Here is a 71,599-nt window from a genome sequence, read left to right as displayed (position 1 = left end):
ATGAACAGTTCTTGCTGACAGAGGCATGTCTTTTATTCATTTGATTATCTTGTCTTTACCCAAAAAATCATCAAAAAGTTCATTGGCAATATCAAGCATGAATGTTTTGGCATACTCCCCATCTGTGAATGGCTTTCTGTTTCTCACAATTGCTAAAGTACCAGCAAAGCTAGCCTAATTCCAGTCACCTTGTTGGGTCCAAACACAGAGTTGCTGCTGACTAGCTTGCACTCAGCACAGTAGCTCCTGACATGCTTTCTTCCTGCTGTCCCCCGCTGGATATTTCAATGCAAATGTAGTATGCCATATGTTGAAGTGCCGCTTTATATTTGACCGTTTCATTGATACAATCTTATCATTACATATTAGACACACTGCAGAACCTGCTTTCTCCACAAAGGCGAATTCCTCTGTCCATTTCTGCTGAAAAGTACGATACTCCTCATCTTTTTTTCTTTTAGCCATCTTCTTCGTCAAAAGGGTTTCTGCAATTAGCTAGCTGACTACTTGTTTAAAAGGAGGAAAGTTTACTTCTTGACCTCACAATGACCTGTATACATTAAGCGTTATCCAATAAAAATTTGGTGTTGTCCCAGAGGACAGCTGTGATTGGCTCTAGCCATCCGCAACCATGAACATGAGTTGTAGGAAATGAATGGATTGTAATAGATGAGAATGTTTTATATTTTTAATGTTATTATTTTTTTATTAAAGATTTGTCTGCAAGCCAGATGCAGCCATCAAAAGAGCCACATCTGGCTCACAAGTCATATGTTCCCAACCCCTGGTTTATAGGAAGCAGCTTATCCCTATAGCCATTTCCCAAATGCCTGGGGGCATTGTTTGGTCATCTTTCTCTGCACCTGAATCCATTGTAGACTAATTTGACCTAGGCTCTGCTAATTTGCTTAATGAGCAAAGAGACCAATAAATATGGCAGGGCTGCAGAGATCTGGGCTCTCAGTCCTAGAAGCTGGGGATCCCCTGTACCCATCTTTTCTGTATGTTGTGTCTTGTGTGTTTTTCTTAAGTCCTGAAGTGCCTTCCTTTTGTGCACACCCACTGCTGGTCTGGTCTCAGTAAGTGGCACCCAAACAGGGACCCAACTTGAATAGGGACCTGATTGAAACAATGACACGATTGGAAGAAGGATAAAGTAAGAAAATAACTGCTGGACCTCAAGGGGAAATAAGAGCTCTCAGTTCAGTCCATCACAGGAAAATGGTAAGGACATCCTTGGGGAAATACAGGGTAACAATGTGGAACGAGGACAGGATTATGAAATACTGTCTCTATATCTGTCTCTTTAAATGATTGTTGAAGGCTGACGGGGCTAAAGCTAGTGAAGCAAAACTTTTAGCCTAAAATAAGAGGCCATAGACAAGGAATTGAGTATCTTAGTAGTTACTGTTCACAAAAGTCTCCTCTCTAAACCCCAAGCAGTGCCTTTAAAATGGACAACAGATAAGCCTGTTTGGATTGAACAGTGATCATTAACTAAAGAAAAATTGAGGGCTTTTCAAGAATTAGTATTAGAGCAATTAGAAAAAGGACATATAGGGGAGTCATTTAGCCCATGGAATTCTCCAGTGTTTGTGATTAAGAAAAAATGAATGAAGTGGAGATTTTTGACAGCTTTATGTGCAGTAAATGCAGTAATTCAACCTATGGGAGCTTTGCAACCAGGTTACCAAATCCATCTTTAATACCTAAGGAATAGCCATTAATAGTGATTGACTTAAAAGATTGTTTTTACACTATACCTTTGGCACAGGAAGATCGAGAAAAATTTGCCTTTTCTGTACCTTTTCTTAATGCTAAAGAGCCAATGAAAATATTTCAGTGGAAGGTATTGCCACAAGGCATGCTTAACAGCCCTACTATTTGTCAAAACTTTGTAGCTAAAGCCCTGGAACCTGTTTGGTCACAATTCCCTCAGTGCTACATCATCCATTATATGGATGATATTCTTGTAGCATAAGAAACCAAGAAGAGCCTGACCAGGCGGTGGCGCAGTGAATAGAGCATTGGACTGAGATGTGGAAAACCCAGGTTCAAGACCCCAAGGTCGCCAGCTTGAGCGCGGGCTCATCTGGTTTGAGCAAGGCTCACCAGCTTGGACCCAAGGTTTCTGGCTCAAGCAAGGGGTTACTCGGTCTGCTGAGGGCCCATGGTCAAGGAACATATGAGAAAGCAATCAATGAACAACTAAGGTGCCTGACCTGTGGTGGCGCAGTGGATAAAGCATCGACCTGGAAATGCTGAGGTCGCCGGTTTGAAACCCCGGGCTTGCCTGGTCAAGGCACATATGGGAGTTGATGCTTCCAGCTCCTCCCCCTTTCTCTCTCTCCCTCTCTCTCTCCTCTCTAAAAATTAATAAATAAAATAAAAAAAAAAACAAAAACAAACCTTGAACAACTAAGGTGTCTCAACGAAAAACTGATGATTGATGCTTCTCATCTCTCTCTGATCCTGTCTGTCTATCCCTGTCTATCCCTCTCTCTGACTGTCTCTCTCTTTGTAAAAAAAAAAAAAAAAAAAGAAAAGAAACCAAGAAGAATTAACTAAATTCTGTTTAGCTTTAGAGAAACAGGTGCAAATTGTTGGCTTAAAAATAGCAGCTGAAAAGATTCAACAGACTGTCCCTGTCTCACTATCATAGACTGCACTACAATACAACCCCCAAAAGTACAAATATGCAGCTAGTATTAAGACCTTAAATGATTTACAGAAATTATTAGGAGATATTAATTGGCTTCGCCCAAAAGTAGGAATTATGACACATGAGTTCTCTTCTTTATTTTCTCTTTTGCATGGAGACCCTAGTTGAAACAGCTTTGTTAAAACCTTCTTTACCACAACTTCTTATTAATCATCTTTCTCAATTAAAGCAAACTGTCTGACAACGCCGCTTTCTTTTCTATATCACTCATTCGTTCACTTACTAATCTTCCAGGACCTTTAGCTGTAGGCAGTGCTACAGCTGCCCATCCCTACCTATGCTTTGGACTACATCCATTGAAACAATGCATTGGGAAGATTGTTGCGGGCTACTTACTGGTTCCTAAGGAACTGTGATCAACTGGGCCCCTTAGGGGTATGCAGTTTGAGACAGTAGCAAGAAGAATGAGACCTGCAATTCCCATGAAGCTGTAGATGGAGTGTGTCTAATTACAACTATACTACTATTCTGATGGTCTGCAATCTCTTAATGCTATTTCTTGGATAAAAAAATGGAGTACTGGATTATTGGGAAGTCTCATTGGGATATGTATTATTTTAATGTTTTTCTTTAGTCCTCAGATGTTCCCAACAAATCCTCAAGTCAATTAATGCAGAAGGAGGCTGCAAAAACTGCTTACACAACTATACAAAAACAAAAAGGGGGACATGTGAGAAAATGGCTGAGAGATTAAACTACAGCCTTGAGACCAGTCTTTGGTGTGGATATTGGAACCCCAAGTCCTGCGGGGGCAAACGCTGTCCCAGAAAGCACTACTATGATTCTTTATAGGAAGCAGCTGATCCCTATACCCATTTTCCACATGCCTGGAGGCATAGGTTGGTCAACTTTCTCTACACCTGAATCCATTGTAGACTAATTTGACCCAGGATCTGCTAATTTGCTTAATGAGCAAAGAGACCAGTAAATACGGTGAGGCTGCAGAGATTTGGGCTCTCAGTCCTAGAGGCTGGGAGTCCCCTGGACCCATCTTTTCTGTATGTTGTGTTTTGTGTGTTTCTCTTAAGTCCTGCCAGCACCTTCCTTTTGTGCACACCCACTGCTGGGCTGATCTCAACACCTGAGACCTGGGTTTCTAAGAAGTTCAGGTATTGCTGCTGCTGCTCCGGGCCCACACTCTGAGGGCAAAGGCACTGGAGAAAATTTTTCCTGTGTTTAAAAAGGGAAAAGGGAAAATCACCTCACTAGCATTCAAGCCATTTTCAAACGTTAGCAGCTACACCCAGGCACCAACAACCCTTCTGTCCTCCAGGCTTCTGAAGGGAAAGTAGACACACCAAAGTGGAGGATTACCTACTAAAGATTGATACTAAACCCAGGTTCAGCTGCCAGCTGCCAGGGCAGCTAAAGTTTTAAAAATGCCATATTCCCTCTTCACATGGAGTTGGGGTAGTTCCCCTGCTGCTCCTGCTGTCACACGGGGTGGTGGTGGTGGTGGTGGCGGTGGCATTAATCCCCATTGCTCCCGGGGCCGCAGCACCTCCGTGGCCTCCAGAAGGAGGACTTAGAGTATTTAAAAGATTCATTCCCTCATTTCTGCCTTTCTGAGTCTTACTGTCCGTGCGGGAGTGACATCTCTCCCCTATTTGAACCATCAATTTAGATCCTGTCTGAATAGAATCCTTGCTCTATAACAACGTGAAAGCTTGTACATAAGAGATCGTGTCCCATTTACAGACCTTTGGAAAACAATTCGAATCAGTCATTGGCTTATAGCTGTGAGTTAATAGTCAGCTAAAATACGGACTAATGGACTCCCTGATGAAACTGAGACTGAGACACCCATGTCAAACAGAAACAAAGTCCAAAGCAAGTATCAAATTCAATTGATCAGGTACTCTCAAACCAAGTCCTCTGGTCTTAGATTCTTATCTCACACCTACTGATACCCTGAAAGGCCTCTCCAAGCTTTAAATGGCACAAAGTTTAAAGGGCAGAGACTGAGGACTCACAGTGCATACCTATTCAACTTACCCAGTTATGGAGCCTGTTAACTCCCTTGATGACCGTTGCCTTCCTCCAATAGAGCAACTGTAGGGGGCTGATACCTTTGAGAGGAAGAACAGGGAGAGTCTCTGAGATAGGAGACTGTTGGCAGTGGCTGGGGAGTCCCTGGGGAGTCCCATGGGGTCAGCCTGCCCCAAGCAGCTGAGACACTGGACCAGTCATTGCTCCTCCCTGATAATGTGAGAACAAGGAGGGTTAGCTGTGTTGGGTCTGAGCCTGTGGCTGGTCACTCATTCTGGGACCACACAAAGGTCTGCCACTTGACAGCCAATAATGAAGAGACAGGCTGGTGGAAGGAAAGTAGGTTTACTCAAGAGCCAGTAGCTTGAGAAGAGTGGGGACTCTCCACACAAAGCCCATCTTAACAAAGGGGCATGCTCAGGGGTGTGAAAGCAGGGAGGAGGGAGAAAATAACAAAAGAAAAAAAAATCGAAAGGAGGGTGTTGGTCAAATAAGTTTGTAAATATGATATGTATGTTTGTTCGCTTATAGTTTGCATTGGGTGTGGGGGAAAGGCTGTAAGCAGGCAGGACCATTATAGCCTAAGGCAGGGGTCCCCAAACTTTTTACACAGGGGGCCAGTTCATTGTCCCTCAGACCACTGGAGGGCCAGACTATTAAAAAAAACTATGAACAAATCCCTATGCACACTGCACATATCTTATTTTAAAGTAAAAAAAAAACAAAACGGGAACAAATACAATATTTAAAATAAAGAACAAGTAAATTTAAATCAACAAACTGACCAGTATTTAAATGGGAACTATGCTCCTCTCACTGACCACCAATGAAAGAGGTGCCCCTTTCAGAAGTGCGGCAGGGGCCAGATAAATGGCCTCAGGGGGCCGCATGTGGCCCGCGGGCTGTAGTTTGGGGACCCCTGGCCTAAGGCTTAGTTTTAAGACTAAGCCTTTCCCACCCTTTTAAAATTAAGATATTCTCAAAACTAAGCTTTTCCCCATACCCTTGACTGTTGCATGATGTGGGGTGGTGCACTCTCATGAGGAATCCCATTATGCCTCAGATAAGTGACTTTGTATCAGAGACTTCCTTGTTTGTATATTGGATTAAAGGTTTTGATTTCTACACTATAAAATGGGGCAGAGGAGCCCATGCTGGAGGAGAGCAGAGAAAGGCCACATGGAGAGGAGAAGCAGCCAAGATGGCGGAGTGCTGAAGGAGAAGCTAGTTTGTGCAGAGAGAAGGAGATGGGGAATAGAAGTGAATAAGGCTGGTGAGGCAGAAATCTCTGATTCTAGGAAACTTGGATAAGTCAGTGGCTTTGGGAGCCCTGAATGGAAAAGGAAGTATTTTCCCACTGTGTGTATTTCTTGCCCGCCGGGTGCAAGCTAGGATTAAAGCTAATAGCCCACCAGTTCTTGGCTCTGTTTCATTACCATCTGTCTGAATCAAATGTGAACCTGTATGGGCCAGGCGGCTGTGATAGTGGCCGTGGCTACTAGCCATACAGAGGGGATTGAGAGTTCTTTGTGGAGAGGATTACTTGCAAGTCAGTTAAGTGGTTGAAGGTCAGCAAGCATCCTAGATTCAGAATGTCTGAAGGTCAGAGTCTACTCTTTTTGAAGTTAGTTTCTAGAATTCTAGAGCAAACATGATGTTGATTTGCAGTCACATTAGTTAGAAGGCCATCTGAAAGGCGAAGTCCATGGGAGATGAGCCAAAAACACGAGGCTGGTGTGTTCTAAAAGGAAAATTTATTTAAAAGCACCTGGATCCTGGATACAAGTGGGCTGAGACCAACAAAAGGGTGTCAGTGCTGAACCGGGGGGAAAGGGCATTCGATATAGGGGTTACTTGCTGGCACGGGGTTGCCTGCACTTGGACATGCTCCGATTAGCAATGTTGCAGTTTGTGGCCTTGATCACTGACTTGATGATGAGCAGGAGGAGGGGCCTCAGCTGCAGAAACACAAGTTCTTTCTGATGTAGCACAGGCTTGGTGTCCTTGGTGAATTTTGAAGAGAGCCAAGAGGTCAGAAATATCCCAGGAACAGCTGGGTCCTGGGGCTTCTAGGCCTGTGGTTAGGCTTTTACAATTATGGTGATTGAAACTCTCCTAATGGGCAGGTCCTTCCCCAATGCAAGCTTTCCCTGACATTCCTGCAAAGGTAAACTTTTTGCTACATTTCAAAGTGAAGTCCAGAAAGCCATTAAGTGAGAGAATAGCAAGCAAATGACCTACAACCTTACAGTGATGGATGAGAATTTTCTGGTGTGAGCCCTGGAAAGAAGTTGAGTGAGGAGAAATTGAGTTTTACAGGAGATAATTTAACCCTAACATAATCATGTACAGAAATAATGTTATAAGAATGGTGGGGTGGGTTACATAGACTCATGGTAAAGTATAGAAGTTAACCATTATTTTACACCATACATAAAAATTAAGTCAAAAGGGATTAGAAGTGAAGCACCTAGAACCTGACCCTGAAAGTCTAGATAACAACAGAGGCGTTAAGCTCCTTGACTCAGGCTGGTGACAATTTTTTGAATTTGACCGCCAAAGAAAAACAAGAACAAACAGATGAGACCACAGCAAGGGGAAAAGCTCCTTTACAACAAAGGAGACCATCAACACAATGAAAAGGCAACATATTGAATGAGAGAAAATATCTACACATCCTATATCTGATAAGAGGCTAATACCTAACTATGTAAAGCACTTATACAACTCAAATGTAAAAAAAAAAAATTATTTGAAAAATGGGCAGAAGTCCTGAATAGACATTTTTCCAAAGGAGACACACAGATGGACCACAGGTACCTGAAAATGATGCTCAACATCACTAATCATCAAGGAAATGCAAATCAAAACCACAATGAGATAGCACTCCATACCTGTTAGGATAGCTATTATTACAAAGACAAAAGTAAAAAATCTTGGTGAGGATGTAGAGAAAAGAGAACCCTTATGCACTCTTAGTGGGATTGCAAGTTGGTGCAGCCACAGTGGAAAACAGTATGGAGATCCTCAAAAAGTTAGTAATAGACTTACCATATGATTTAGCAATATCGCTTTCAGATATTTAGCTGAAGAAAACAAAAATACTAAGTGAAAGATATCTGCACTCCTGTGTCCACTGCAGCATTATTTACATTAGCCAGGACATGCAAACAACCTAAGTGTCCATATATGGAGAAATGCACAAAGAAATTCTGGTGTGTGTATGTGTGTGCTTATATATATGGAATATTATTCAGCCATAATAAAACCAAAGTCTTGCCATTTGCAGTGGCCACGTTAACCAAAGCAATATACAGATTTAATGCAATTTCCATCAAGATCCCCATGACATTTTTAAATGAAATAGTCCAAAAAATGAAGTCATCAAATTTGTATGTAACTGTTGTAAGGTACCAAAAAGCTTCAAAATTAATATTGATATTCTAGGAGGAAAAAGGTCATGCTTTCCTGTCCTTTCCTTGGAAAATGGAGGAAAAGGAATGTAGAAGTCTCCTTACTTACAAGGACAACTAGGGTCATTTGGTTTTAAGTTCTCTGAAAGGATTAAGGTTATCTGAAGAACTATCTTTCGCTTTCAATAAGAGGCAAAATTTACATACCACCCTACACTGATCTTAGCTCTCCCTCCCTTCCTGGAATCTGAGATTAATGTGTACCTCTAGGCAAAGGAGGAGGAATAGATACTAAAAGGATTTATGAATGTCTTTGATTATATTACCTTGAAAGTTTTAATGTTCTTTGTAAATACCCTAGACAAATGTTAATCTTGTTAATGATTGTGTCATAATGTCATGCTCTCCCCTGCCCATGTGTGATCAAGGGTATATAAGCAGCCCCTAAAATGTATTGGGGACTGCACGATTTGGGTCTGCTGCCCTGTGTCAGTCATATGCGGCCGGCATATTTAATAAATCTCCTTCAATAAAACTCTTCAAAATTCATCTGGACTTGGTGTCTCTACGTAAACCTGATGGAGTGAGGTATGGTTTCAGAATCTGTGGTACAGTACTTTATAACAACCACAAAAGAACCCAAGGAACCCAAGCAACACTGAAGAAAAAAAGAACAAAGCCAGAGATATCTGTTATGTTTGAGTCCAGGCCCCTAACTAATGGCCTCAACTAGCCAGGTTGAACTTTAGATGACCCGGGGTGTTGGTCAAATAAGTTTGTAAATATGATATATATGTTTGCTCGCTTGTGACTTATATTGGGTGTGGGGGACAGGCTATAAGCAGGCCAGGTCGTTGTAGCCTAAGGTTTGGTTTTGGGACTAAGCTTTTCCCCACACCCTTGACTGATTGTATGATCTGGGTGGTGCACTCTCATGAGGAATCCAATTATGCCTTGGATAAGTGACTTTGTATCAGAGACTTCCTTGTTTGTTATTGGATTAAGGGATTTTGGTTTTCTACACTATAAAGTGAAACAGACCAGGAGCTTGGACACACAGTTCCTGCTATTGTGACATTCGAATAAAAGTTATAAAATACATTAATAGGCTTTAGAAATAACTTCAAAGGAACTAGTCCAGTAAACAGATGAGCCCAGACTCCCAGGATGGCTAGGAGCTGAAGAGTCCTTGAGATAGAGAAGTCGTCAGACTCCCAGGATGGCTAGGAGCTGAGGAGTCCTTGAGATAAGGAAGTCACAAGAACTGCTAAGACAGAAAATGTAACCACATCCTAGGGGATAGATAGGGATATTTCCAGCTGGGGCTTTCAACTGTATGACTGGTTACTAAGGCACGTGACTAGAATTTAACTTGGGGGAACCAATTGCTAAATGCCAAATTTGCTTCTGTATGAACTGCTTGCTTGCTATACTATAAAAACCCCTAGACTGTAGGCGCTCGGGGTGTGGCTCTTGTGACTATCACTTGAGTACACCCCTGCGCAGGTTTGTTTTGTTTTGCTTTGTTTTCTTTTTCTCTTGGCCATAAAACTTTGTCTGAAACTCTCCAAATGTCTCCAGTGTTTGTTTTACCCGGCGAGTGCAACATTTTATGGGGGCTCGTCCGGGATTCCCATTACGGGAATTTTGGCTGGGGACAGGCGGAACAGCTCGAGCTGGTGAGTATTTTGTTGTAGAATTCCCTTGTTTCTGTAATCTGTCTGGCTCCGGAGCATTTGCAGTCTGTGGTGGCAGACAGGACGCTGTCAGAGACCCGCCCAGACACTCGGGCCAAAGGGCAGGACGCTGCCGGCCGAGGTTTCTGTTTCTGTCTGAAATCGATCGATCGTTTTGAAGTAGTGAGCTCACTCGCGCCGCGCCGCGCTGCTGTCTGGTTGTTTGTTTAGCCTGAATGACTGTGTAGGAAATTTTGTGTATTGCCCTCCTGGGATTTGCTGCACTGTTGTGTTTGGTGTTAATTTGTTTGCCAGTACAGTGTGATCAATGCTCATCCATCTAGATCACCCTGCTTATAGGGTAGGGAATCCTGTGTGTTGTCTTTGTAGGACTAGAAGCATACCTGGCTGAGAAGAACAAGTACCGCGAGATGGGACAGCAAGAATCTACTCTTAAATCCCCTCTTGATTGCATTTTGAGTAACTTCTCTGATTTTCAGAAGAGAGCTCAGGGTTATGAGGGACCTCCACCCGATCGAGAAACTCTCCGGACCTTAAGCCAAGTAGAGTGGCCATCTCTTAAGGTTGGATGGCCATCTGAAGGAACCTTTGATCTGCCTATAGTTTTTGCAGTAAGAGCCATTATATCAGGTGCCTCACCCAGACCAATATGTGTATATAGATGTTTAGATAGATATAGCTACAGACAAACCTAGGTACATTAAGAGGTGCATAAAAGCTAATCAAAAGGTTAAGAGAGCTATTTGTGTGAGTGCAGCGGACATTAAGCCTCGCCCTCCCTCCGCTCCACCTGCACCTAAAAGAGAGCCTCCCAAATCGTATCCGGTCCTTTCTGATGTTACTGAGGATATAGTAGACCCTATAAATTATCCTCCTCTTCTTCAGAAGCCCAGGAAGCCAGATTCAACTGTGCCCGAGAATGTCCAGAGTCCTCCCCACACCCGGGGGGGGACCCCTTATGCTCAACCTTCCTTTGATGGAGGTGCCCCAATGTTGCCTCTTAGGGAGGTGCTGCCCCCACTAGATGAAGGACCACATGCACCATCCTGAATGATTTATATTCCTTTTTCTACTAGTGACCTTTATAATTGGAAACATCAGACCCCGTCGTTTTCAGAGAAACCTCAGGGGTTAATTTCTTTGCTTGAGACTGTTTTCAGGACCCATCAACCAACTTGGGATGATTGTCAGCAGCTTTTGCACACCCTGTTCACAACGGAAGAAAGAATCCGCATCAGCCAAGAAGCTGAAAAAGTATTTAGGGAAGAGGGGGGCACTGAAAGGGAACTAGAGAGGACGCTCCCCAGGAGCCCCCCCAGTTGGGATCCAAACAATGTCAGGGATAGGGAATCGCTTACCCAATATCGCCAGGCTCTATTAAGGGGAATAAGGGCAGCTGCTAAGAAACCAACCAACTTTAGTAAGGTAGGTGAGGTAACTCAGGGGAAGGATGAGTCCCCTGCTGCATATTTAGAGCGGCTAATGGAGGCCTACCGGGTTTATACCCCTATTGATCCTGAGGCAGAGGAAAATCGCAGGCTAATAAACATAACCTTTGCCACTCAGGCAGCCCCAGACATTAGAAAGAAGCTCCAGAAAATAGAAGGATTTGAGGGAAAGAATAAGAGTGAATTATTAGAAATAGCACAGAGAGTCTATGTCAATCGTGATGACCCTGAGTTAGGGAGAGCAGCTGTAAAACTACTCTTGGCACAGCAATCAAAAGGACCAAAAGGGAAACAGCAGCCCTTTAAGGGAAAGAAGGGAACTTTCCCGCAGAAGCAACTAGATAAAGACCAGTGTGCTTATTGCAAAGAGAAAGGTCATTAGAAGAAGGATTGCCCTAAACTACAGGCCGTAAATCAGGAACAAAGCTCACAGGTTTTGCTCCAATTAGATTGACGGGGCCAAGGCTCCATTTCTGTTGGCCCCCAGGAGCCTATGGTCACACTGTCAATTGAGGGGAAACCAACTACCTTCCTAGTTGACACGGGGGCCACTTATTCCGTCCTAAAGAGACCACTTGGGACATTACAAAAGGAATCCACAAAGGTAATAGGGGTCACTGGCAAAGCTGTCTCATATCCTCGAGCCACTGCTCAGATTACAGACCTGGTGCGAGGGACTATTACTCATTCATTCCTGATTATTCCAGACTGCCCTTACCCGCTGTTGGGATGAGATTTGTTGCAAAAATTTCAAGCAACAATAACCTTCAACCAGGAGAAGAATGCAGAGGGCAAGGTATTAGTGACTGTGCCAATATCAGAAGAATACCTGATTGCCTCCCTCCCGGAAGGTAAGAGTGGGTTTACGGGCATCCCTGAGGAAGTAAAGCAGCAGGTTCCTGGAGTTTGGGCAGAAAATAATCCTCCGGGATTAGCAGTACATCAGCCGCCTGTAGTAGTGCTGTTGCGGAGTGATGCCAGCCCATTACGCATCAGACAGTATCCTGTACCTGCTCGGGCTAAACAGGGTATAGCAGAGCACTTGAGGCGCTTATTAGAAGCTGGGATTCTCCGGGAATGCCAATCTGCCTGGAACACTCCTCTACTGCCAGTACAAAAACCTGGAACTCAGGACTATCGCCCAGTGCAGGACCTGCGTGAAGTGAATGCTCGGGTAGAGACCATACATCCTACTGTGCCAAACCCCTATACCCTATTAAGTTCATTGCCACCAACGCATGTTTTCTATTCAGTATTAGATTTGAAAGATGCCTTCTTTTGCATTCTATTAGCAAAGCAAAGTCAGGAAATGTTTGCCTTTGAGTGGAATGATCCTGAGAATGGACTTTCAGGCCAATACACTTGGACCAGGCTCCCTCAGGGTTTTAAGAATTCACCAACCATATTTAATGAGGCTTTGTGCAAAGACTTACAGGAGTTTTGAGCCGGCCACTCTTCAATTGTGCTGCTGCAGTATGTGGACGATCTCCTTATCGCAGCCCCAAACCAGGAGAGTTGCCAAGAAGCTACATTGGAACTACTCCAAGAACTGCAACGGATAGGCTATCGAGTATCTGCTAAGAAGGCCCAAATTGTCACCCAAACCGTGAGTTACTTGGGGTATGACTTGAGGGGAGGACAACGTAGTTTGTCTAGCCAAAGAATTCAGACTATATTACAGATTCCTGAGCCTGTAAGTAAGAGGCAAGTACGAGAATTTTTAGGTGCCGTGGGATATTGCAGACTTTGGATACTGGGATTTGCAGAGCTGGCCAAACCTTTGCATGAGTTAACACGGGGAAAAGAGGAACAATTTGTATGGACAGAGGAGGCACGAGAGTCTTTTCAAAAACTTAAGGAGGCCCTAGTTGCAGCCCCGGCATTAACCCTGCCAGACCTGTCTAAGTCTTTTCAACTATTTGTGACTGAGAAGAAGGGCATTGCTCTAGGGGTCCTCTGTCAAGAACTGGGACCTTGGAAAAGACCAATAGCCTATCTGTCCAGAAGACTAGATCCTGTGTCATCAGGTTGGCCAAATTGTTTGAGAGCACTTGCTGCTACCTCCATCCTTGTTAAGGAGGCCAGTAAACTGACTCTAGGTCAAGACATTCAGGTCATTGGAGAGCACTATTTAGAACAAGTGCTGTGGGCTCCACCGGATAGGTGGATCTCGAATGCCCGACTAACACAGTATCAGGCACAGTTGCTGAACCCCCCCGCAATACAATTTTTGAAAACAACGGCCTTGAATCCTGCTACATTGCTCCCGTTGCCAGACCCATCGGTGATCCATGACTGTAGACAAATATTAGATACCATTACAGGAGCCAGACCAGATCTACGGGATCAGGCCTATGAGAAGGCAGATTTAACTCTGTTTACAGATGGAAGTAGCTATGTTCGGGATGGGCAAAGGTATGCTGGAACTGCGGTGACCACTCAAGATACTGTGTTATAGAAAAAGGCATTGCCTAAAGGCACATCTGCACAACGGGCTGAGCTTATCGGACTCACACAGGCCCTTAGAATTGCTGAAGGGAAAAGTGCCAACATCTATACAGACAGTAGATATGCCTTTGCCACTGCCCATGTACATGGCGCCATCTACCGGGAGCATGGGTTATTGACTACTGCAGGAAAAGAAATTAAAAATAAAGATGAAATTTTAGCTCTATTAGAAGCCATTTGGTTGCCTAAAAAGGTGGCAATAATACATTGCAAAGGACATCAAAAGGGGGATTCCCCTATAGTAAAAGGAAACCACTTTGCTGATCAAGCGGCACGGAATGCAGCAGAAGAGGAGGAATACACTAACCAACTGCTACTCATCCCACCCCCTACTCTACAAATAGAACCGAGGTATGAGCCAAAAGAAGAAGAGAAAGGTAAGCAACTAGGGGGTAAGAAAAGTAAACAGGGATGGATAGAATTACCAGACAGCAGAATATACCTACCACAAGGAGTGTTAAGACAAATAATTCAAGAAATACATAGCAGCTCCCACTTAGGACAACAAAAACTAGAACATCTAGTAAGAAAATATTATGAGGGAGCGGAAATCAGAGATATCATACACTCTGTTGTGTCTAGGTGTCAGGCCTGCGCCAAAGTAAATGCTATCAATAAGAAATTACCTCCTCTCATCAGGCACCGAGGAAAAGCTCCTGGAGAACTATGGGAAGTAGACTTTATCAAAATGACTCCAGGGAAATTAGGCTATAAATATTTGCTTGTTCTAATAGACACCTTTACTGGATGGACTGAGGCTTTTCCTACAAAAGGAGAAACTGCTTCAACAGTTTGTAAAATACTTTTAAGAGAAATCATTCCACGATATAGCATTCCCATTGCTATAGGGTCAGATAATGGACCTGCTTTTGTGTCCAAGATATCACAGGAATTAGCAAAAAGATTAGAGATCAATTGGAAATTACATTGCATTTATCGGCCTCAAAGTTCAGGGCAAGTCGAGAGGATGAATAGGACCCTTAAAGAGACTATAATTAAGTTAAGAGAAGAGACTGGCGAAAATTGGGTAGAGCTACTCCCTTTTGCATTATATAGGGTTCGAAATACACCTTATACAGGAAAATAGACTCCTTATGAGTTAATGTATGGGCAACCAACTCCTTTGGTTCCACAAATAACGAGGGAAGAAATTGAGGGTTCTAATCAAAGTTTTCTAAAGTCCTTACAGGCATTACAACTGATACGTGCAGAAGTACGGGCGCTTAGAGACCAGCAGAAGGACCAACTCAAAGGACTTCCACTGCCAACTCCACCGGAGCCAGGACAATGGGTATGGATTCTTAACCACCGTCGCGGGAACCTTGACGCTCGGTGGCAGGGACCGTTCCAGGTACTGTTCAGCACACCCACGGCTGTGAGAATAGCTGAAAAACCTTACTGGATTCATCTATCACATGTAAAGTTAGCTCAAGAACCGAGCTTAAAGGAAGCCAAATGGAGAGTCAAAGCGGATCCCCACAATCCCTTAAAAGTGCGGTTCTTACCCGAATCGTAGCAATGGTTTTCTTTTGTATGTTATCCAATATTAAACCAGTACCTGCTTTCCAGGAAAACCTGAATCATCCAGAGAATTTATGGGTAGCTTTAGCACGCACCCTAAATGTCTCATCGTTTTGCCTTGAACAGGATAGTCATTCTCATTTCATGTTAGGAAAATGTCTACGCCCAGTATGTAAACCGGCAGCTGACATAAGGAATTTAACTTTCTTCTCCAGTATCCCTAATAAGACTGTAACTTATCTAGATTTAGCAAACTGGGGAAAAGTTTCTTATCAGTTGCCAAGCCATGCATTACAGATTCATACTCCCCATAGCATTATTGTACCCAATGATACTTGTGTTCTTTTTGTTAATTGTAGTAAAAATTGTAAGACAATCCCTGGTTTTTTACCCTGTAAGAATACTATCAAATACCCTTCCATTTATGGCTATGTTACCCTGCCTACTGGATGGTTCTTTACCTGTAACTCTATGACATATAATTATATTCCCCCTAATCTTACTGACACCACTTGTTGTTTATCTAGGATTGCTACTTTCTTACCTAACAAGAATGATTTGTTACTTCTTGAGCATAATACCACTCTTCGCAGCAGGCGTGCTGCCTCCATCCCTGTAGGACCTGAATGTCATGATGAAGTACGATTATTGTCAGAAGCTGAAGGATATGCCATAATTTTAAGTGTTGTAGGGAATCTAGTATAGGGTGCTTACAATCATAGACAAATCCAGCATTTAGCTTGTAACTTAGCTAAAAGCATCAACGAAACGTCTCAAGCATTGACTCTTTTAAATCATGAACAGCAGCAATTACGTCAAGCTATTTTAGATAATCGGGCGGCTATTAATTATCTATTATTATTTCACCACCAGGGTTGTGAAAAAATAAAAGGAATGTGTTGTTTTAATTTAACTGATAACAGCAATGAAATCCAGGATAAAATAGATAAGATAAAACAGTTAGCAGAGCACATTCAGCAAAATAATGACAATTTAGATTGGTTCACCTCTATATTCAAACTGTCACCTTGGCTAACTACATTGATAACTACACTAGCAGGACCATTGTTAGTATTGTTATTGGCCCTCACTATTGGACCCGTAATCCTTAACAAGTTATTTGCTTTTATTAAGGAAAGAATAGAAACAGTTAAAATAATGATTTTATCTCAGCCATACCAACGCCTTAGTGCAGCCGAAGAATCTCCGTTATAGTTAAGGATTTAACTAGGACAAAGAAGAGGAGGAAATGTGACATTCGAATAAAAGTTATAAAATACATTAATAGGCTTTAGAAATAACTTCAAAGGAACTAGTCCAGTAAACAGATGAGCCCAGACTCCCAGGATGGCTAGGAGCTGAAGAGTCCTTGAGATAGAGAAGTCGTCAGACTCCCAGGATGGCTAGGAGCTGAGGAGTCCTTGAGATAAGGAAGTCACAAGAACTGCTAAGACAGAAAATGTAACCACATCCTAGGGGATAGATAGGGATATTTCCAGCTGGGGCTTTCAACTGTATGACTGGTTACTAAGGCACGTGACTAGAATTTAATTTGGGGGAACCAATTGCTAAATGCCAAATTTGCTTCTGTATGAACTGCTTGCTTGCTATACTATAAAAACCCCTAGACTGTAGGCGCTCGGGGTGTGGCTCTTGTGACTATCACTTGAGTACACCCCTGCGCAGGTTTGTTTTGTTTTGCTTTGTTTTCTTTTTCTCTTGGCCATAAAACTTTGTCTGAAACTCTCCAAACGTCTCCAGTGTTTGTTTTACCCAGCGAGTGCAACACTATCACAATTGCAGGGGCTTCCCTGATCCCTTGCCCTTCATGGGAAGAGCTGGTTTTCTGCTTTTCCCTTGTCTTCTTTTGTGGTTTGCCTCTCTTGGTGAGACACCAATAAATAGGATGGCCCCCCATCCTCTGATTCCGCCATTTCTTTATCGTCTGCCCGAATCCAATGGGAACCTGCATGTGAATGGCCATGATGGCGGCTCCTGGCCTTACAACTGGCGTAGTTTCCAGCAGGATTCAGAGATTGGTATGGAGCCACCACCCTTGATGGGTGGGATAGAGTACTGGTTGCTGCTCTGGCTCCCCATGGCTGTCCTTTTAGGGGCCATGGGCTACATGTTTTTTACTCAAGAGGAAACTGCCCGAGGTCAAAAGCTTCAGTATGAATTGCAAATAGAACGGCAGAAAAGGCTGGAATTGGAGCGAGCACTGGAGAAGGAATTACGGGTTCGCGAGTTGCAGTTTACCCTGGAAGTTGAACGTGTTCACCGGCAGTTGTTGGAGAAACAACTGCGGATTCAAGAGCTCGAGTCTCAGCTTCTGGCCAAAAGCCAGCAGCCACAGGAGCCTAAACAGTCACCAAAGGAGCAGCAGCATCCGTGCTGGTGGATTGGCTTTGAGTCAGCGGGAGCAGGTGCTTGCGACTCCTCTTCTGAGGATGAGAAGGCTCAGGCTGAAGCTGCCATACGCACACTGAGAGCCCGACCAGTTGTCGCCAAGAAGGTAAAAATCCAGCAACAAAGAGTCCCTCAGGGGCAGCCACAGCCTCCAGCCCAGGTAATGGAACACTCTGTGGTCCGGCCCTATACCCAGGCAGAGCTGATGGAGTTGGGGGCACAATTTAGGCAGAAACCTACTGAATCCCTGGTAGCCTGGTTACTACGATTATGGGATATAGGGGTGGATGGCATCATGCTCTCTGGAACAGAGATGGAGAAATTGGCTGCCATTACCACACACTCTTCCTTGAGGCAGCGTCTTCAGAACTGCCATGGCAACCCAGGAGACCATACTCTATTAGAATGGGTGATGGCTGCCATTCGTATGGTCTGGCAGAATGCTGGAGAACTGCCGGGGGCAATGAGTCGGTGACAGTGCTACAGTGAGTTAGTAAAGGTCGTTCGAGAACTAGGTATGTAGAATGCTGTTTTCAACCCTGGGTCTCGTGGGCCAGACGAGGAAGTGTTTACGGCCAAAATGAGGGAATTTGTCCTTGCTAGCGCCCCGTCAGCCCTTTTTGGGTCACTTGTGGCTATCTTGGGCCCCTATGTGAGGCAGCCCATCAATGCAGTTACACAGATGGTAGCAGATTTGGGAGAGCTGGAGGCCGCTCGGGATCATAAAGCAGTGAGGGCTGCTGCCTATGTTTCCCCCCCAACTAACAAGGGAAACGGGCCTGTAAAGGTTACCCGAACACAGATGTGGGTAGACTTGATTGCGGCTGGAGCAGATAAGGGGAAATTGGATGGCCAGTCTAATAAAATTCTTTTGGAGCTTTGGCGGCAGCTTAAACCAGAACAGAAGTTCCAGCCACTGAGACGAAAGGCCCCAGCAGCTACCAATAAAACGTTTGGTGCGCGCACAGCTCGGTTACAAGATTATATGATAGAGACGGCCGAGGGAGAGGGGAACTCCCAAGACCCACTGTACCAGTTTGAATAGGAAAAAGGCCGAGGGACCCGTCTAACGGGGATGGGCGGGGACCAGAGGCCACATGTGGAACTGGCTATCCACTGGTCCCCTTCTAATGTACAACAGGTGTTGGCCTTGGTGGATACAGGTGCAGAATGTTCCCTTCTCTATGGAAACCCAGAGTGGTTTGCTGGGACCCCAGTGGCCATTGACGGTTATGGGGGCCAAACTGTTCAAGTGAAGCCAATAACTATTCCATTGGGGATAGGGAGACTGCCTCCTAAGCCATATAAGGTGTATGTATCTCCTATTCCTGAATATATTTTGGGGGTAGATGTCTTGCAAGGACTGTGGTTGGAAACTACAGCTGGGGAGTTCCGGCTGTGGATCAGGGTTGTGAAGGCAGTATTGTGGGGACACGCATCACATTCCCCTTTGCAATTACCCGTCCCTCAGCGTGTGACTAACACCAAGCAGTACCGCCTGCCAGGTGGTTATGAAGAAGTCACAGGGACAATTCTTGAACTAGAAAAGGTGGGGATCATCCGGCCAGCACACAGTCCTTACAACTCCCCAGTATGGCCTGTGCGCAAAGCAGATGGAACCTGGAGAATGACAGTAGATTACAGGGAACTTAATAAAGTTGTTCCCCCTTTGCACGCTGCTGTTCCCTCGATAGCTAACATGATGGATCGGCTAAGCCATGAGTTGGGGACATACCACTTTGTGGCAGACTTGGCCAATGCTTTTTTCTCTATTGATATAGCCGCAGAGAGTCAAGACCAATTTGCCTTCAGTTGGGAAGGGAGACAATGGACCTTTACAGTGTTACCCCAGGGCTATTTGCATAGCCCCACCTTGTGCCATGGGCTGGTGGCTGCTGACCTGGCTAAATGGAAACAGCCAGAGGTAGTCCGCATGTACCATTATATTGATGATATTATGCTAACTAGTGATTCTCTTTCAGAATTGGAGCAAGCAGTCCCTACCCTGCTATCCCATTTGAAAGCATGTGGCTGGGCAGTTAACGAGAACAAATTACAAGGACCTGGGTTATCTGTTAAATTCTTGGGAGTTGTCTGGTCGGGTAAGACAAAAGTTATTCCTGATGCAGTTATAGATAAGATTCAAGCATACCCCTTGCCCACTATGGTAAAACAATTACAGGAATTCTTAGGTTTGTTGGGGTATTGGCGAGCATTTATACCGCATTTGGCTCAGTACTATGCCCCTTGTACAACCTTATTCGAAAGGGGGTTCGCTGGGATTGGACTGAGCAGGCGCAAGGTTCATTTGCAGCTGCTAAGAGAGCTGTCAAGGTGGCACAGGCCTTGAATGTGTTTGATCCTGCCAGGCCCTGTGAGCTGGATGTTCATGTAACCTCGGAGGGGTTTGGGTGGGGCTTGTGGCAGCGGACAGAGCGCCTACGGCAACCTATTGGATTTTGGTCCCAATTGTGGAAAGGTGCTGAAGTTCGTTACTCATTAGTAGAGAAGCAGCTGGCAGCTGTGTATGCTGCCCTCCTGGCAACTGAGAGTATTACAACCACAACACCAGTTACAGTCAAAACAACATACCCTATAGCTGGATGGGTGAGAGATTGGGCAACTAAACCACGTAGTGGTATGGCCCAAATGTCTACCCTGGCCAAGTGGGGTGCCTATCTGCAACAACGCTGTGCTCTTAGCACCAGCTCATTGAGGGCAGAACTGCAGGAAGTCTTGGGTCCAGTCACCTATGCGACCTTAGAGTCAGGTGCAACTGGGGCTCAGGAGGCAGAACCTGAGGTCAGTCCCTACCAGGAGGGGCGGGTGCCCATCCCCGAAGATGCCTGGTATACTGATGGTTCCAGCAGGGGCCAACCTGCCAAATGGACGGCTATCGCCTTCCATCCAGCCACTAAGACTATTTGGATGGACACGGGTACAGGCCAAAGCAGCCAATGGGCAGAATTAAGAGCTGTTTGTCTAGTTGCCCATAATGAAACTTCACCTCTGGTGATCTGTACTGACAGTTGGGCTGTCTATTGTGGATTGACCCTTTGGATTGCTACTTGGCACATTAACCAGTGGATGATAATGCACCGTCCATTATGGGGTCAGGCCATGTAGCAGGACTTATGGGAAATAGGACACCAGAAGCAGGTGACAGTATATCATGTCACAGGGCATGCCCCTCTAGCCCATCCTGGGAATGATGAGGCAGATACGTTGGCAAGGGTGCGATGGTTGGAGACTGCACCTGCAGGTGATGTGGCACAGTGGCTCCACCGGCGCCTGCTCCATGCAGGACAGAAAACTATGTGGGCTACGGTTAAGGCTTGGAACTTGCCTGTGTCCTATGCAGAGGTACTTGCAGCCTGTGAGCAATGTGCAGTATGTTTCAAGAAACACCCTCGGAGACCACTGGTGTCACCTGGACAGATCCAGAGGGTCATGTCCCACTGACACGATGGCAGATAGACATCATTGGACCCTTACCAAAGTCAGAAGGGTACCAGTATGCAGTCACTTGTGTAGATACTGCCACCGGGCTGCTTGCTGCTTGCTGCTTACTCCGCTCGTAACCCTGACCAGAGGGCAGTCATACAGGCTCTGGACCACCTGAGTGCTGCATACGGGTGACCGCTGGTCCTTGAAAGTGACAATTGTACCCACTTCACTGGTTCAACGGTGAGGCAATGGGCTCAAAAGCTGGGGGTGGACTGGAAGTACCATGTTCCCTACCACCCCCAGGCTGCTGGTATCATTGAGCGTTATAATGGACTCTTAAAGCAGGGACTGCGACAGGAGGGGGGCACTGGCTCTCTTACTGGATGGACACGCCGCTTATGGACAGTACTTCGGATTTTGAATGAGCGACCTCGACGGGGAAGCCCAGCTCCAGTAGAGGCCCTCCTGCATCGGACAGCTGCCCCTATTCAGTTGTAGATACGCACCAAGGACATTTTACTCAAGCCAGGTTTCGGACAGCAGGGCAACGTGATCTTGCCTGCTCCAACAGCCCTTCTTAAAGGACAACGGCTTCAATGGACTTGGCCCTGGACTGTACAGGCCCCCCATCTGAGATGGGTGGCCTTGTTGGCACCATGGGGAAAGGGGTTAGAGGTGGACCTCCAGTTAACTCCTTGGGCAACCAGCACCTGGCCACCTAAGGTAGAAGTGTATTATCCCTTGAGTGCTCAAGGGGACAGCATTTTGAAGGGCACCTTTGTAATTTCTTTATGGCCAATAATGAGTTCCCCTATTTTACTACACATAGAACCAGCAGATGCTGGTGTATTGGCCAATAAGGTTTGGTATGCCTGCTCAGGGCAGCCTCTGGTGCCAGCTACGGTGCTGTCTGCAGACAAAACTCTGGCCTGTATTCTGCCAGAGGGAAAAGATTTGCCTCTCTTGGTGCTACTGACAGCTCTCTCATTTCGCCCATAGTTTTTGATCTGTTAATCCTATTGCTGTAGTTGGTACTATTTCTGTTTATGCAATGTATCCTACTCCTTGCACAGTGACCATCATGGAAGATGCCTGTGGTTTAGATTGTAAAGCGAGCAAAAGGGGTGGAATGTTGGTCAAATAAGTTTGTAAATATGATATATATGTTTGCTCGCTTGTGACTTATATTGGGTGTGGGGGACAGGCTATAAGCAGGCCAGGTCGTTGTAGCCTAAGGTTTGGTTTTGGGACTAAGCTTTTCCCCCACACCCTTGACTGATTGTACGATCTGGGTGGTGCACTCTCATGAGGAATCCAATTATGCCTTGGATAAGTGACTTTGTATCAGAGACTTCCTTGTTTGTATATTGGATTAAGGGATTTTGGTTTTCTACACTATAAAGTGGGACAGACCAGGAGTTTGGACACACAGTTCCTGCTATCACAATTGCAGGGGCTTTCCTGATCCCTTGTCCTTCATGGGAAGAGCTGGTTTTCTGCTTTTCCCTTGTCTTCTTTTGTGGTTTGCCTGTCTTGGTGAGACACCAATAAATAGGATGCCCCCCCGTCCTCTGATTCCGCCATTTCTTTATCGTCTGCCCGAATCCAATGGGATGACTTAGTAAGAATGACATAAAAATTGTCCTCGACTTTCTTAAGTATAAGGAGCACAACTAGATCATTTGTGTGAATCTTAAAATGGTAAATTTCCTGCTAGGACAACAGAGAGGTTTCATGAAGTATCCTTGCTTTCTGTATTTGTGGGACAGCCGAGCTCAGAAGAAACACTGGACATAGAAGGAGTGGCCGAAACATGAAACTCTGGAAGTAGGGATGCAAAATATTGTGAATGAACCTGTAGTTAATCGAGACATGATCATTTCTGCCCCTTCACATCAAACTTGGCTTAATGAAACAGTTTGTTCAGGCTTTGAATAGAGAAAGTGAATGCTTTCAACATAATATTTCTGCTTTTCCAGGCTTGTCTTTTGAGAAGATAAAAGCAGGTGTATTCGATGGACCTCAAATTCGAACCCTCATACATGACAAAGAATTTGACAGGAAGATGAATAAGGAGGAGAAAGCAGCATGGCAGTCTTTTGTAGCAATTACAAAGAACATCTTGGCAACAAAAAGTAGAAAACTATGAACTTCTGGTTCAAAGGATTCTGTTGGCTTTCCATGACATTGGATGTAACATGAGAGTTAAGATTCACTTCCTGAACAGTCATCTTGATAAGTTTCCCAAAAATTTTGGAGCTGTTGGTGATGAGCAGACTACTGCTGGAGCATCAAACGAGATTTTCCTCAACAAGTACACAAATGCAAGAGCTACAAACGCAAATTTTTGCCTGATTAGAATTTAAATAAGTTTTGCACAAATTTTATGATTAAATAAGTGTTTTTATATGTTCTATTTTGAAATTGTAGACAAAATCTGATGCAATCATATCTTTTCATATATAGACATTCTACTTCATTATTTTAAACTAAATGTTGAAAAATTTTTTAAATTTTATTTGTTGATTTTTATTTTATTAAATTTAATGCAGTGACATTGATAAATCAGGGTACATATGTTCTGAGAAAACATCTCCACATTATTTTGACATTTGATTATGTTGTATACCCCTCACCCAAAATCAAATTTTCTTCCTTCACCTTCTATCTGGTTTTCTTTGTGCCCCTCCCCTCCCCCACCCCCTCTCTCATTTCTTGCCCCCCCCACCCCACACTCCCCCAACCCCGTTACCATCACATTCTTGTCCCTGTCTCTGAGTCTCATTTTTATGTCCCATCTATGTATGGATTCATATAGTTCTTAGTTTTTTATGATTTACTTATTTCACTCCGTATAATGTTATCAAGGTCCATCCATGTTATTGTAAATGATCCAATGTCATCATTTCTTATGGCTGCGTAGTATTCCATAGTATATATGTACCAAAGCCTTTTAATCCATTCGTCCTCTGATGGACACTTGGGCTGTTTCCAGATCTTTGCTATTGTGAACAATGCTGCCACAAACATGGGAGTGCATTTCTCCTTTTGGAGCAGTTCTATGGTGTTCTTGGGGTATATTCCTAAAAGTGGGATAGCTGGGACAAAAGGCAGTTTGATTTTCAACGTTTTGAGAAATCTCCATACTGTTTTTCACATTGGTTGCACCAGTCTGCATTCCCACCAGCAGTGCAGGAGGTTCCCTTTTCTCCACATCCTCGCCAGCACTTATTCTGTGTTGTTTTGTTGATGAGCGCCATTCTGACTGGTGAGAGGTGATATCTCATTGTGGTTTTAATTTGCATTTCTCTAATGATTAGTGATGTTGAGCTTTTTTTCATATGCCTATTGGCCATAAGTATGTCCTCTTTGGAGAAGTGTCTATTCATTTCTTTTTTCCATTTTTGGATTGGATTGTTTGTCTTCCTGGTGTTGAGTTTTACAAGTTCTTTATAAATTTTGGTTATTAACCCCTTATCAGACATATTGTTAAATATGTTCTCCCATTGTGTAGTTTGTCTTTTTATTCTGTTCTTATTGTCTTTAGCTGTGCAAAAGCTTTTTAGTTTGATATAGTCCCATTTGTTTATCCTGTCTTTTATTTTACTTTCCCGTGGAGATAAATAAGCAAATATATTGCTCTGAGAGATGTCGGAGAGCTTACTGCCTATGTTTTCTTCTAAGATGCTTATGGTTTCACGGCTTACATTTAAGTCTTTTATCCATTTTGAGTTTATTTTTGTGAATGGTGTAAGCTGGTGGTCTAGTTTCATTTTTTTGCAGGTAGCTGTCCAATTTTCCCAACACCATTTGTTAAAAGAGGCTGTCTTTACTCCATTGTATTTCCTTACCTCCTTTGTCAAATATCAGTTGTTCATAGAGCTGTGGGTTTATTTCTGGGTTCTCTGTTTGTTCCATTGATCTATATACCTGTTCTTATGCCAGTACCAGGCTGTTTATTTTAGTACAATGGCCTTGTAGTATAACTTGATATCAGGAAGTGTGATACCTCCCACTTTATTCTTTTTTAAGATTGCTGAGGCTATTCGTGTTCTCTTTTGGTTCCATATAAACTTTTGGAATATGTAATCTATATCTTTGAAGTACGTCATTGGTATTTTAATTGGTATTGCATTGAATTTATAGATTGCTTTGGGTAATATAGACATTTTAATGATGTTTATTCTTCCTAACCATGAGCACAGTATATGCTTCCACTTGTTTGTATCTTCCTTGATTTCTTATATCAATGTTTTATAACTTTCCGAGTACAAGTCTTTAGTCTCCTTGGTTAAATGTATTCCTAAGTCCTTTATTTTTTTGGTTGTAATAGTGAAGGGGATTGTTTCCTTAATTTCTCTCTCTCTCTTTTTTTTTTTGTATTTTTCTGAAGCTAGAAATGGGGAGAGACTGTCAGACAGACTCCCTCATGCGCCCGACCGGGATCCACCTGGCATGCCCACCAGGGGCGATGCTCTGCCCACCATGGGGTGATGCTCTACCCCTCTGGGGCGTCGCTCTGCTGTGACCAAAGCCACTCTAGCGCCTGGGGCAGAGGCCACGGAGCCATCCCCAGCGCCCGGGCCATCTTTGTTCCAATGGAGCCTTGGCTGAGGGAGGGGAAGAGAGAGACAGAGAGGAAGGAGGTGGGGTGGAGAAGCAAATGGGCGCTTCTCCTATGTGCCCTGGCTGGGAATCGAACCCAGGTCCCCCGCATGCCAGGCCGACACTCTACCGCTGAGCCAACCGGCCAGGGCTTTAATTTCTCTTTCTGACTGTTCATTGTTGGCATATAAAAATGCCTCTGATTTCTGAGTATTAATTTTATATCCTGCCACTTTGCTGAATTCATTTATCACAGGTCCAGTAGTTTTTTGACTGAGACTTTAGGGTTTTCTATATACAATATCATATCATCTGTAAATAATGATAGCTTTACTTCTTCTTTTCCAACTTGTATGCATTTTATTTCTTCTTCTTGTCTGATTGCTGTGGCTAGGACTTCCAGGACTATGTTGAATAAGAGTGGTGTAAGGGGGCACGCCTGCCTTGTTCCTGACCTTAAGGGGATTGCTTTTAATTTTTGCCCATTGAGTATGATGTTGGCTGTGGGTTTGTCATAGATGGCTTTTATCATGTTGAGTTATGTTCCCTGTATTCCCACTTTGCTGAGAGTTTTGATTATGAACGGGTGCTAGATTTTATCAAATGCTTTTTCTGCATCTATTCAAATTATCACGTGGTTTTTCTCCTTCTTTTTGTTTATTGATGAATCACATTGATTGGTTTGCGAATATTGTACCAGCCTTGCCTCCTCAGAATAAATCCCCCTTGATCATGGTGTATGATTTTTTCCATATATTGTTGGATCCGGTTTGCTAATATTTTGTTGAGATGTTAGCATCTATATTTATCAGGGATATTGGCTTATAATTTTCTTTCTTTGTGTTGTCTTTGCCTGGTTTTGGAATTAGAATTATGCTTGTCTCATAAAAGGAGTTCAGAAGTTTTCTTTCCTCTTGAATTTTTTGAAATAGCTTGAGAAGGATAGGAGTTAGTTCTTCTTTGAATATTTGGTAGAATTCAGTTGTGAAGCCACCAGGCCCTGGACTTTTCTTTGTTGGGAGTTTTTTGATAACTGTTTTGATCTCATTTGGTGTAATTGATCTGTTTAGGTTTTCTGATTCTTCCAGATTGATATTTGGAAGATTGTATGTTTCAAGGAATTTGTCCATTTTATCTATGTTGTCTAATTTTTTGGCATACAGTTCTTCATAGTATTTTCTTACAATATTTTGTATTTCTGTTGTGTCAGTTGTTATTTCTCCACTCTCGTTTCTAATTTTATTTATTTGAGTCCTCTCTCTTTTTATTTATTTATTTTTTTGGTGAGTCTAGTTAAAGATTCATCGATCTTGTTTACCTTTTCAAAGAACCAGCTCCTAGTTTCATTGATCCTCTGTATTGTTTCCTTAGCCTCTATGTCACTTATTTCTGATCTGATCTTTATTATTTCCTTCCTTCTACTACATTTGGGCTTTACTTCCTGCTCTTTTTCTAGTTCTTTTAGATGCAGGGTTAAGTTGTTTATTTGAGCTTTTTCTAGCTTCTGAAAGTGTGCTTGTAGTGCTATGAACTTCCCTCTCTGTACTGCTTTTGCTGTGTCCCATAAATTTTGAGTTGTTGTATGCTCATTGTCATTTGTTTCTAGGAATTTTTTAATTTCTTCTTTGATCTCATTCTTAATCCATTCATTATTTAACATCCTGCTATTTAGTTTCCATGTGTTTAAGAATTTTTGAGCTTTTCTGTTGTGGTTGGTTTCTAGTTTTATGCCACTGTGATCATAGAAAGTGCTTGATATAATTTCAATCTTCTTAAATTTGTTGAGACCACTTTTGTGCCCTAACATGTGGTCTATCCTAGAGAATGTATCATGAGCACTTGAAAAGAATGTATATTCTGCTGCTTTAGGGTGAAAAGTTCTGAAGATATCTATTAAATCGAGTTAATCTAGTGTGTCCTTTAAGTCTGCTGTTTCTTTGTTAATTCTCTTTCTTGAGGATCTATCTAGTGATGTTCATGGGGTATTGAAATCTCCTACTATTATAGTATTACTGTTGATCTCACCCTTTAAATCCATCAAAGTCTGCTTTGTATATTTAGGTGCTCCTATATTAGGTGCATAAATATTTATAATAGTTATATCTTCCTGTTGGATTACTGCCTTTATCATTATGGAGTGGCCGTCTTTATCTCTTACTATATCTTTTGATTTAAAGTTCATTTTGTCTGATATAAGTATTTCTACCCCAGCCATTTTTCATTTCCATTTGCATGAAATATTTTTTTCCATCCTTTTACCTTCAATCTTTTGTTTTAAGTGTGTCTCTTGTAGACAGCATATGTACGGGTCCTGTTTTCTTATCCATGCAGCTACCCTATGTCTTTTGATTGGATCATTTAATCCATTTACATTTAAGGTTATTGATATGTAGTTGTTTATTGCCATTTTCTTCTTTAAAGCTGTATTCTTTTTTTGGCTATATGCTTTTCCCACTTTGATCTGTTTAAACCATGCCCCTTAAAATTTCCTGCAGCATTGCTTTGGTTGTAATGAATTCCTTGATTTGTTTTTTGTCTGGGAAGCTTTTTATTTCTCCTTCGATTTTAAGTGATAGCCTTGCTGGATAAAGTAGCCTTGGTTGTAGGTTCTTGTTCTGCATTACTTTGAATATTTCTTGCCATTCCCTTCTGGCCTCAAGTGTTTCCTTTGAGAAGTCAGATGTCATCTTTATGGGGGCTCCTTTGTAGGTGATAGCTTTTTTTTCACTTGCAGCTTTTAATATTTTCTCTTTATCACTTAGCTTTGGTATTTTAATTATGATGTGTCTTGGTGTAGGTTTCTTTGGGTTTCTCTTTAATGGAGTTCTCTGTGCTTCTTGAACTTGTGAAAGTTTCTCCTGCATTAATTTAGGGAAGTTTTCAGCTATGATATGATTGAGCAAAGTCTCTATCCCTTGTTCTTTCTCTTCTTCTTCAGGGACCCCTATGATGCAGATGTTATTTCTCTTCATGTTGTCACAGAGCTCTCTAAGAGTTGCCTCAGACTTTTTGAGTCTCTTTTCTTTTTTCTTCTCTGCTTTCTTGCCTTCATTCAAGTTGTCCTCCAACTTGCTGATTTGATCCTCAGCTCTATCCATCCTGTTTTTGTTTTTTTTTTTTTCCATTTTTCTGAAGCTGGAAACAGGGAGAGACAGTCAGACAGACTCCTGCATGTGCCCGACCGGGATCCACCCGGCACGCCCACCATAGGGCAATGCTCTGCCCACCAGGGGGCGATGCTCTGCCCATCCTGGGCGTTGCCATGTTGCGACCAGAGCCACTCTAGTGCCTGAGGCAGAGGCCACAGAGCCATCCCCAGTGCCTGGGCCATCTTTGCTCCAATGGAGCCTTGGCTGCGGGAGGGGAAGAGAGAGACAGAGAGGAAAGCGCGGCGGAGGGGTGGAGAAGCAAATGGGCGCTTCTCCTGTGTGCCCTGGCCGGGAATCAAACCTGGGTCCTCTGCACGCTAGGCCGTCCATCCTGTTTTTGATTCCTTCCATTGTGGTCTTCATTTCTGATATTGTATATATTATCTCTGGCTGATTCTTTTTTAATATTTCAATATCCTTTTTTATACTTGCCATTTCTTTATTTAGGTGTTCGTAATGACCATCCATTGTTGTTCTAAGATCCCTAAGCCTCTTTACACTCATTATTTTGAACTCCGCATCTGGTAGTTTGATTATTTCCATATTACTCAGTTCATCTCCTGAAGGTTTCTCTTGTGGTTTCATTGGATTGCAGTTTTCTGTCTTCTCATTATATCTGTGTGTTTGGGTGTTTTGTTTGTAGAGCTGGTTGAGTCTAGGCTTGGTGTTGCCTGCCTCTAGTTTTCAATTGTGTTATTTCTAGGTCTTCTTGTGTTGTGTTGGCATCAGCTATTATTTGTAATCCACTTTCGGATTAGGGAGCTTTAGTCTTGATTTGTTTGTTTTCTTAAGAGGTGATAGTCTTGTTTACTCATCACAGCAGGGGGCTTCCTTGAAAATGTATCCAGGAATGAGGTGGGTGTAACCTGCAACTCTCAAGGCCTCTTCTACCAATTAATCTCTCTGGGAACAGGGTGTTTTTCAGCTTCAGTAGGGGGAGGTGTATCTCAGAACATGTGGAGACCTAAGTTACTGCCCCTCCTCCCCACTTCTTGTTTTCAGCTGTGTCTTGTTGAGTTGATTGGAACTGGAGAGATGTCTGGAGATCTGTGATCCAGAAGTACTTTAGCCTTGTTTTGTGGAAGGATCAGTCCCTCCCCCAGTGATGGCCACTTCCAGCACAGATGAGTCAGCTTTTTAGGTCATCTCCTGCATTCCTTTGCCCTTCACCGTCTTTCCCTCTGTTTCTCCTTTCCACTTGGAAGATAAGCCAATCCTTTCAACACACCTCACTCCCTGGTTGCCAGGCACGTGGCTGTGAGCAGTATTTTCTGCTCTTTTCCCTGGAGTGAGATCCCCTCTTTGCTCTCAGCTTCAACCCCCCACCCCTCCATTCCTGTAAGCAGGGGAGATTCAGGCGCTCTCTACCAGGTTTATTATGGCTTCTTCTTTGCTCCTTGGTTTTTGAGAGCTGTTCTTGTAGTCCAGAATTGGTTTTTCACGCTGATCTTTTCTAAATTGATTTGTATTCCAGTTTGGTGGTGAGAGCTGGGCGTCTGTGTGTCTGCCTACTCTGCTGCCATCTTCAGGTCCCTCCTAAATGTTGAAAATTTTACAATAAGATGAAAACCTAAAATCTTGAATTGCAAAAAATCTGTAACTTATAGAGACAAACTAATGTCAGATTTGAGATCAGCACACTCGAATTAGGTAAGAATAAGTGGTTTTGTGGATGCAACTAAATTTTGTCCCCAGTGAATCATTTTTAACATATAATATACTGCATGTAATGGGAACAAATAAGTGACTAAATTTTTGCATATATATCCACCAGTGAAACCATTACCACTAAGATAATGATTCTATTCATTTCCTCATGCCCTCTAGTAATTCATGCCAACTCCTCTGACATTCGCCCCCACCCCAAACCTCGCCAACCACCTGGGCCCCGTGTGCAGATGTGCACAATAGTCATCCCTAAATGGGAAGGTGTTAGTGGTGAGACCCAGACTAAGAGCTGGTCTCAGAACTCTGTGGAGGAGATGCTGACAATTTTCTGTAACATGGCAATTGGTTCCAAATCCCAGTTTAGGAAGAATTTTACCAAATCAAAAAGCTTATTAAAGGGAAGCAAGAACTTGAGAACCATTGCCTCAGATACTCCACTTTTTATATTTGTTTATAAACAGAGATGAGACTGCTCTTTTAAAGCATATGTCGGTTGGAAACCCTCAGAGTAATCTGAAATCGAGTCCCCTACAGAGGGCAGGGAGAGACCCGAGAAAGAGGCAGACTACTGCAGATGGGTAGGTGGTTTACTAAGCCAGGGGACTTACCTACAGGGCTTGTCTGGGTGGCTCAGATCTGAAAAGGTTACCTAGAGACCCTAGCCAGGCTGAGTCACATATCCCGTCCAGATGGTCCCAACAACACGTTGCTGACTCAAGGCTGTGTCCTTGAGGCAGCCCCTGGGAAAGGACAAGGCAAGCCGCATGCACATTCCAGGGTGGGTTCTGGGTGGGGGGGGTCTCCCATAGCCTGGGTCCAGCTTTCAGGTCAGCTGGGGCTCACACCATCTCCATGGCCTTCCCCACTGCAACAAAACTGGGTTCACCACTCGGAGTGTCTGGGTCAAAGGGACAAAACTCTTGGTGGAAGAAAATGATCTATTTTCACTGTGACAAGTAGGGAGACAGGGGCATCATTCCAAAGCTCTGCCTCTCCTAAGGGAGGCTTAGCCTTGCTTATATACACTGTTTGGTTAATTACACATTGATTTTTTTCCTTGTAGCCACCAGTGGTGGTTCAGGTGAAGCTCATCCTTTAGAGCTCCTTTGAAAAATACTGTGTTACATTTGGGCATTTAGTAAGAACTGCCCAGACCTCAGGACCCTTGTCACATCTATCACCAACGCTCTATTCCTGCTGACAGGCTTTTACAATTTCCTAGGTCCCTTGTGGGGAAAACAGCTGTGCTAGTCTTGCTCGCTGGTGTCCTGGCTGCAAGCAGTCTCTGTACAATTAGTGCGTGAGCATGTGAAAGAGCGCCAGTGTGTTTCTCTCTATAAAAGCTCTGAGTGCTGTCCGGCCGGGTAATTCTCCCAGCTCGCTCTCCCGCTATTGTACCTCTGTGAGCTGCACTTCACTCATTCCTTCAGCCACCAGCATCACTGGGAGGGGCAGTGTCCTGATCCCTTGCCCCCCACCGTGAAAAGCAGGTTTTCCTTTCTTTATTCGCTTGCTGGTTGGTGTGAACCTCCAATAAACAGTTGAGGGCCCAACACTTTCCGGCTCTGCAGTTCTCTACCTTCTGCCCAAATTCAGTGTAAACCGGCCTGACCACCACCAAATTCAGTGTAAACCGGCCCGATACAACCCCCTCCTCCTGCAGAGCATCCTGGGAGGTCAGCCAGGGGCTTCACTAGCATGGAGGTGGCTCATTTGTGGCTGCTGTCCCAGATGCCATAGTAACAATGCAGTCACATGCAAGAAAAAAGATAGGTTAAGACAACAATTCCCAAAATCAGTGGCACCTTTTCCACCCAGAACCCCATGACCCAAACTATTGACTTAGCCAGTCCCCCGGACTGAGGGTCAGGTCATTCAGGATGTTGGCCTGTGTTCTCATGTGATTTACTAAAGATGATACATTAGCAGACTCATCAGATAAGAACACAATACATTCTGCTTGGATAATGACAGAGGTGTCAGTTGACAGGAGATATTTCGGTGTCAGTATACACTAGAAGGAATGGGGAAAAAATCAATCCTAAAGATCAAGGTATGTCTGAAAGAGAAAAGAAAAAGGGTATCATTAAGATTTGTAAATCAGGATTCTAGCAGCAGAGATAGACATTTAATTAAGGACTTGGGGGAAAGTCAAGTGCACAGGCCTTCTATAAGCTGTGGACACAGGACATGGAAATGACAGGGGACATTGCTGGTAACAGTGAGGAAATTGCGTCCTAACTCCAAAGGGGTGGATGAAAACTGGAATCCAAATGGAGAGTTGGGTAGAGAAGGTGTGATGTTCGGCTTAGGGTTGCAGCTTGTCATAGGTGACTTGACAGGGAGAGGGGTGGGATAAAGATACTGGACCTTGCTTTTTTTCCTGGAAGGGGTCTCCTGCTTGGACTTCCCATTGGCAGAAGCCAAGCAGAAGTCAGACAGCCAGAGATCCTTCTGATGTCGTCCAATTGAACATGGGCCTCAAGGTCTACTGTTTGTACTAAATGCTAATCTTGCTAAATGTTAAAATATAACAGAGTATTTTGTAGACCAGCTATAAAAAAAAATTGAAGTTGACAAGAACTCATCCTGGGTAAGTATGGCCAACTGAGAAACAAAGACATCAACCAAATAGTGTATATAACATGTGCTAAGCCTCCTGGGGAAGACACAAAGCATGGATATTAATCCTGTCTCCTTAACTTGCTGCAAGTAAATAAAACTCCCTTGTCCCAACCACATGTCCTTCTTGAATAGAACAACCCAAGTGGCAAACCCCTTGAGTTTGGTAACAATGAGATCCACATAGATCCCCCTGGGACAAAGAGCTAAGGTGAAGTAGGGTAAGTGTGGAGGCAAATGAAAAACATTTGGGACAGAAGAGAGTTTTAAGGTATAGTCAGGGCCATTATAAGTTAGGATATTGCCTTAAAAAAGAAAAGAGAGAAAAACAGTACGAGAATTTAGCGACTTCCTGGCCTCTATGGACCACACACCCTCTTCTTGGAGAAGCTGGCTGCTTCTATAACACAGCGCTCAGAGATTTGGATTGAAACCATGTATATCACCAGTGGTGCTAATGCTAGGCGTGTGCAGGAGTTCTTATCTGAATCTTTCTAAATCGAGTCTGTGAACTCAATGAGATACTATTGCCAGAGTATGCCAATATTGTAACTTCTTAAGTTTGCTGGCATTGTGGGATGGGTGGGGAATGAGTTGGGAAGATGCTTCAGGTTAGCTATCACTGTGTAACAAACCACCCCAAAGTTTTGTGGTTGAAAACAACAAGCATTTATTTTCATAGGAATCTGGGGGTAGGGTAGGATGCGGTGGCGGCTTCTCTTTGCTCGCTGTGGCTCCATCTGTAGTGCTCAGTTGGCAGCGGGAGAACCCATGTCCATGTTGCCTCCCGTGCATGGCGCCCATGTAGGCTCTGCTGGCTGATGTAAGAGCAGTGGGGGGAGTGGGCCAGAGACTCCAAGTCCTCTTCATGGGGCCCCTCCACGGGCCATGTGGGCTTCCTCACAACATGGTGGCCAAGTTCCACGGGCAAGCACCCCAAGAGAGCAAGGAGGCCTTGTCCCTAATCCCACCTCAGGAGCCACAATCGCCTACTATTTATGAAAACAGTCACAAAGCCCATAGATTTTAAAGGCAGGGGACACAGACTGAATAGAAAGTATAGAGCTCAGATTACAAAAGGAACATGCAGCATAGAAGATAGTGTTGCAGCCATCTTTGGAAAAATGCCATCTACTAAATTAAGAAGAAAAAATAAAATTTACATTATTTCCAAAGCATATGCCATATTTTAGAAATTATCTCCAAAATTTTATTGAAAGTATCTGTAAATATATTCATTTCAGCTTCTTCTTTTATGTTTTTAATTCGTTCTTCATGCTTCATCTTTAGGTATTTTATTTTTTCCTCCTTTTCTTGCTGTGATATATTTAGCCATTTTACTAGTTTAATTTCCTTCTCTAGTTGCTCAGCATAGATTTTCTTCAAAGCCTCTGCCTGACATCTCAGCTTTTCCTCTATGTCCTTGTAGACGGCGTCAGAGAAGTGAGTCCCCCCGTTCTCCTGCACAATCTTCTCTATCAGCTCCACCAGCTCCTGTACTTGACCTTCCCTCTCAGCCTCGTCTTTACTTCTGTTATTAAAGGCACAGTAGCGGTTCCCACACTCCTGGATGATGTTTCTTAGGTCCACATCAGCCTCTTTTATAAACTCACTGAGCTGCTGATCTTCCTCCAAATTATCTTTGCGTGTGAACAAGACGATCATGTACTTCATGGCTGCCTCCCCAAAGATGTGCTTGATCAACGCTACCGTTTTATACTCTTCCTCCGTGAAGCGGTTCAGCTGCACAACCAGGAGGATGGCATGAGGCCCAGGTGAGGACTGAATGACACACCGGCTGATTTCCTTACAGGTTTTCATCAGCGTCTCCTTAGTGTCGAAGAGCCCTGGGGTGTCTACAACAAGAAGGTTCCTCCCCTTCCAGTTTCGTGTTGCTCTCTGACACTCCTTGGTAACAGCTTGGGCAGCAGCCTTAGAATCAAATTCATTTCTCCCAAGGATGCTGTTTGCTGTCGCACTTTTCCCATTTCCTGTTTTTCCCACCAGGACAATCCTCAGAGTTTTCTCCTGGTGGCCAGCCATGTTTCTGTCAAGAGGATCTGGGTGTAGGTGCCCACAAGACCTTAAGGAAGGAAAGGAGAGGGGATAGGGTCAACTTATGTAAGAGGGCACCATTTCTAAACCTCTTTTCTTCATTCTTTCCTCCCTGAAAATGTTAATAGTCTATGACATTGACCCCAGTGAGAGCAGAGATGACACAGCTCAGTTACTGTGGAAGAAATAATAAAGTAGCGTTTTCCCACAAAGGAGCACAAGGTCTGGTACTTTCACAGGGGAACCCATCTAACCTTAAAACAGCTGATCATCTCAGTGCCATATAAGCTGATCTTGATCATATAAAAAAGAATAGAAACAATTATTTCTATGAATCAAGTATAATATTGATCTCAAAGGCTAATAAAGATTTCACTAACAAATAAAGCTACAGTCATGTTTCACTTGGAAATATTAATACAAAAATCCTAAACAAATTATTGGACACCAAAAAATATAATGCACCATGATTAAGTGTGACTTCTTTTAGAAATACTAGGCTGGTTCAATATGAGAAAACTGGTTGTTACAACACATCCCACATTAATAGATGAGGAAGAATATTACCTAGATGCAGAAAGGACATTTGACCAAATTCAACACTGATTCATGTTTAAAGTACTTCAGAAAATGGAAACAAATAGGTACTTTTGTAAAATGGTTCTATATAACTATAAATTTAAAATTTGGGCCATCACCTATTTTTCCCCTGCAGGTGATAAACAGTGGGTTAGAAAGATAAATACTGGATTATAAAGTTAAAACAATGGGTTATAAGGGTCATTTGGATGAAGAAAATTACCCAGCACCATCAAGAAAAGGAACAAGAAGGTTGGACTAGATCCACCAGGAGTGACACATCATAGTTTCTGTAATTAAATTCACACTGACTCATGTTTAAAGCATTTCAATAAAGTGAAATAAATAGATACTTCTCTAATGTGATTTTATATAAGTACAAATTCAAAATTTGCATCATTTTTCTGTAGGTAAAAAATTGTGGATTATAAAGTTATATAGTAGATTATGAAATTAAAATAATGAGTTATAAATGTCATTGAGACAAAGAAAAAAGGAGATTATCTGGCACCATCAAGAAAAAGAACAAAGATGTAGGACTAGCTCCACCAGGAGTCACACAGACACTGTAGTGTAGACACTCTGTGCCAGAGGTTTGTAAACCTCATTGTAACTCATGAGTGTAAAGCCTCATTTATAACTCATGAGTCACACAGAATCGTAGTTTCTGTAAGTTAAGCTGTATGATGTTGGTGCATGAATGGAGAGATCAGTGAAATAAAACAAAATTTGAAAATAGACCAGGTTAATCTTATTTTATGCACTTATATTCACTTCAATTGCATTATGTTACAGATTCCATAGAGCAACATCTCACATCCATAAGGATAAAGATAGTTAGTAGAGCGACTGTGGCGTAATTGTAGAACCACGTAGAAAAGATAAAATGGCACCTGTGCCTCATGCCATTCAAATTCCAAATAGATCAGAAGTTTACATGTACGAAACTAGTCCATATAAATAATAGAAAATCATGGAGAAATTCTTTGTAACCTGGAGGTATGTAGGAAATCACCCATTTACCCTTGAACCCTCTATGACTTGGAATGGGGAACTTTAGTTAAAAGCCCTGAGTGAATGTCTCCTGGATGCAAACACTAAGAAAGTGTGAGTGGGTGACCTTTGGGCAGACAAAGGAATGCAAGTGAACTGAGTTTAGAAAATTAGCCTAGAGGTTTTAGATCAATAATGGACAATCTTTTGAGCTTGATATGTCAAAATTCGCTAAAAAAACAAGCATAACTCAGGTGGTATGTCACTTCGAGAAAAACAGCTTAACTGGATGTCCCAGAACTAGATGTTCTGTGGTGGAGTTCTGTTGTTTTGGCTTACAAACCTCTGGCACAGAGTGTCTACACTACAGCAAATGTTTTATCCTCGGCTCTTGCACCTGGCCGTGCAGGAGCCGAGGATGAAACATACTTCTCGGCATGTGGCCCCATACTTCTCTGGTATGCGGCCACATGCGGCTGCGTGTCATTGAAAATGGCCACGTGAGTCAGTGCTGACACGTGTGTCATGGGTTTTCCATCATGGTCCTAGATTGTCCCTTCCTTTTTCCTTTGTGATTGTTAATTAGCAAAAAAAAAAAAAAAAAAAAAAAAAAAAAGAATGTTCTGACCAAATTAGCCCTTTCTCCACGTCAGCAAAAAGCCCATTAGTCACTCTTCCCCCTTGTCACCTGGCCTCCCTCCCTTGTACCTCCTGTTACCTCTGTTCTGATTCAGATCAATAAAAGCTAAGGAAGAAGGAGATTTAGGAGGTTTCTCTCTGCGTCCCTTGGCAGGCCTCCCTCTCTCTCTTCCTCTTGACATAAGATTGTGTCTTGAGTAAGGTTTTTTCACGTGACACTGGTAGTTCCCAGGGGGCTGGAGGACTACAGAGGTAGGGAAGATATTTCTAGAATTTGAAATGAAGGAAAAGGACTAATAAGTGTGATTACAAAAATGTCATAGATTATGTGAGACAAAAAACACTGTAGACAAATTAAAGTACAAATGTCAAACTAGGGAAAAAGAACAATTCCCACATATCAAAGTTTTCCTATTATACAAGGAAATTCAAAAGGTACAGAAACAAAAGACAAACAACTCAAGAGAAAATGAAACAAGAGATAAGAATAGATATTCAGAAAATAAGAAATTTAAATATGCCTTGAATATATAAAAAAATTAATACATATCCATAACAGAGAAAAATAAATCAAAACACAAAAATAAAATAACTAAATAAAATAAATTACAATTATACATTTATTTCTGAACCAAGATTTTACTTTTCACCTCCAAGTTTGGAAAAATCCAAACATTTGCTGGCACCATCTGTTAGAAAAGGTGTGGGGGAAACAGGACCCCTCCTGCATGGCTGGTGAGAATGGAATAACAGTCCAGACCCTACAGAGAAGTTAGCAATATCTCACAAAGGTACACATGCATTTTCCCTCTGGATATCGATCCTCAATATTAAGATTTATCCCTAAATTACAGTGACAAAAAATACAGAAAAAATGATATATAAGGCTGTTTTTTTGCATCATTATCTGTAATAGCAAAAGATCAGAGACCTATCTATCAGATGGCTGTCTGAAGGGACTGGTAGAATACTGAAGGCAAGCTCACAAAGGAAGTGTTGTTTGTGAACAGGGAGGAGATGTGTCTCTTTGTACCTGTATGGGGATAGCTCTAGGACATGTCATCAAGTGAAAACAAAGTGAAGGAAAAAATGGAGAGGTTACCTACTAATTCTAGGTCTAGGCCGAAAATATTTGAGTGGAGCCTACACTCTCTTGTCAACTAGAAAGATAGGATAAGCTCTGATAATTACTAAAATATTGTCAAAAGGACTTAAGAGCCAACTTGAAGAGAATCCAGCTGGACAAAAATGGGACAGTTTGAGCATCGATAACAATTCCAATGAATACACATGTATTAAATGTGTTCACAACAGTGCCTTCTTCCTCAAAGTTGTCAATTGCTCCCTTTGGAGTCTGCTACGACTCTGACACTGACAAATGGAGGGAAAGTATCAAGCATTTATCTTGTCTTTCTTATATGACTGTACCTCATGGAAATGAGAGGATGGTTGGGGGAACTATGTTTACATAGGATTATTTCATCTCATAAATGAAGAAACTAGGATAGAATTTGAGTGTCATCATTTGTGACATCTAACGAAACTAAAGAAATCATTAATGCCACAGACAGAGAGACAACCAAACATGATGTGCCTTCTGATGGAAGTTTATAGCAGCACCTACGAAGTATTGCCACCAGTCAGACCTGGGTGATCAAGTCTCTTCTTAAATATAAATTCACACAAAACACTGGAACTAGAGAAGCAGGTGAATGACACACTGAGGATGTCATCGACAACATGTACACAGCCCGATTCTGTTGGAAAATAGACTTCCCCTTTCTTTTTTCTTTCTTTCTTTCTTTTTTTGACTTCCCTTTTCTTATACAGAGAATTTCCCAGAAAGAGACAGGGAAGTTTGGAAACCTACATATTAATTTAAATTTAAGACATATCAAATGATTGTGATTTATGGATCTTATTTGAATCCAACTTCACACAATTTTTTAAATTATGAGACAATCAATGAAATCTGAAGGCAACTGGAATTTTTCATAAAAATTCTAGTTGCTTTTTGGAGACTGATTATGGTAATATCTTTTAAAAAGTTTCAACTATTTACTGAAAATGGAAACAATGTCTGATGTCTGCTTCAAAATAATGTGGGGTGTGTAGGGAGTAGTGAGTATATATATATATGAAACAAGATTGGCATCAGCTGATAATTGTTGCAGCTTGGTCTAGGTACATGGAAGTTCCCTGTACAGTATTATTTTCTTTGAGTTACTTAAAATTATTCCACAATAAAAAATTTAATCTCTGTAGTATAACTACTAAATATTCTATACCAAGAACCCTGATAAATGTTTTTTATATTATCTCATTTGCTCTCTAAAAAAGCCTGCAAGGAAACTAATTTTATTTTTCTAATGTTTTAAATGAGGACATTGATGTGTTCTGAAAACGTTGAGATACTTGCCCAAGGTGACAGTGCTAACAGGCACCAGGCCAAGCAGGGATCCCATTACAAGTCTGTCTGACCAGCATGTCCCATCCTAACCACTGCACACGGCGCCTCTTTCTTGGTGTCTCCTCAGGCCCGAGATTCTAAAATCCCAACGAATCAGAGGTAGATGGAGAGAGGGCAGGGAAGGGGTTCCACACTCTTGCTGAGTGGAGAACTGGCAGGAAGCCTGTACCCAGGGAGTTCACAGGAGGGTTTCTCATGCACTGTTTCTCCAGAATGGCCTGTCCTCCCCCAGGGCACCCCTCCCCACCTCAAACGTCACACTACTGGGGTCACAGCCTCTCTCTGCTAAATCATGGAAAGGATTCCACAAACCACATTCAAGATGTCCTCTGCCATCGGAGATGAGGGTACCCCCAGGAGAGTCCCTGCTCAAGCTGGGATCCGGCTTCTTCATCAGTCAGGAGAAGGGTTTAAACTGGGTCGCCTCTAAATTGTCTTTGAGCTGAAAAAACCTGCCTTGGGAACACTAATATCCTATTGAGGAAAAAGGAAGACTTCTCAGGCATCGGTCTGTCACAGGAACAAATGAGTGAAGACACACCAGTCAGCACAAATTTATCCTGTTAAATATAAGCCATATGATATTATGGAGGTAAAAAAGCTCCATACTCCATCCACTCCTACCCTAGGTCACCCTGACAGCATTTCCCTGCTGTGCTGCGGGCCAGTCCCTGGTCCCTCCTCAGACAACAGCCTACCCTCAGCCCACTCCCTGGGCCCCTTCTCAGCCAGGCTCACCTTCTATTGAAGGAGATGATGAGCTCTCAGGTTTTCTCCAAAGTAGACCTTTGAGCTGGTGCTTATGCTTTAACTATGAGGAAGGGGAAAGTGCTTGAGCCTCCAAACCACTGAGCCAGGAAACTCAGAGTGGGTGGGGCCAGTGAGGGAATGTTTGCCTTTAAAGAGACAGAAATATTGCCCCATAACCTGCTGGCTGCTTCAGTTTTACCAAGTTGAAAACTTTCCCTCCGTGTGCCCGCTCTGGCACTGAAATTTCCAAAGCTATGGTTGGTGATTGGGTTATATGATGATTCAAAAAGTCCTTATTGAATGAACTAAGTCTTGCCAGAAAGCCAGACACAGTGTCTGGTCATGTTCCCCGGTGCAGTGGGAGAGTGCAGGGGATTCTGGGAGAAGAGAGTCGGGCCTGTGACTTGGCGTATCCTTGGGGTGCTTGCTAGTGATTACATGATATGGGAGTTGAGTGTGGTCTCTCAGGAGGGTCTCAAGTAACCCACTCAGAAATTAACAAACACGAAGCCATGGGGGCCTAAACTATTGGTATCCAGAGGGAAAGATGAAGAGGAGGCTGGAGAAAAGTCTTCCAGTGACCACACAGCTTCTCTGGTTATTTCCATAGGAATTTTGCTAGCTTGAAAGCGGCATGACCGACAAGTCAGCAGGTACCTTTCCCTCCCGCCCTTCCTACTGCCTCCCACCGCAGGCCAGACAGGCAGCTTATCTGAGATTTACCTGGGGGGGTGGATCAACAGGCTCTCGAGATTTTTCCAGGTGAGAGACAGGCTGTCACAGTGGTCACAGTTGACTAGACGTTCTAGTTGTTGCATCACCATTACAATATTGAGTGTTTTATTACTATTATACATTTTAATCCACTAGACTGAGAAATCTGGATCAGTCGTTGCTTGAGTTTGAAGATGGCTACAAAGAGGACCAGATGCGGCTGGATGCAGTGGATAGTAGGGTGAGTCCCATGGACGGAAGCAGCTAGTGTTGGAAATCATTGGACCAATTATTAATGTTAATGATATGGACACTTTAAAAGGTCCTAGGTAACAGTTTTCCAACTTAAAATAAAGACAGGTCAGTACCAGCTGTGTAATTTGCAAGTTTGTTCAAAAATCATGAAGAATTTCATTATGGAGCATTGAACCATGTGAGGGTTCCTCTGCGCAAAGGGCTCTGAACAGCCCTACAAGTCACCCCTGGGAGCTCATCTTGACAGGATGCATACATATGGGTTGAGAGCAGAGCCAGAGACACATCCCTGCTCATCGGTGACTATGTGGAGATCTGCGGAGACCTGGCATTCTTCGGTCCTCTGCGAGGGCAATGGATATGCACTTGTGGAAAGCCAAGGACTCCAGACACAGACAGCAATCTGGAAGACAATGGCAGTGGCACCTAGGTGCCCATTTACCAATGTGGCATTCACTTCCCTAAGGAACAAAAAGGGAAAACTAAACTGTACAAGTCCCAGCACTCCACAGGACGAATGATGAGGAGACCAGCACGGTGGCCCATGTTTAATCTGAATCCACCACCAGGGTTTGCACTCTAGACAGCATCATGGGGAGCCCTCAGACATTACTGCTGGAACAGCCATAACTGGTGATTTTTTAAATTAAAGTCTCTAAGCTTTGTCCTTAGGCCATATAGCAAATGATGAAACATTATTTTTTTTTAATCTACTAAAACTTAGTAAGAGTGGGAGTCTGTGTGGCATGTGAGCCATGGCTTCCTTCCTCCCTCCCGAACTCACCTTCAGCTCAGCTTGAAGGAAACACCACTGTGGGCAGGTGTGGGCAGGTGATGGGGCTCCCTCTGCCCTCAGTTACCCATCAGGAATATGGTACCTTATCCATAGGGGCAGATTGGCAGCCATTCTCACCCCCTGCACTCTGAGTGCAGGACTAACCAGGTGAGCCCAGCCAGCAGCACCCTAGTCCCTCTCTATCCACAGTGCAGAGGCTCTGTGCCAGGGACAACAGGCTACAATACTGGGACCCCGACTGCCCACCTCAAGAAAATTAGAAAAACATCTTTCCATTTGCAAAGAGACTGTGAGGGCATTTTATAAGTAAAGTATGTCACACAGGATAACAAAGACTATATGAAATCACTTTTTATGTGATATTTTAAAAATCCAAATTCACAGAACTGGAGAATAGATGGTGGTTACCAGGGGCTGGCAGACGGGGGCATGGGTAGATGTTGGTCACACAGTACAACCTCCAGTTAGAGATGGATACGTTCTGAGACTGGAATGCTTTCTCCTCTGACATTAGAGCCCCTCCGGGGGACAAGATCTTGGTGTCACAGGGACCTTCGGAAAACATCACCATTGTCCACAGCGGGGTTTGGCAATGGAAACTCTGTCTCTTTAAGTTGTCACCCCTGGGCCCTCCCCTTCCCCCAGCTTCCTGTACTCTGAGGTCTGAGAGGCGGGACACTTCCCCATGTACTGGGAGGACCAGCCAGCTGCACTCACGGCCGGAGGTCAGGGGCTTCTCGGGCCGATGTCAGAGCCTGCCACCCATTCTGCAGGAAAGGTGAGCCCAACAGGGGAAGGAGGCCCCAGGGAGTAGGAGCTGTGAGGATTGAGAAACATTCAGAGCCTTCGTGACACTCACTGAGTGGGCACCCATGTTCCCGTTCTTCTAGGTACCAGGGAGAGAAGCGGGACCTAGAGAGGGTCACTCCACACCCCCAAGTGGTTGAGGACGGGCTGAGTCGCATACAGAGCAGGGTCTGGAGCAGTGCTGTGCATCTCCTCCGGCCTGGATGCCATGCTTGCTCGGGGCTAACCCTCTCCTGCCCTACCCCTCTGACCAGAAAGGAAGGCGTCTGCTCGCTCTTCTGCAGGAACCAAAGTGCACTCGAGAAGGCGGCAGACAGTCCCCACCTGCATACTCGGTAAAGGCAAAGATATTTCTGAGGACACAGAAGCGAGTCTAAGCTCAGACAAGTTACAAAGTGCAAGTTCTGTAGGTATCTGGGCTGAACCACCTGAAATGTTCCACTCTTCCAAGTGTCCACAAAGCAGCCTGCAGGAGAAGGTGAAGGTCATAAATGTGGTCCTGAAACCCTTCCCCCACCTGTGCCCTGACACACCTGCTCCCCAATACAAGCTGCCCAGGGCTGTGTGGGAGGTGGACCACTCTGGGTTCCGTCCCCTCCTCTGCAGGATGACAGGGGCTGGACTAGGAAAACTGACTCAGAAACTCAGTTTGCAGACTGAGTGCATCAGAAGCACAGGCCACCGGGGGTGTGGGGATTGCTTATGTTCTAAAAGTACAGGTGTGTGAATGAAAATATCTGAGAAATACACATTTTAAAGAATTCCCACAGACAGGAAGTTCAGGAAGCCCTGGACAAGGTGCCTAAACTCAGTCCCTTGCAGGGTTAAGATACAGGGTGCTACATGTTTTCCATTCTTCAATAACAGCATGTGCTTTGTAACCCCAGATCTCAGCTCTGTAGACCTGCACAACTCTCTAAAGCCCACACTGAACTCCTTGGGAAGTGCTCAAGGGCCCATGTTGGGGTACCGGGAGTTCTCTGACGTTTTCATCCCCACCTTTAACCAGGATCCCTTGCTCTAGCTAAATTCTTAATCCTTGCTCTGAAGATGTTGCTTTTTCTCCATTTCTGCTCTGGTGTCAGTATGGGCTTGTGTTGATTTCTACACACAAAACAACTAATCTCATAAGTTTGGAGCAGGGGTGAACATTACTGGAGGCTTGCGGACAGGGCAGGCAAGTTCCTGCAAAGACACAATCACCATTGGACTGAGGACCAGGCCAGCCGTAATCTAAGTCATCTGGCCAGAGACAAGACATTCAACCTGCCTCTCCCATGACTCACCTTGTGGGGAGTCAACAGAAGAGAACGCAGTCCCCTGCGGTACCCAGGTGGCTGACATGAAGAGCTGTTATTTGGAGTGGACAGTGTGGCACAGGCAGGAACAGGACAGGATGTGGGGAGGCTGACCCATCACAAGAGTGGGAGCACAAGATGGCAGGGAAAGGCACGGAGTCTGCTCTCTGGGGAGCATCTGAGTGTCCGTGTGGGGAGTCACTGTCCTGATCCTGGGGAGGCTGACTGAGGATGCTGTGCACTGTGCTCAGGTCTCAGGGAGCACAGAATGTCCCACAGCATGAAGTGATGACTGATTGGAGGGACCCATTTACTTTGGGAAGCCACAGCTTTGGGGGTGGGACGTCAGGAGCAGGAGGTGGTGTCCCAGCCTCCCCAGTACAATGACCACATCAGACATGCGCTGGGACAGGACAGTGATGTGACTTCCCAGAGCAGAGCCAGAGGCTCAGCGCATTACCAGGGACATACATTTCTTTTTCAACTTCTGAAACTAACATTCCAGTTCTCTTCTTGCTTGTCTCCTAGGACAGCTGCCCTAAGTGGTCCCCTAAGTCGCTGAGCAAATGTTCTGGTTCTCACAGTGCCCCCAAGTCTCCCCTAGCTACTGAATGTCCTGGGAAAACATAGTAACTACAGCTTTGGTCGCGGAGGCATAATCATCTGGGAAAATTAGTTTCCGAAGCTTCCTCGCTGTCACAGAGTAAGTGTCACTGTCTCCCCTCTGCCCTTTGCACGTCTCATCCCTGAAACACAAAACTGATCTCTGCAAACCCGCTCACAGCATCAGTCCTGCCCCAGCTCCGCGGCCCTTCCAATGCTCTTCCCTCAACTCTGATGTTCAGGGGGAGCGGGAACCACAACTTTGTCACTCGGGCGTCACCGGCTCTTTGGATTTAGCTAGACATGCTGTGGTGGTGAGAATTACGTGATGAATGAATGAATGAATGAATGAACGAACGAACGAATGAACGAATGAACCAACGAATGAACCAATGAATGAATTGTGCCTGGGCTCTTTCAGGTGAGCATGGCAGGGCTGAAGATGGCGAGAGATGAAGAAAGCGCCTATGGTAAGAACACGTCTTGCACCACATACTTGCCCCGAGGTGTGAGCTCTGGGTAGTGAGGGGGGTGGGCAAACTCTGGACTGAACAGACAAGCCCCCAAGGGGTCTCTGAAGTGTCTGGGCTGAAACAGCAGGCGCCCTGAGATGTACATTTTAGCGGGATCTCTGCCCCTACCCAGTTGGGAGATACTAACTTCTTTGACAAGCCTGCGCCTCCATTCCCAAAGTGTAAAATGAGGATTATAAACACACTCTTAACCCCACAGAAGGGAATGTAGAGAATATCAGATCACGCACTAGGGAACATGACAATAGGTAGAAAGTTTGAGAACCAGGATGGAAGGTTAAAGGGTGTCTTATTAGCAGACAGCAGGTTTAAGAGGGAGGGGAGGGAGCAGGAGGGAGAGAGAAGGACAACGGAGAAGAGGTGATCTCATCTAATCTGCTCAACAACCCCAGGTTCTCAACTCTATACTGTTATTCCCACTTTTGCACAAAGGCTTTACACTTACACAAGCAATTTCCAAGGTGGCACAGCTGGCTGATGATGGGGCTGGGAGTCAAGGATAGGGTCTCTGGGACTCAGTGAGCCCTTCACCCCCAATCTACTGCCCCTCCTGCCCTGCTTCCTGGGGCTGGAATGTGGGAGAGTATGGCAGAGACCACTGAAGCTGTCAAGTAGGGACAGCTCTGTGCAGTGTGGATGACCAGAACAAGGCAGGTGAGTCATTCCTGGGATAATAAAGGGGATCCTCTGGAGAAAGGCCCACCAGGTGTTGAGCATCTACAGGTGCACATGCTGACAGTAGAGGCGACAGAAATAGCTGGTGAAGACCCCCACACTTCAGAAAGCTCTGACCAGTGACCTCAGGAGGGTTTGGTTAGAAAGCAGAGCTGAAGCACTATTTTCTTTGTTCAAAGGGCTCTGGAATGGGCAGGTAACCAGGGTAAGTTGTTTTAAGGTTTGGAAACTCACAGGTCACTTGTCCTCCAGGTTGCGAAGAGTCCACGCAAGCCCTACAGGAGCCCCTGCTGAGACTCATCCTGGTGGGGAGGACAGGGGCAGGGAAGAGCGCCACTGGGAACAGCATCCTTGGCCACAGGCGCTTCCTCTCCAAGCTGGGAGCCACCTCGGTGACAAGAACCTGCGAGGTGGGGAGCTGCAGGTGGCGCCAGTGGCACGTGGAGGTGATGGACACCCCGGATCTTTTCAGCTCCCTAGTCCCCAAGACAGACCCTGGGTATGAGGAGCGGACACGCTGCTATCTGTTGTCGGCGCCCGGGCCCCACGCGCTGCTTCTGGTGACTCAGCTGGGCCGCTTCACCGCGCAGGACCAGCAGGCCGTGAGCGCGCTCAAAGCGCTGTTTGGAGACGACGTGGTGACGCACACCATCGTGCTGTTCACCCGCAAAGAGGACCTGGCGGGGGACTCGCTGCAGGAGTACGTGCGCGACACGGACAACCGCGCGCTGCAGGCGCTGGTGGCCGAGTGCGGGGGCCGCGTGTGCGGCTTCGACAACAGGGCGGGGGGCGCGGAGCGGGAGGCGCAAGTGCGTGAGCTGCTGCTGCTGGTGGAGCGCCTGGTGCGGGACCACGCGGGCGCCCCCTACACCAATCCCCAGTACCGCCTGGCGCAGGAGCTGGCAAGCGCGGACCCGGAAGAGCGGCGGCGGCGGGTGGCCCAGAGCCTAGCGCGCCGAGAGCAGGGTCTGCCTGGCAGAGGGCTGTTGGGCCAGCTGTGGGCATGGGTGGCGGCCAGGAAGCTGCGGGTGGCCGGGGTTCTGGGAGTCCTGTTCCTGCTTTACTGGCTATTCCCCAGATAACTGGAGTAGATCTACAGTGACAGACTGCAATGGGACGTTGACCCCTCAACTGATAATCACATTCATCCCAAATGTCTGTGCCTCCAGGGTGCGCAGGAGTCCTGTGTCCCTCACCTGGCAGTAATCTACCAACTACAAAATCCTGCCAGGTCCCATCTCCCAAAACCAGCCCATGTGACCTGTCCTCCCTGAGCTGGACTCTTGCCAAAGCAAACAAGTGTTGTTGTTGCCTATATTCCACTGACCTCAGGATGCCCTTCCCTGTCATTGAGTCATTGCTGGTTTCCCAGGGGACAAGAACAAGAGCCCACACACAGCCTCAGCCCATACCCATTTGTTTCATTTGAATCTGAATTGAATGAATAAACGCATTGGACACCCACATTATGTTAACGGAAGTCAGTACTTGTTGATGTTTGTTCATCTGTCTTCTGTGCCCATTGAACAAATATTCTGCTTGTCATTCCTAACCCTGCCTGCAAACACCATGCACCCAAGTGCAGATACACACACACACACACACACACACACACACACACACACACATTGGGGAGTGTGCCCATAAGAAGAGAAGACACTGAAGAACTGTCCATCTTTCCCGCAGGGGATGTCTCCCCCTGTGATCCCATTCAGACCCCTTAGCAGCTGGAATGCAGGCTTCCTCAAGGCCAAGGAAACTTGTTCTACAGACTCGACTCTCTAGGAGCCGCTGAGACCCCGCAGGAACATCTATTTTTTTGTTTGTTTGTTTGTTTGTTTTTATAATAATTTTATTTTTTTAATGAGGTGACATCAATAAATCAGGATACATATATTCAAAGATAACAAGTCCAGGTTATCTTGTCATTCAATTATGTTGCATACCCATCACCCAAAGTCAGATTGTCCTCTGTCACCTTCTATCTTGTTTTCTTTGTGCCCCTCCCCCTCCCCTCCCCCTTTCCCTCTCCCATTCCCCCCCCCCCAACCACCACACTTATCAATGTCTCTTAGTTTCACTTTTATGTCCCACCTACGTATGGAATAATGCAGTTCCTGTTTTTTTTCTGATTTACTTATTTCACTTCGTATCATGTTATCAAGATCCCACCATTTTCCTGTAAATGTTCCGATGTCATCATTTCTTATGGCTGAGTAGTATTCCATAGTGTATATGTGCCACATCTTCTTTATCCAGTCATCTATTGACGGGATTTTTGGTTGTTTCCATGTCCTGGCCACTGTGAACAATGCTGCAATAAACATGGGGCTGCATGTGTCTTTACGTATCAATGTTTCTGAGTTTTTGGGGTATATACCCAGTAGAGGGATTGCTGGGTCATAAGGTAGTTCTATTTTCAGTTTTTTGAGGAACCACCATACTTTCTTCCATAATGGTTGTACTACTTTACATTCCCACCAACAGTGTATGAGGGTTCCTTTTTCTCCACAGCCTCTCCAACATTTGTTATTACCTGTCTTGCTAATAATAGCTAATCGAACAGGTGTGAGGTGGTATCTCATTGCCGTTTTGATTTGCATTTCTCTAATAGCTAAAGAAGATGAGCATCTTTTCATATATCTGTTGGCCATTTGTATTTCTTCCTGGGAGAAGTGTCTGTTCATATCCTCTTCCCATTTTTTTATTGGATTGTTTATTTGTTTGTTGTTGAGTTTTATGAGTTCTTTGTATATTTTGGATATTAGGCCCTTATCTGAGCTGTTGTTTGAAAATATCATTTCCCATTTAGTTGGCTTTCTGTTTATTTTGTTATCAGTTTCTCTTGCTGAGCAAAAACTTCTTAGTCTGATGTAGTCCCATTCATTAATTTTTGCCTTCACTTCTCTTGCCTGTGGAGTCAAATTCATAAAATGCTCTTTAAAACCCAGGTCCATGAGTTGAGTACCTATGTCTTCTTCTATGTACTTAATTGTTTCAGGTCTTATGTTTAGATCTTTGATCCATTTTGAGTTAATTTTTGTACAGGGGGAGAGACTGTAGTCCAGTTTCATTCTTTTGCATGTGGCTTTCCAGTTTTCCCAGCACCATTTATTGAAGAGGCTTTCTTTTCTCCATTGTGTGTTATTGGCTCCTTTATCAAAAATTATTTGACTATATATATGTGGTTTTATTTCTGGACTTTCTATTCTGTTCCATTGGTCTGAGTGTCTATTTTTCTGCCAATACCATGCTGTTTTGATTGTCGTGGCCCTATAATATAGTTTGAAGTCAGGTATTGTAATGCCCCCAGCTTCATTCTTTTTCTTTAGGATTGCTTTGACTATTCGGGTTTTTTTATAGTTCCATATAAATCTGATGATTTTTTGCTCTATTTCTTTAAAAAACGTCATTGGAAGTTTGATGGGAATTGCATTAAATTTGTATATTGCTTTGGGTAATATAGCCATCTTGATTATATTTATTCTTCCTAGCCAAGAACAAGGTATATTCTTCCATCTCATTATATCTTTTTCGATTTCCCTTAACAATGGTTTATAGTTTTCATTATATAAGTCCTTTACATTCTTTGTTATGTTTATTCCTAAGTATTTTATTTTTTTTGTTGCAATCGTGAAGGGGATTATTCTTTTGAGTTCGTTCTCAATTGTTTCATTGTTGGCATATAGAAAGGCTATTGACTTCTGTATGTTAATTTTGTATCCTGCGACCTTATTGTATTGGCTTATTGTTTCTAGTAGTCTTTTTGTGGATTCTTTGGGGTTTTCGATGTATAGGATCATATCATCTGCAAAAAGTGATACCTTTACTTCTTCTTTTCCGATATGGATGCCTTTTATTTCTTTGTCTTGTCTGATTGCTCTGGCTAGAACCTCTAGTACCACATTAAATAAGAGTGGAGAGAGTGGACAACCCTGTCTTGTTCCTGATTTAAGGGGGAAAGCCTTCAGTTTAGTGCCATTTAATATGATGTTAGCTGATGGTTTATCATATATGGCCTTTATCATGTTGAGATATTTTCCTTCTATACCCATTTTGTTGAGAGTCTTAAACATAAAATTGTGTTGTATTTTATCAAAAGCCTTTTCTGCATCTATTGATAAGATCATGTGGTTTTTGTTCTTTGTTTTGTTGATATGGTGTATTACGTTAACCGTTTTATGTATGTTGAACCATCTTTGAGATTCTGGGATGAATCCCACTTGATCATGATGTATTATTTTTTTAATATGTTGTTGTATTCAATTTGCTAGTATTTTGTTTAGTATTTTAGCATCTGTATTCATGAGAGATATTGGTCTGTAGTTTTCTTTTTTTGTGCCATCCTTGCCTGGTTTTGGCATGAGGGTTATGTTGGCCTCATAAAATGTGTTTGGAAGTATTGCTTCTTCTTCAATTTTTTGGAAGACTTTGAGTAGAATAGGAACCAAGTCTTCTTTGAATGTTTGATAAAATTCGCTGGTATAACCGTCTGGGCCTGGACTTTTATTTTTGGGGAGGTTTTTAATGGTTTTTTCTATTTCTTCTCTACTGATAGGTCTGTTTAGGCTTTCTGCTTCTTCTTGACTCAGTCTAGGAAGGTTGTATTGTTCTAGTAATTTATCCATTTCTTCTAGGTTGTTGAATTTAGTGGCATAAAGTTTTTCATAGTATTCTACAATAATTCTTTGTATATCTACGGTGTCCGTGGTGATTTCTCCTCTTTCATTTTGGATTTTGTTTATATGAGTTCTTTCTTTTTTTTCCTTGGGAAGTCTTGCCAAGGGTTTGTCAATTTTGTTGATCTTTTCAAAGAACCAGCTCCTTGTTCTATTAATTTTTTCTATAGTTTTTCTGTTCTCTAATTCATTTATTTCTGCTCTGATTTTTATTATCTCCTTTCTTCGGCTGGTTTTGGGTTGTCTTTGTTCTTCTTTTTCTAGTTCCTTAAGGTGTGAAGTTAAGTGGTTCACTTGGGCTCTCTCTTGTTTGTTCATATAGGCCTGAAGTGATATGAACTTCCCTCTTATCACTGCTTTTGCTGCATCCCATAGATTCTGAAATGTCGTATTGTCATTTTCATTAGTCTGTATATATCTTTTGATCTCTGCACTTATTTCTTCTTTGACCCATTCATTTTTTAAAAGTATGTTGTTTAGTTTCCACATTTTTGTGGGATTTTTTTCCTCTTTTTTGCAGTTGAATTCTAGTTTCAAGGCTTTATGATCAGAAAATATGCTTGGTACAACTTCAATTTTTTTGAATTTGCTGATGTTGTTTTTGTGGCCCAACATATGGTCAATTCTTGAGAATGATCCATGTACACTGGAGAAAAATGTATACTCAGTCACTTTGGGATGAAATGTCCTGTAGATGTCTATCATATCCAGGTGCTCTAGTGCTTTGTTTAAGGCCACTATGTCTTTGTTGATTCTCTGTTTGGATGACCTATCTAGAGCCGTCAGCGGTGTATTGAGGACTCCAAGTATGATTGTATTTTTGTCAGTTTTTGTTTTAAGATCAATAAGTAGCTGTCTTATATATTTTGGTGCTCCTTGGTTTGGTGCATATATATTAAGAATTGTTATGTCTTCTTGATTCAGTGTCCCCTTAGCCATTATGAAATGGCCATTTTTGTCTCTGAGTACTTTTCCTGTCTTGTAGTCAGCATTATCCGATATGAGTATTGCTACACCTGCTTTTTTTTGGATGTTATTTGCTTGGAGTATTGTTTTCCAGCCTTTCACTTTGAATGTGTTTTTATCCTTGTTACTTAGATGAGTTTCCTGTAGGCAGCATACAGTTGGATTTTCGTTTTTAATCCATTCTGCTACTCTGTGCCTTTTTATTGGTGAGTTTAATCCGTTTACATTTAGTGTAATTATTGATACTTGTGAGTTCCCTATTGCCATTTTATATCTTGCTTTCTGTTAGTTTTGTGTCTTGTTTGATCCTTCTCTTTCATTTTTCTATGTTTTGTTTTTATTTGGTTGTATTCCATACATCTTTCCTCTGTTGCTATCTTTTTTATCTCATGTGCTTCTGTGGTGGTTTTTTCAATGGTGGTTACCTTTGAGTAATGAATAGGGTCCCTACCCTGTTCATTGTAGCGAACTATTTTGTGAGTACTTTTGCACTCCATCGTCCTTTGCTACTGTTAATCTCCATCTTCTCCCCCTCTTTCTTTTTGTTGTTGTCACAGTTTAAATTTGGTTTTATTGTGTTCTTCTTGGAGCTTTTACTTCTGGCTCTGTTTTTTTTTGTTCTTTGTATCTGATTGGAGAACCCCCTTTAGTAATTCCTGGAGTGGGGGTTTTCTGATGATAAATTCCCTCATCTTTTCTGTATCTGTGAATGTTTTTATTTCTCCTTCATATTTGAAGGATAGCTTTGATGGGTATAGTATTCGTGGCTGAAAGTTCCTCTCTTTCAGGACTTTAAATATTGGGGTCCACTCTCTTCTAGCTTGTACAGTTTCTGCTGAGAAATCTGATGATAATCTAATGGACCTTCCTTTATATGTTGTATTCTTGTTTTCCCTGTCTGCCTTGAGAATTTTTTCTTTGCTGTTGGTTTGTGTCAATTTCATTATGATATGCCTTGGAGTAGGTTTGTTGGGGTTAAGAAAACTCGGAGTTCTGTTTGCTTCTTGAACTTGAGGCTTTAGTTCTTTCCACAGGCTTGGGAAGTTCTCATTTATTATTTGTTTGAGTATGTTCTCCATTCCATTTTCTCTCTCTTCTCCCTCTGATATACCTATTATTCTTATGTTATTCTTTTTGATGGAGTCAGATAATTCTTGTAGGGCTATCTCATTTTTTTAAATTTTTGAGTCTCTTTCTTCTTCTCTCTGTTGTGCCTCAAGTTGCTTGTCTTCTATTTCACTAATCCTCTCTTCTATCTGGCCTGTTCTATTAGCTAAGCTTGTTACTTCGTTTTTCAGCTCGTGAATTGAGTTTTTCATCTCTGTTTGATTTGTTTTTATAGTTTCAATTTCCTTGGACATATATTCTTTGTGTTCATTGAGTTGTTTTCTGAGCTCCCTAAATTGCCTTTCTGTGTTTTCTTGTATATCTCGGAGGATTTTTAGGATTTCTATCTTGAATTCTCTGTCATTTAGCTCCAAGGTTTCCAATATATTAAATTTTTTCTCCGTAGATTTTTCCTCATCTAGCTGTGTTACCTTTCTTTCTTTTGTATCCATGATATTCGATTTTCTCTTCCTTAATGGCATCTGAGGGAGGTTTTGTTGATAGTATTAATGAGATTTACTAAAGAATAAAAAGTTAAAAAAAATAAAAAAATAAATCGAAAAGAGTTGTTTTTTTTTTTAAAAAATTAATAATGAAATAAAGAAAAATAAAATAAAATAAAAATTTTTAAAAAAGGAAATTATTCCCCCCCTCCTTTTTTCCTCTCTTCTCCTCTCCCCTCTTTCTTGAGAAAATCTTGTGGTGAACTGTGAATTATAACAAACAATGCCTGTGATGGAGGGCCTGAATTGGGGAAAAGTAATAAAGGGGCAAAAAAAAAAAAAAAAAAAAAAAGAAAAGAAAAAAGAAAAGAAAAAAAAAGAGAAAAAAAAGGGGGTATGGACCCACAAAAAGCAAATAAGGAAAAAATTTGGGTCAAGAATAAAATGATTTGCTTTTAGGTATTGGTTGTCTAAGAGTTATGATGAGAGGAATAAGAGGAAAACAGAAAAATGGGGGGACAAATTAAAAAATTACTATTGTATTTAGTGGAATAAGAACTAGATAAAATGGAGATCCAGGGATGGGAGCACTGCTAGTGAGTTAAAAAGGTGAAGTAAAAACCCCCCAAAATGCCATAAACATAAGTTTGAGTCCCAGATAAGATAATTTGTTTGTTATTGAGGTTTGAATGAGAGGAGATGTAAAGGATAAAGGAAGAAACTAATATAGAGGGAGAAAAGAAAGAGAGAGAGAAAAAAAAAGAGGGAACCACTAAAAGAAGAAAAAAGAAAGGAGAGAGAGAGAGTTAAGGGTTTTGGAGTGCAACCCTCATAGAGAGAAAGGAAGAGAAGAGAAAAGATAATGGGAGATGTAACACTTATGGGTAGTGTAGTTCAAGGAGAGGAGAGAGTAAGACCAGCAGAGAGTTAATCGGCCAAATTGGAGGAGGAAAAAAAGTATCAAGAATGAAGATAAGAGAAACAAACGAACAAATATAATAAAATGGGATAGGTTATAAAGTCTGCAGATTATTCTTGATTTTGAGACGTTATCTTCTTGCTTTTTCTTTTCTCTCCCTCTTCCTGGTCGGTGACTCTGTACCCCGGGTTCTGCCCCTTTGGCACGCTCAGGTAGAGGTTTGCAGTTGATAAGTCTCTATGGCAATGTCATGTATTGTGCTTTAGTCTCGTTGGCAGTCGAGGCTCATTAGCATTTATAGGCTCTGACAGTGAGAGAGTTCATGTTCCTGGAGCCTTTCTCCTAGTCTTTCCTTCCTCAATTAGTAGCCTGATAATCCAGCTATGGGGTTGCTGCTGCCTCTGCCTGAATAGTAAGAGGCTCAAAGAGCTGGCAACGCCCCACTCTATTTCCACTCAGCACAGGGCTCTGGGTAAGGCTCAGTCAGTCAGAGCTGCTAGCATAATCAGGCGGGCTTTCCACCCACTCAAAGGCCTCTGGCTCTGCCACTCTGTCCGGTAACACAGGCGGGTGCCCACTTCCGGGGCGCTTGGAGGAAACTCTCGCTATCTGCGCACGCAGACCAGGATATCCGGCCAGCAGTCTCACGCTCTGAGTGAAACCCCCAACTGCATGGAAAAGTTGCAGCGTTGGAATTGGCTCTCGCTCCGTCCCCGTGCGTGGCTTTTGCAAGGCGCTGGGGCGGCCCGAGATTCCGCTTTGGCCCACACAAAGGCCCCTGACTCTGCCCCTCTGTGCGATAACATGGGCGCGCACTGCCGAGGCACTCGGAAGAATCTCTCACTCCCTATCTGCGCACGCAGACCAGGATATAAGGCCGGCCGCGTTTCCCTCTGAGTGAAACCCCCACCAGCACGGACAATTTCCACCGTTGGAATTAGTTCTCGCTCCCTCCCGTGCGTGGCTTTCCCAGGGCACTGGGGCTGCCCAGAGATTCTGCTTTTGGCCCACAGAAAGGCCTCTGACTCTGCCTCTCTGTGGGGTAACACGGGCACCCACTCCCAGGGCTTAGGAAGAAATCTCTAGCCCACTAACTGTGCACAGACCAGGAGAATGGGTAAAATGGCTGCCCCGCTTGTCTTTCTTTGTTTGGGTTTGGCGCGAGTGTTAGCTTGTATTGCCCGGGTTGCCACAGGATCAGTTTTTCCTCGGCTTGGATCTCTGTGCCACAGCCTGGTTCGGCCGTTTGTGCCACGGCCTGGATCTATTCACCCCCTTTGCCCGCCTCAGTTTCTATATTCACGGTTACCAGAGAAAGCCGCCCTGTTTAGGTTAGTGAGGAAGGTGGAGCATTTCTTATTCCTTATTTCCTTCGGGTTTTGGTTATATATTTAGCCAATTTTTCACTCAACCATACCTTCGGGTGTATTGCGAATCATCTGGAGGCTCCAAGTATAGGTTTTTCTGTTTCTGGTTGAAGATCTTGTTGAGTTTTGGGGGAGATTTATCGGTATCGCTTCCTACCCCGCCATTACTCTGACGTCATCTCCGGAACATCTATTTTTAAAAAGGAGTTTGCTCACTGGCTGACACACGCATAGAGTAAGGATATGTTTTTCAACTCAGGGGTAAATAATAATTTTTTTTTTTAATTAAGAAGTTTGAAAATTTTTATTTCAATCTCAAAGGTCAAACAGGTGTTTGTGGGCTGAGATCTGATGACACGATGGTGGGGTAGAGTCATCCCTTCTGTCCCGCGCAGATCTGGGAGAGGCCGCCCTCTGGTCCAGGTGAAATGAACCAGGTTAGAGGGCTCCTGACTCTGCCCACACGTGCTCCCCAGCATCTCCACCCTCACACACAAACTCAGGCTCACCTCCCACACTGCTGGGTAATTCCAGATCTCTTCCCTGCACTGTCCTCTGCCCGGTGCCTTCACAGACAGTGTCCCTAGTCACTGATGCCTTCACATCACTAAAGAGACACGTAAAGGGGGAAATAATCTGCAACAGTTGAGCTCGAGCTCCTACTGGAGACGGAGGCCGACAGGCCCCACCTGGAAACGATTGCGAACACAAACGGGGAATGTCAATGCCAAATGCTGAGACTTCACATTTCCTCTATGGCCAAGGGTTCAAGGGTGTTCACAGAGCCCAGCAGAGGCACTGATAGGGAATCTTGATTTGGGGCTTGTCCACCTGTCACTATCCTCTTGAAAGGAACAAAGTGCTCTACCATTGTCACTTCATTGAGAAAGGGGACGATTACTGGTGAAAATAAATGAGGAAGAAGAGCAGCAAAGTGTCCAGTGTGCACGATGAAACATTTGATTCTCGCTCTCTGGATGGGGAGCAATGGAGCCCAGAGAATCCCCAAGGGATGGTGATTGAGCTGGTGAGAATGCAGGAAGGAGCACCCAGGGATCCCAGGGGACAGGCACACCCCTCTAAGGCTGTAATCCAGGGCACATTAGGAAAGACAGTATGTTGTTCTCTATACGCCAAAAAAAGAGAAAGATTGGCAGAGTAGATTATAACACATGAACCAAACACATGCTTAGTACAGAAAAATCCTCTCAGATATTATGGTAGAAATGGACTAAAGATTAAAAGACAAATGGTCCAGACATTAATCATACAAAAAGGAGTAGGAACGGCTGTATCAATAGCAAATAAATGAGACTTCAGAACAAAGAAAATTAAGATGCAGAGAGGATCATTATATAGTAATAAACTGGTCTCTACATACAGAAGACAAAACAATCCTAAATATGTTTTCCCAAACAACAGAGATGCAAAATATGTGACAACTGAAGGAAGAAATAGACAAACCCACAATTATATTTAGAGACTTCACTGCCTCCCAACTATCGACAGAACAGCCTCATAGAAAATGAACCAGGGTCTAGAAGAATTCCATAACACCTTCAATCAATGGAGCTAACTGATATTGGTAGAAGTTGATATTTGCAGAAGGTACATTTTTCGGGTGCACATGGAATGTTTACCAAGGTAGGCCATGTGCTAGGCCATGGAACAACCCTCAACACCTTTAAAAGAATTGAAATCCTAGAGAATGTGTTTTCAGACCACAGAGGAATTAAGCTAGAACTCGGCATGGAAAAGGTAACAGAAATATCTTCTTCACCCTGTCAGCAGTGCCATGACTCCCTACCCAGCCATCAGAACCTGGGGAAAGTCCTAGCTGATGGCCCTCCAAGGTCAAATTCTAAGTCTGAGTCGGGACTTTCCTGAGCTGAGAAGTCACTCAGGAGACTGTCACTGAAGGATGGGGACGTAAGGGGACATGGCCATTTCCCCTTTTTTTTCTACCCATTGCTGAAGCCAGTCTCCCTCATTGAAGACCAGAGTGGATAATGTCCCCTACCCCACATCTGTTTCCTGGTTTCAACACTACTCACTGTTTTTCCACTTAGAGTACAGACGACTGTGCATAAGAATGGACAACTTCAGTCTCTGCGCACCCTTGGCCAGTGCCCACCCCCTAAGAAGGGCGTGCTAACCCTGTGGGTGTGATCAGCTACACCTGGTATCATTTAGCCTCCATGAAAATTTCTGGGAGCAGCACCCTGGCCAGGGGCAGACACCCTCCAGGCTGTGCTGAGAATCAGTCTTACAGGACACTGGGAACATCATATCCTTGCAACAATGTGAACAGTCTCGTCCTCGGTCCACTCATAGTGACATCAGGGACTCCAGCTTCTTTTTAAACAGGAGTGAGACACCGTCTCTCCGATGAAGGAGAAACCAGAGGTCTAGAAAGTGTAGCCGGCACACACTGGGCCACCCAGGATCCGGAACCAAATTAAGCTTTCGGAGTTCCTCCTGCCCCTCCAGGTCCCTGTTCAGATAAGACTGGGGAATGTGGAAATGAATCGCCAGAGTTTAATGGGAGAAATATGAATTAGCACACCCGGTTTCTCTTCCCTTGTCTGTGTGTGTGCATTTCGGGAGGTGTGGGGCGGGGGAAGAAAGGCAGAAAGAAAATAATACCCAGTACTGACAAAGGAGTGTTGAAATCTCCAACAGTCAATATGCATCTCCCTGTTTCTCTATTTGTGTGTCAGCGTTTGCTTCTTGAATTCTGAAGTTCTCTTGTTTTTTTGTCTGGTTTTTTGAAGCTCAATTGCTTACACGGTACATGCACATCAGTACTATGGTCTTGTTGATAAATTGACCTATTTATCATTATGCAGGGACCTTCTTTCCCCCGGGGTGGGGAGGTGACCTTTCCCCTGATGGGAAAGTGATCCTTCTGAAGCTACGCTGTCGCTTTCTGATATTCACGCAGCCACTGCAGGACCCACAGGCTCACTCTGTGCATGGTTCCTCTTTTCTGGTGTATCTTATTGAGCTTGGCACCAAGGAACCAGAAAAACAAAGAATAAACTAAGCCCAAAGTTAGCAGAGAAAGAAAAAAGAGATCAGAAAAAAGAATTAAAAAATAGCCAATAAAACTAAGAAAAAATATAAACCAAATGTACAGAACGTTAGAATAATTTTTTTTCAAATAAACTTAAAAAAATTTTTTTTTATTCATTTTTAGAGAGGAGAGAGAGAGGGAGAGAGAGGAGAGAGAGACAGAGAGAGAGAAGGGGGGAGGAGCTGGAAGCATCAACTCCCATATGTGCCTTGAACAGGCAAGCCCCGGGTTTTGAACTAGTGACCTCAGCATTTCCAGGTCAATGCTTTATCCACTGCGCCACCACAGGTCAGGCGAATAATTTTTTTTAAAAAGAGAGTACTCAAATAAATACAATCATGAATGAAAGAGAAGACATTACAACTGATAACACAAAAAATACTAGGATCATAAACATTGCTATGAACAATGAATCAACAAATGGATAAACTAGAAGAAATGGATAAAATTTCTAGAAACATACAGCCTATCAAAACTGAATCATAAAGAAATAAAACAATCTGAACAGACTGATAATGAGTAAGGAGCTTGAAGCAGGTGTCAAAATTCTCCCAGCAAAGAAAAGCCCATACCATCTAGTTTCGTGAGTGAATTCCACCCAATATTTGAGGAACAACTCATCTCTGTTGGAATCCATGGGAGTCTGAAAGACCAGAGTAACAGGCTTTATTGAAAGGAAGAAAGGAACCCTGCCAGGCACTTCTTGGGGGGGGGGGGGGAGAGAAGAGCACAGGTTACAGACTAGGGACGAATTATATAGTGTTTGGGAGAGACTGAGGGGATACTGAGGCAAAAGTTCTGGTATGTCCAGAATGCTCCTTGGGGGGCTTGCTAGCTTCTTGGAATTCCTCTGTCTCCGGGGCGATAGTCCAGTAAGGGTGAGGTCTGACAGATAAACGAAACATCAAGAGGACAGTTTGGAATTCACATATCTATCAATCTCTATGTTAATCCAAATTCGGAGGGACCCAAAACATGAAAGACAGAAATAAGGTCCGTAGTTTACACACCAAAGCTTTATTGTTTAGCTTGGCCAAGCGGCGGCAGCTCCGACAGAAATCTGAGGGAGAGCGCGCCGACCCTTTGTTCTACTTAGTTTTTATAGTTTTGTAAGTGGGAAGTACAGAAGCAAAAATTGCAATTAGGAGCCCCTTACCACTATTGGTTATAGTCATATGTCCTTTAACATGATAGGACCACGTTCAATTTGCAAGCTATACATCATTTTGGGGAAAACAAAGTTTACAAGCCAACACAATGGTAGAAAGATGTCTCTTTACATATTAAAGGCATTCCTATATTATCTAGTGTTTATCTGCTATCTCTCTGTCCAGAGTCACACACACATTTACATAGGAGAGGTAGTTTCGGTGGGGACAAATGCCCGCAAATGACTCATTGCTATAAGAAAAGGTTTATTTTGGCTTTTCTCTTCCTGCACCTGGCTAGCCATTCACCCCTTTCCCCACAGATGTGGTGGAATGTCTGGGAATCCATGTTTTCCTCCCCTTGTATTTACAATACAATGCCAAGGGCCATCCTGGTTATGCCAATCACACAGTACGGAGACTATTCTCACAATTTCTCTGCACACCTTAACCCAAATTAATAAAATGTTCTCCAAGCCTCCTAAAATATTAATATTAATTCTGTAGCCTTTGGTACTTTACAACACCTGCGGGTGAAATGGCTCAGTGGCTCCTCACTCTATCCTCAACTCTTCCAAAAATCGAGGAGAAAGGTATGTTGTAAATTACTGTACCCCAGATGCTGAAAAGTACCGTACCTCACTGCTGTGGGTTTACGTAGAAACACCAAGTCCAGATGAGTTTTGAAGGGTTTTATTAAAGGAGGAGATTTATTAAATATGCTGGCCCCATATGGCTGACATGGGGCATTTGCAGACCCAAATCATGTGCGCCAAATACATTTCAGAGGCTGGTTATATACCCTTGATCACACACAGGCTGGGGGAAGCATGACATCATGACACAATTGTTAACAAGCCCATAACATTTGTTTAGGGGATACACAAGAACATTAAAACATTTAAGGTAACACAGTCAAAGATATTCACAAATATTTTAGTATTTATCTCCCGTCCTTTGTTCAGAGGTATTTACTCTCAGGATTCTAGGAAGGGAGGAGGAACCACAATCAACGTAGGGTGGTATGTAAATTCTGTCTCTTATTGAAAGAGAAGAAGTTCTTCAGTTAACCTTTATTCTAGATTTAAAACTAAATGACCCATTGTCCTTGCAAGCCAGAAACTTCCACATTCTTCTCCCTCCTTCCCCAAAGGAAGAATGGGACAGGAAAGTCTGACCTTTCCTCCTAGAATATCAATATTAATTTTGCAGCTTTTTGGTACCTTACTACATTCCCCACTGGGTTTATATTCTAAGTCAAATCTTTGACTTAATTTTATGTTTTTTTTGTTTTTTTGTTTATTACAGAGACACAGAGAGAGAGTCACAGAGAGAGAGGGATAGATAGGGACAGACAGACAGGAACAGAGAGAGATGAGAAGCATCAATCATTAGTTTTTCGTTGCGACACCTTAGTTGTTCATTGATTGCTTTCTCATATGTGCCTTGACCGTGGGCCTTCAGCAGACTGAGTAACCCCTTGCTTGAGCCAGCGACCTTGGGTTGAAGCTGGTGAGCTTTTGCTCAAAACAGATGAGCCCACACTCAAGCTAGCAACCTCGGGGTCTTGAACCTGGGTCCTTGGCATCCCAGTTCGACGTTCTATCCACTGCGCCACCACCTGGTTAGGTTTAATTTTATGTTTTATATTCTAAGTCAAATCTTTGACTTAACTTTACGATCGAGCATGAGGCTGTTGAGTAGGAATATTAGCTCATAACATGTAGCAGATATTTAACAGACAGCATTAATAGCAATATGGTTCATTAAAGAAACAAATGTTATTGATTAATTTCTTATAAACTGTACAAACTTTTTGCAATTTATATAAAATTAATTGGTTTTTTTTAACCCTAGTTTTCCTTTTCCCCCAAAGTCTGATTAAAAGGGAGTCCTTAGTGAGTTTTTTTATACATTAGTCATATGTAGACCAACCAGCTTCCGGTTTGTGGTTGAAGTAGGGCATACCATCTTTCTCAGGGTTAACTTACAGGGGTTGGTGGGGTCAGTCTCTGCTGTCCTATGAGAGTGTCTCTGCTGGGACTGCAGGCTTCAACCGGTTATGGTGGACCCAGGTGTGCATGCCTTCTATCTTGGCATTAGTGGGAGTGGTCAGGATACCCATCTATGTGGGAGTCAGTTTTTGGGTGATGTACTTCTTTACTGAGACTGAGTCCCCAGGCTGAAAAGGGTGTACTGGATCTCCTGGCAGTGCTGGAAGCACCTTTCAGACAGTCTTTTGAACAGTCTGCTGAGTAACCTGCAGACCCTGCAAGTACTTAAGGAAGGAGTAGTTACTTAACTTAGCTTTTATCTCTTCTCTGAGTTTTGATAGTAAGGTGTTTTTTTTTAAACATTATTTTAAAAGGCGTAAATCCTTCTTTATAGGGGGTACACCTTGCCCTAAGGAGGGCTAGTGTGAGTAAGGTTGGCCAGTTTTTACCTGTTTCAAAACCAATTTAGTTAGAGTTTCTTTTAAGGTCCAATTCAAATGCTTTACCTGCCCTGAACCTTTGTGGCCTGTGAGCATAATGTAACTTCAAATTAGTTTCTAATTATTATTGGGTTCCTTTCTTACTAGCTGTGAGAGTCTGGACACAAACGCAGGCCCAAGATTAGAATGGGCAAGCTAAATTTGGAAAGAATTCTATATAGCAACTTCCTAACAACTGTCACTGTGGCCCCACTTTTAGAAGAAAAAGTTTTTACCTATTTGCTAATTATTTTATTAAAGTTTAGTTCTAAATGTTTATTTGGGAAAACTCCTTTCTCCTTGTTTCTTTTTATAATTTCCTTACTTTGCTTAGTATTCATTTGGACATAAACCAAACATTCAGATGTTATGCCTTCTGTAATAGATTTTAAGTTTGCCTTTTCTTATTATTCTTTTCTTGTTGGCAAAATCTTTTTCTAATCAGTTTTGAATAAACCTTTAGTAACAAGGGTTTTAGTGAAGTTCCTAACCCCACTGGTTTTGGGTATTATTTTCATACTCATTGAATTCCTAATTTCTATGTTCCGATTTTGAGGCAGACTGCAAAAATATAAAACAAATAACAAAATTAAAACAGCTAATTCTAACAGATACTATAACAAGTGTTCCAATACAATGAATTGACCACAGCCCACTAGATTATTAAACAAAGTCTTAACCAATATAACAGGATTCAAAATAAAATTCTTACAGTCTTAAATGTCCTTAACATGTTAATGTAATTTTCTTAAGTCCATGTTGACACTATTACTGCTTCATATTTTTTGCAATTGTAACCTAATCCCCACTTCAGTCTGAGAACTATCCCAAGGAGCAGGAGTCACACACACTTAGGAAAAGTCCACAAGGCACTGGAGGTGTGGTCACATTTCCACACTTTTCAGCTAGAGTCCAAATCCAATGACCACTGCTTCTAGCTGGCAATGATTCAGGTAGACTGGAAGAGCCCTCTGAAGTACATATGGAGACAGAGCTTTTGTTTTCTTTAAACTGGAGAGATGAACCCAGGGTGCCTTTCCCTGAGGCTTTGCAACTGTGGCATGATGAAGAGAACTTTGGGATACACTATGCTGAGGTGTCAGAGGTAAATTTACCTAAATTAGGAGCAGGTCCCAGCCTAAAATAGGCATGGGTCATTGAGACAAGAGGAATAAAGGAGACATTATACATTAAACAAAGAGAAAGAAAATAGGATTATCAATACCCACAATAGAGATCATTGAGGGATAAATAAAACCTGAATACTCAGGCAAGGCACAGTAAGTGGCCCTTGTGTTTACAAGAAATGAGACTAGTTTACCTGCTACTTGGAAGAAATAACCTGAGCTTGTCCATGGTGATGTGAGATGGGCCGATGGCCCTGGGCACTTTTAGTCTTCAGTGGTAAGTCCCAGCAGGATGGGCAAGGTCAGGTCACAGGTAGCTGGAGCACGGCTGGAAGACTGAGCCCTCCCTTTGAGGAGCAAGGGGGCAGCTTACTTTCCAGTGTCCCTTTTTTCCATAGCAAAGGCATGTCCCTGGTAGGAGCCGAGAAGCCTGGCAGGCCTTAGCTTAATGACCTTCCTTTCCTCTCTTGAAGCAGATCCCTGATGGAGTCCTATGAAGCCCCTTTGGGGTGTTGGAGCCTTTAAGAGAGTATGCCAAGAGCTGGTATTTTGCCTGATTTCTTTTTGGGCTCTATTTGCCTTTTCTGTTTCTGTTTTGGTTATTATAGACCTTAAAAGCCATGCTCCGAAGACCTCACTGAGGAGCTTGAGGGCCCACATCTGTCTATATAAACTTTTTCCTTATATCTGGAACTGATTGGAAAAAGACAAAAACAGCGTTATTAGCTGGATCAAATAAAAGAGGGTAGAGGTTTGCAAGAGAAACAGGTTTGGCGTCTCCTTTAGGATTCCTCTTTTTTATATTATTTACAATTAACTTTTAAGCATTTGTTGAGCATATTTATTTATGCTATAATTTTACTGATAGGCTAATTAATAGTTATATAAAAAGACATTATTAAAAATTATTATATATTTTCCTAATTTCTAAACCAAAATTTTAATATCACAGGGCTATGAAACAGCAAATAAAAAGAATTAACAAAAAACTTTTGAAATAACACATATATTTTTAACCTAGTGGTCAGAAAATTTAATAGTCAATACAGCCAAATATTAACAGTACAATAACTGAAAATTTTTTGAAAGCCAAATTCTAAACCTAAACTATATAAGTAGGCATACTCCCTACCAAGGCAGTGCCCACACATGGCACTTCATTGGAGAGCTACACCCAAGGGGGGCAAAAGTCCCCATGTGGTCCACCAGCTGTTTACGAGTGGCAGTTTGCCAACCAGGGTTCTTGGGGAAGGGGGAAGAGGCAGAGGCATCCAGCAGGCCTGTCCCTTTTTGCATGTCCAAGAACTAAGCCGACTTTCACCCCTCCTTCCCCTCAGCAGCTGTCTAGCTTTACTTCTTATAACAAAAGAAGCAAATTAAAAATATAAATTTTACAGGCCCTGGTCGGTTGGCTCAGTGGTAGAGCATTGGCCTGGCATGCAGGAGTCCCGGATTTGATTCCCGGCCAGGGCACACAGGAGAAGCGCCCATCTGCTTCTCCACCCCTCCCCCTCTCCTTCCTCTCTGTCTCTCTCTTCCCCTCCCGCAGTGGAGGCTCTATTGGAGCGGAGTTGGCCCGGGTGCTGAGGATGGCTCTATGACCTCTGCCTCAGGTGCTACAATGGCTCTGGTTGCAGCAGAGCAATGCCCCAGATGGGTGGAGCATCGCCCTCTGGCGGGCATGCCGGGTGGATCCCAGTTGGGCGCATGCAGGAGTCTGTCTGACTGCCTCCCCCTTTCCAACTTCAGAAAAATACAAAATAAATAAATAAATAAATAAATAAATAAATAAATAAATAAATTTTACAAATTTACCTTCCTAACAGTGGGTTGCTTTAGCCTACATGAGGTTTCCAATTTCCCTGCAATTCCCCGAATAATTTTTTTACAATTTTTTTATTATTATGGCTAAAGCAGTGGGTTTCCCTCATGAATCCTATGCCTCCCATGTCAGATAACAACCATGTCATACGAAGAAACTGGGAGACCTGGAGGGGACCCAACACCCACCTCAGCCTCATGGGAGAGAGTTGGAATCCTCTCCCAGTGCTAGTTTTGTATATTTTACACTTACTTTTCCTTCTATAATTTTTACACCAGTGGAGGGCAACAAGCCACCAGTTCCAATCCATGGAGGGCCCACACGACCCCTATGTCCTAGGGAGGGAAAGGGAGAGGCAGCCGGGGGGCCTGTCTCTGATAATTCCATTCCCTATAATCTTGTTACTCATGATCCCATCACTCATTCTGGAGTTGCAATTTATTTCAAGGAACTGATAACCAGCAAGGTCCATGCCCATGGTTTGTTAATTTCTAAACCTTTTTACCTGGCCCTATTTTCTTTTCTTTTACAACCTGAGGCAGGCCGACCCCTAGCCTAGCCTAGCGCCTGGAGGCGGTGGTGGGGCTCGGCTCTTGGTGCTCGGCCTGCTTCCCTTTGTCCCCCTCCCGCTCAGGTGCGCTGCAGCGGATGAGGCAGGAGTGTGACGGGTGGGGAAGGAGCAGGCCTGCGCTCGCTTCTCTCTGTCTGCGCCCCTGCTTGGCTTTTTACTTTTTCTTTATTTAAATTGCCCACTTGCTGGACCTTTCCTCGGCTGGAGAAACACTTTCCCGGGTGTATTCCCTGTTGTAGTATGCGCACTGATTTTTTTCCTAGCAGAGTCTTAATTCTTTCTCTTGAATCCTCTTTCTGTCCTAGATGTAAATCTGGCTGGAATAAGAAGACGTAGCCCCCTTTTTGTATGGAGCAAGCTTGTAGCCATTGTGGCAGATTCATTGTCAAATTTAACCATGGATCAATGTATGGAAACTGATCAGGGTGGCCTGGATTCTCAGTTATGATGTTCCAAACTGCCCTTACTAGCCAGAGATTAAAAGTCCCGGCCGATGGCCATCCAACCCCAAAGGTGGGTTATTCTGATTCAGAGTGCAAAGCCTTTGCTTGAACCATTTAATTCTGTATCCATGGTTGTCTCCATAAGCTTTTTGAAAGTGCTTTAGAAAACAACCTAAGGGGGTCCCCTGTGTACTGGACCCTCCTCCCATATTTAATAGATAGAGCCATCAATTTGCAAAATTGAAACTAGTCCTGGAAAATCCAGGAATTAGCACACTAATAAAAGCAAAAAGATAAGACAGATAATTAACTAACACCCAGAATAAAGAATGTTTGACTATAGAGGTATTAATTATTACACAAGACAAGAGGAAGAAGCCAGCAGAAGAGAATAATTTCTTCAGGGGAGAAGTCAGACAGAGTGCCCTGAAGCCAAAGGTCTTGGATCCAAGAACAAAGAATTTACACTACAAACAATTCACCATTTAAGATTGCCCTTTAGTTTTAAGCCAGAAACCTCCAATTTTTGACATAAGAACTTAAACCAGGCCTTAAAATCAAACACATTTAAATATTAAACCAAGACTTCATATACACAGATCACAAATCAAGAAATTTAAATGAGCACACTTTATTTATTCTAATTAAAATTATACCAGAGATTTTTTCCTGATGAACACAGACAAAGCTCAATAGACAAGAAAAGAGTTCCCCCTAGTGGCCTCTCAGGTGCTTGCAGGCCGCGTCCCTCACATATTAATTCACTCAAGGGTTTCAGACAGAAACATCAAAAACAAAAACTCAGATCTCAACAAACACAAAGGTGTCCCTGGAAGTCCGAGAAGAGACCAATCAATCCAGGTTAACTCAGTCTCCACTGATGCACTGCAATGTGAGACTCATTAATCCTAGCTAATTTAGTCCCCACTAATGCCCTCCTAGAGCACAAACATCCCCACTAATGTCTTTTACTGAAAACACAACTAGATTCCTCTGAAAGTCCTAGACGAGACCTGGTCTCCGCTGATGCCTTCCTAGAGTACAGCCAGACATCTCCCAGCAAAGCCCGAGGCAGGATCAACAAACTCCCCACCGATGTCTCAGACTTGGAGAGCCTACTGTGAGAGTGTGACCACGTTCAGTCCTCTACGTAGTAGTCCAAATCGACTATTCCAAAACAGAACAGAAAAGCAAGAATTCAGAGGAGAGCTAGAATTCAGTAAAGTAAAAGAGCTGCTTTACCTACCTCCTTGATTTCTCTGCCAAATTGTCCAAATCGTCGAATTTGGGAACCAGGAGGCGTCTGCTGAAGAACTGTCCAAACCCACAGGAAAACAGGGAGCCCTGAAAACATCTCAGGTGGCGCCTCTCCTCGAGATTCCAGCGGGGTCAGGCAGCCCCCCGGAGAGACCAGCCAATTCAGGGTGTCTCTACCTGGTGACGCAAGACACAGCAGCCCCACATTGGGTGCCAAATGTTGTAAATTACCGTACCCCAGATGCTGAAAAGTACCATAAAGACACCAAGTCCAGATGAGTTTTGAAGTGTTTTATTAAAAGAGGCGATTTATTAAATATGCTGGCCACATATGACTGACATGGGGCATTTGCAGACTCAAATTGTGTGAACCAAATACAATTCAGAGGCTGGTTATATACCCTTAATCACACACAGACTGGTGGAAGCATGACATCATGACACAATTGTTAACAAGCCCACAACATTTGTTTAGGGCAGGAGTAGTCAACCTTTTTATACCTACTGCCCACTTTTGTATCTCTGTTAGTAGTAAAATTTTCTGACTGCCCTCTGGTTCTACAGTAATGGTGATTTATAAAGTAGGCAAGTAACTTTACTTTATAAAATTTATAAAGCAGAGTTACAGCAAGATGGAAATTCTGGGAGGAGGAAATAGTAACTACTAGACCTTCTTCCTCCCATATTTCTGGTTCTAATCCAGGTCACTATTATTTGTGCTTGCCACAGTGAAACAACCTGGGGAGTGCCTAATAAAGTAGCTGTCACCAGTCCTCGAAGGTCCTCAGGCACCAAAGACACAAAGTCCTTACAAGCGTCGAGGTACCTCCTGCCTCTCTGAGGAGGCGGCTCTTACCCACGTCGGAACCACAGGAATCAGGTAAATTTGTAATATAACTCATCTTTATTATTTCACTCCACTGAGTATATTTGCACACACATTTTCCAGAATATGTTATAGTAAGGGTGATACAGGGTACAAAACTATGAATAATGTCAGTCCATGAACTTATAAATGGCTTAATCATGAAAGTAAGCTGATATTTTCAAAAAACAAAGGCGATGGCATAGCCCTGGCCGGCTGGCTCAGTGATAGAGCGTTGGTCTGGCACGTGAAAGTCCCAGGTTCGATTCCTGGCCAGGGTACACAGGAGATGGGCCCATCTGCTTTTCCACCCTTCCCCCTCTCTTTTCTCTCTCTCTCTCTCTCTTCCCTTCCCACAGCCAAGGCTCCATTGGAGCAAAGTTGGCCCAGGCATGAGGACGGCTCCATGGCCTCCACCTCGGACATTAGAATGGCTCTGGGTACAATGGAGCAACCCCCAAGATAGGCAGTGTATCACTCCCTAGTGGGCTTTGTTAGGTGGATTTCAGTCGGGCTCATGTGGGAGTCTGTCTGTCTGCCTCCCAACTACTCACTTCAGAAAAAAAAAAAAGGCAATGCCATAGATCCTGTCCCCAAAGCATCTGTGACATGGTCAATATTGAGACCATCTGGCCCTGCATCACCTCGGAGACAATTCCATAATTCTCACTTCATACAGCGCCCCCATCAGGCAGCTCTCAATATTACCTGCTCATCCCTGAGCAGAACATCACCATCTGGGGACCCAGATGCAGCCAAAGTGCAGAAGCTGCATGAGAATGAAGCTGGACTGTGGGCACCACACGGGGCCCCTGTGGCCCACCCCGGACATGAGACGAAACCATGAGCTCCCAATGTGTTTAGACCATTATTATGTGAGCTCTTTGATTTTCAGCTCAATTCCTAACCCTGAAGTGAAAAAGAAAGAAGGAGAGAAGAGAGGTGCAAAGGAATTGTCAATAACCCTTTCTAGAGGAAAACTAGAATTAAATTTAGAATTTAAAAATTTTGCAAGGTTGTCAATCTTGGCAATTTTACTGTGCTTCTGATTTCTGTTCTAGTCTATTTCATTTATTAATTTTATTTTTCTGCTCTTGTCTGTTTCACTGTGATGATTTAACTACATAATCTTTTGAAATCTCAGAAAATTGTGTCATTTTCTCAGGGACAACAAATGGGGGCTGCCTGGGTCCCTCCGCATTCAGACTTGAAAAGAAGAGGGCACAAAGGGACAGCCACCCTGTCAGGAAAGGACAGCTCAGGGGCCGTGGGCCAGACACAGGAGTCCAGCTTGTCCTGTCTGCCATGCCCAGGACTTGACTAGATGTTGCCTCTCTCTAATGAATCTGGAAGCCCTGATCTTCACGTAATTATATAGATTCTGGCCACAGGCCAGCCTTGGCCTTGGTCCCAGTGTCTGTTCTGAGTCTCGTGTACCTACATCTTTTGCCATTCTTGTGACTTGGTTTTGACCCTTAATATCAGCCTGACCCCTAAAGCCTTTTTCCTGACTGCATTTCTTCTGCTACTTTACAATCTCCTGCTACCTGCCCTGCCTGACAATTTATTCATTGACAAGGAGGCAGAGTATCTCACAGTGAGAGGCACTGACTTCTCAAACCTCAATGTCATGAACACTGTTCCTATCCACCAGTCCTCCCCACCCCCTAACTTGAGCATGTCTAGAACTTAAAAGAGACCCTAGGCATTTCAGCCAGCTATAAAAACCTGTCATTAGTGGGCTTATTAAAATATTTTACTTATTGATTTTTAAAATATTTTAGAGAGAGAGAGATAGAGAGATAGAGAAAGGTTGGGAAGAGCCAGAAGCATCAATTTGTAATAGTAGTTACTTTTCATATGCACCCTGACAGGGCACCCTTGGGTTTTGAACCAGCAACCTCAGCATTCCAGATCAATGTCTCACCCACTATGCCACTACAGGTTGGGATAAAATTTTATCTTTTTTTTTTTAATTTTTTTTTTTTTTTCTTTCTGAAGCTGGAAACGGGGAGAGACAGTCAGACAGACTCCCGCATGCGCCCGACTGGGATCCACCCGGCACGCCCACCAGGGGCGACTCTCTGCCCACCAGGGGGCGATGCTCTGCCCCTCCAGGGCGTCGCTCTGCCGTGACCAGAGCCACTCTAGCGCCTGGGGCAGAGGCCAAGGAGCCATCCCCAGTGCCCGGGCCATCTTTGCTCCAATGGAGCCTTGGCTGCAGGAGGGGAAGAGAGAGACAGAGAGGAGGGAGGGGGGGGGTGGAGAAGCAAATGGGCGCTTCTCCTATGTGCCCTGGCTGGGAATCGAACCCAGGTCCCCCGCCAGGCCGACACTCTACCACTGAGCCAACCGAAATTTTATCTTTTAAATGCTTAGTTTTTGAGAGAGAAAGGCAGGGAGAGAGAGAGACAGGCACATCAAGCCACTCCTGTATGTGCCCTGACCAGTGAATTAAACTGGCCATCTCTGTGCTTTGGGACAACATGTTAACCAACCAAGCTAACCCTCCAGATATTAATTTTTATTTTTAAAGAGAGACAGAGAGGAAGGGAGAGAGAGGGGTGGGGAAGGGAAGCGCTCATTTGTTGTTCCACTCAGTCGTGAGTTCTTTGGTTGCTTCCCGTGTGTGCCCTGACTGGGGATTGAACGCCTGACTTGGTTGTTTCAGGATAAACCCCTTAACTGGCAAAAAATCAGTTACAGACATCTTTTGAATATTTTTTTTTGTGGAGTTTTGCTTTTCCTGGGCATCTGTAGCTCTTTTACTGGCTGTCCCCTGTGTACAGAAGTATCCATGCCCATCACGGTAACCTATCAGCTCTTTGGCCTTTTTTAAAAGGTCTGTTACCTGGTCTTTGCTGTCTTGGCCAGTTTCTTTGTTATTAAAAGCATAAACTCACCCCTTACACTTTTAAATTATCTTCCTAAGAGCTTTGCTATCTGTGTTATTGCAGTAATCTTTCATGTC

At 43.5% G+C, this 71,599-nt stretch overlaps 2 protein-coding genes across 7 annotated transcripts; one reads left to right on the top strand and one right to left on the bottom strand.

The window, feature by feature from the left end:
• Positions 1–33,843: 33,843 nt before the first annotated feature.
• On the bottom strand, positions 33,844–40,753 carry LOC136405481 (GTPase IMAP family member 7-like). 2 transcript variants are annotated; one of them, XM_066384926.1, is made up of 2 exons: positions 40,673–40,753; positions 33,844–35,281 (listed from the first exon to the last, which is right to left on the bottom strand). In XM_066384926.1, exon 2 carries the CDS (start codon positions 35,239–35,241, stop codon positions 34,363–34,365), a length of 879 nt encoding a protein of 292 aa, XP_066241023.1. In that variant the 5' UTR covers positions 35,242–35,281; positions 40,673–40,753; the 3' UTR covers positions 33,844–34,362. The 2 variants fall into 2 exon arrangements, with proteins under 2 accessions (XP_066241023.1, XP_066241022.1); XM_066384925.1 differs by lacking the exon at positions 40,673–40,753 and adding an exon at positions 40,247–40,266.
• Positions 40,754–43,110: 2,357 nt separating this feature from the next.
• On the top strand, positions 43,111–47,829 carry LOC136406406 (GTPase IMAP family member 1-like). 5 transcript variants are annotated; one of them, XM_066386468.1, is made up of 4 exons: positions 43,111–43,227; positions 45,083–45,257; positions 45,579–45,627; positions 46,618–47,829. In XM_066386468.1, the coding sequence occupies exons 3-4, from the start codon at positions 45,585–45,587 to the stop codon at positions 47,445–47,447; spliced, it is 873 nt and encodes a 290-aa protein (XP_066242565.1). In that variant the 5' UTR covers positions 43,111–43,227; positions 45,083–45,257; positions 45,579–45,584; the 3' UTR covers positions 47,448–47,829. The 5 variants fall into 5 exon arrangements, with proteins under 5 accessions (XP_066242565.1, XP_066242563.1, XP_066242562.1 ...); XM_066386466.1 differs by having other exon boundaries at positions 45,579–45,663; XM_066386467.1 differs by having other exon boundaries at positions 43,212–43,227; positions 45,088–45,257; positions 45,579–45,663.
• The last annotated feature ends 23,770 nt before the right edge of the window (positions 47,830–71,599 follow it).

The sequence above is a fragment of the Saccopteryx leptura genome, chromosome 5 (genome assembly GCF_036850995.1).
Source record: "Saccopteryx leptura isolate mSacLep1 chromosome 5, mSacLep1_pri_phased_curated, whole genome shotgun sequence".
In the NCBI taxonomy this organism is placed as follows: Eukaryota; Metazoa; Chordata; class Mammalia; order Chiroptera; family Emballonuridae; genus Saccopteryx; species Saccopteryx leptura.
The sequence above is the reverse complement of the archived record's forward strand: the minus strand, read 5'-3'. Positions and strand labels throughout refer to the sequence as shown.

Bases quoted from the DNA above. Each gene is read 5' to 3' on its own strand.
- LOC136406406 (XM_066386464.1), top strand. From the start codon at position 43,135: ATGTACTGGGAGGACCAGCCAGCTGCACTCACGGCCGGAGGTCAGGGG. The intron at 43,228-45,578 runs GTGAGCCCAACA...GGGCTCTTTCAG, and splicing joins CCACCCATTCTGCAGGAAAG to GTGAGCATGGCAGGGCTGAA. The intron at 45,664-46,617 runs GTGTGAGCTCTG...CTTGTCCTCCAG, and splicing joins CACCACATACTTGCCCCGAG to GTTGCGAAGAGTCCACGCAA.